The sequence below is a fragment of the Pomacea canaliculata genome, linkage group LG11 (genome assembly GCF_003073045.1).
Source record: "Pomacea canaliculata isolate SZHN2017 linkage group LG11, ASM307304v1, whole genome shotgun sequence".
Classification (NCBI taxonomy): Eukaryota; Metazoa; Mollusca; class Gastropoda; order Architaenioglossa; family Ampullariidae; genus Pomacea; species Pomacea canaliculata.
The window spans coordinates 22,201,628-22,273,716 of NC_037600.1; the positions used below are offsets into that span (position 1 = coordinate 22,201,628).

Consider the following 72,089-nt stretch of genomic DNA (forward strand, 5'->3'; position numbering starts at 1 on the left):
AGGTGGGGGGAAGAGTGACATACATTACGGGTGTTGCTATCGTCTTGTCTACAGTGTTCCTCTAACACACAGGAACTACACACTAGCACACCAGGAACACATAAAGAACTACTGTCACTAACTACTCAGTGGCGTAGGAAGATGTTCGGCGTTGCGGGGGGCAAACTGACAGTGAACGGCGTTCGCACTCGCACGGTGATGACTGTCTCCTCTCTACGTTCCCCTACCTTTCTTCTGTTCTTTGCTCTTTGTGAGGAATTAGGTCTCAAATATTGGGGGGGGGCAAAAGGATATTCCTGCCCCCCCCCCTGCATTTTCCTTGGGGGGGCGGCTGCCCCCGCTGCCCCCCTGGTTCCTACGCCACTGCTACTTCATTAGTTTCAGTTTCTTTCTGCCCACACTGTTCCTGTAACACACAGGGATTACATTCTAGCACCCTAGGAACACACACAGAACTGCCCTCGCTAACTACCTCGTTAGCTTCAGCCTCCTGTTCCCACTGTTCCTCCGCCTCTCTACCCTCTAGAGACGTGCCAGACATGTCATCCTCCATGCTACCCTTGGGCCAGTCGGCGGAGGTACCATCACTCGCGGGTGCTGCCCGCTCGCTTTGCGTGACCTCGCTGCCACCTTTCCTGCTCGCCGCGTCTCTAGGACTGTCACCGTCAGGCACAACACGCGTCACCTCCCTAGGACACAGCCCTAAGTCAGAGTTCCTCTGCATGTCGCTAGCTGTAACCTGATCGGTCAAACCCTGTCCACGCGCACGAGCCAGTACCCTGCTTCGCTTCTCGCAACACTGCATACTCTCCTCCTTTCTGCAACACTTTCTGGGTTTTCTGGACAACCCATCTTCCTTCCTCTCTACCTCAACATCAGCAGACCAAGCACTGCCGCTAGCTTCTGCTTCCACTTCTTTAATTTTTGTAACAGGGACTAACAAATCTTCTCTCTCTACATCAACCTGACAACTATAGTTCCTCTTTTGTCCGTCCAGGGAAGAGGACGGGAGTTCCCTAGGAGAATTTTCCTGTCTACGAAAATTCTGGCTCTCGTTAGTCGGGTGCGTCGCCTAGTTCTTACGTGCCTCGCGTTGTGTTCTATTTCTTCTATACCTATTTCCATACGCACCCGAGCTACAGCCGACCTAGGAGCCCACAAAAGACCCTACTTTACTTACTGACTACACGTAAAGAGTCTTTTCAGTCGGTGCGTTAGTTCCGCCGGACCTTCTCGTGTGTTCTCTTCTGCTGTGTCACGACTACATACACAGGGACAGTACACACACTAGCATTCGCTGACACTACACGCTCACACAAGTGCTACAGTTTAAGACATAGATTTATTTACAGAATATATACATCTACCAACAAAACAACTACCAAACTTATACTAGCCTACCTACCTATAGAGAACCTAACACCTAGCTCAACACCCAAGGGAGGGAAAAAGGAAAGAGACTGAGCGTCGCGAGCCGCTATTTCCAGCGGACCAGATGCATATTTCAGCGCCTTGGTACTTCTCGCTAACTCAGTCTCCAACCGCTCTAACTGCCATAACGGCAGGACCAATTCTCGTCTCGAGAGAAAAGGTGCGGGCGCTGTTGTTGTTTTTAGTAGGAAAGTGCTTCCACCTTGCGGCGATTTCGCACTATGAGGGGGGGGGGGTTACGCCGTGCTAGCAACTATGGCTACATCACGGCAAGCAGCCAGCCGTGTAAACAGATGCCAAGTGCAGAGAAAGAACAACGTGCCCGAGACGAGAAATGAACTCTGGGCAGCCAACCTTCACTGTATTGGTGACAGGCGCTAACCGTTGCGCCACCGAGTCAGGTGCGGGCGCTTTTGTTGTTGTTGTTTAGTAGGAAAGTGCTTCCACCTTGCGGCGATTTCGAACTATGGGGGGGGGGGGTTACCTTCACTGTATTGGTGACAGGCGCTAACCGTTGCGCCATCGGGCCGCTGACTCGGTGCGGGCGCTGCTCTACGCCCGCATTTTGTACAGGGCAGCTTGGGTACTACGTCACCCGCAGTTGCTGCCCTGTCTCGCGCTGCGCGCCGCTCGCGCGACCACGCGTGGAGTGGAAGGTGATGTGGGGTGGAGGGACTAGACTCTGTCAGCGCTGACCGAAACTAGCGCTCCCCTACACAGTCAAGTCTGTCAGAAGGAGCTTTAATTGTCGGCGCTGTGCTAATTGAATGTCTGCAGGCGGTGTTTGTGTTCGAGAAGAGATTCCATTAAACTGAGTACGTGACAGTAAATACGTGACACTAAGTACGTGACACTAAGTACGTGACACTAAGCACGTGACACTAAGTACGTGACACTGACTACACGACACTAAGTACTTGTCTTACTTCCTTGTAATGATGACGCTGTGGATAATGTGTGGGTGTGGGGGTCTGGCATTCGAATGGAGATCGTTGATCAGCCACAAGGCCAGCACACGCACACCTACACACGCTCTCACTCACTCACGCACGTATGCACTTAGCATTTACGCACGCAATCATGCACGCGCTCACTCACATGCAAACTCAGATAAATTTACACATACTGCAAACACAAAAAACTACGTAAAATCATTCACGTGAGCAGCTGTAACATCGAGAGAGAGAGAGACTCACAGGCAAGATCCGAACCCTCAACATGTTCACATTTGTGCAGACATGCGTTCCAACTATTAAAAACGAAAGATTTCACAGAAAATAGAGGAAGGTTATATGTCTTCTGCTGTTTATAGTCAAAGCTCAAATTAAGGAAATATGTCCTGGAGATGCAGATATTTGTGTAGGTCTTCGTACGTTGCTCATAGTATTTGATACTTCTGATCTGCTACTCCTTTCCCCCGTTAACCTCTTCTAGCAGTCTGGCATGTGTAGTTGTCAGATGATCAGTGACTGGTCACAAGAGAGAATGAATAATTTTAAAACAAATCCTCGAGAACAAAACTGCACTATCAACACTTCCCAGGGTCAAGTTTCAAGACAAATATCGAGGACAGACATCTAGGTTTCATTTAAAAAACAACTTAGTTTAACTCCTTCAAAGTTCAAGATTTTGACATTCAAGGACCGCAGACATGGGAGACTGTGCTCGGTGGTGGGCAGCTTTCACAGTCTAGTCATCACTTGATCTCAAGCTTTCCTGTTTGTGTCCTCATTTCTGACTGAGCTCGTTGTTTCTCGTAAAGACCGGAAGAGAAACAGAAAGTCAAACGCCGCTTGTCGACTGTAGCAACACGACTGGGAGTCTGTAGTTTGTTAGAGAATAAACTGTGACTAGACTTTAGGTTTGAATGTAACAGTCTGTGTTTATAAAATAAAACAAACGAGGAACACGATATTCACATCAGCATACAATTTAATACATGATGACTCACAAAGACAACAGTAACATGTCAGTAACACCAGATAACAAATTATTTCACTATCTTATGTGCTATCTTAGAAGAAATGAAATGTCTAATTAGCAATACTTTACCAACGATGCTTGCGGTTTGCGTGGGTGTGTGGGTGTGTGGGAGGGTATATAGAGGTTTGAGTGAGAGAGCGAGCGCCGATTGGAAAAAATAAATCGAACTGTTTGCCGATTTCACAAGCTTATTTCTTCTCCTATTAAGCAATATTTTAGAGATTATACACGATGAGTCAAGGTTGCTTCCACCCACGCCGTCAAAACGGCAAGTTTTGTGATGTTTAAATGCTTTCGTTAATGTTTTTATGTTTATTTAACTCCATTTATATTGCATTATAACTGTTCTCATTAAAACAAATACCTATATAGCCTGCAACTTTCAAATATTAGTGAGTCAACAGGGGCTGGGAACCAATTAAATCTATTTCCTTTATTTCTTATGGAAAAAATTGTTTCGGATAACGAACATTTCGGATAACGAACAACTTTCCAGAACGGATTAAGTTCGTTAACCGAGGTTCCACTGTACTGTAACATCACATGTGTACATAAGGTCACATTACTCAGGTACATTTAAGTACATTTACTTCTGTACATTTGAGATTTCTGCCATTATTTGTGACCATGGCAGACATCGTGATTTACATTCTGACCCATTAGTTGAAACACTGACATCAATCTATAACCTAACATGTGACTGTCTTGTGTACAAAGTTACAGTGTACACTAACATACTGTGACATAACCATGTATATACTGTGTCTGTTCTACTGTCAAAGCTCACCAGGTGTCTGTTTTTCTTTAACGACAAAACACCACTCTTGACTGATGGTATCACAATCCAGGTAAGTAACCTAAAACTAAAAAAAACCCTCACAAAGACTGTGATCACGTGACGACCATGAGTGCACTGCGCATGTCCCAATTACCAGACACAGGGGAGGTTTTTCAGAAAGAGAGACTCATGGAGGAAAGACACCTGAGTGAGTTTCTCCCTCGACTGTGGTATCAGGGTCTGGTGCTGAGCAGTTGACGACAGACACTACGCAGATGTTCATGATGACGACGATAACATGAAATATTATTATGTAATGTGATTATACAAACTTATTTTATTCATGATCGGAGTTGCCGTCAATCCCCAACACGGAATAGGCAGTCAGGTCACGTGTCTACACCAGAGGGTAAGTACACTACCCATTACTCATGGTGCTCTTGTCATATTGCCGGTAAATACAAGTCTGTTTGTTAATGTGTATCTGTGTGATGTCAGACATGCAGACACTGTGGAGAGAAAGAAAGAAAAATTCTAACATAGACAAAGTACGAAGATAACACGAGTGACACGTCCCATGTAGTCGTTAGAAAGCATCGGTTTTAGGAAGAGAACTATTGAAAATGCTAGGGTAGCAATAAATATGTCTCAGATAGTGACCAGTTTGATCAGGTGAGCAGCAGTGGACTAATCAAGTGTAGAAAACCAGTTTTCTACTTTTACTAAGCAACTGAGAGATGTTACTTGATAGTTGTCGTAAGATGAGAAAAAAAAAAAAAAGATTAAAAGGACCTAAGTTGGGTAGGTTAGTGAAGAAAGGCAGCGAGAACTTTATTTCCCTTATGACAGATTACATTACCAGCAATGGCCAAGGAAAGGCAGAGAAAATGAAGTTTGGTCTTTAAACTTACAAGCAGCAGGATGTTGTACAAACTCACTTTTCTGACAGACTGAAAACATCTCGTGAGGATGTTGATGTCTGCTGGTTGAGTTTACTTTTTATTTGTCTGCTCGGGAGCTTGGAACTATCATCCTTCAAAGTTGTACAGTTACAGGTCTTTCAGAAGATTTGTGAACTGTACTGTAGGACTATACAGGTGAACTGAGTTGAGGTAGTGTGTAAAACATCTGTGGACTAGGTTGTGTGGAAAACTATATTTGTCAACTACAGTACACTGTGCCCGTAGGTGAAAAGTGTGAACAAATAAAAATTAATAGTGGATACACGTCTTTATTGCTACAACTACAGAATGATGATAGTTTGTAAAGGTTTGTAAAGCTATGGCTGAATGATTTTTTTATGCTGCGATATAGCTACCTATATTTCGATTTTTCTCTCCTTACCTTAAAAATCTTTCTTGCTTATCACGTCACAGTCACGCTTGCTTAGGTCTGTAGATGTGTGTGTGGGAGGAGAAAAGTGCCAAGTGGATAAGTTTACTACTGCTATTGTGTGAAAGGAAGGAGTGTTACACGCAATACGCAGTCAGGTTATACGTGTTAATTTTTCACCAAAGCTCGTTGTTTATTGGTCAGTTGACACTGTCGCTTTTCCAATGACTTGTGAATGATTTGGCTGCTTGTGTGTTATCCTGAGACAGACTACGACAATACATTGTGGAACACACTGACTGTCATCAATAAGTGAATAATTATGGACACCCAGAGAGCTGTGTCGCAGTTTGCAAGTATTTGTCCATCGTGTAAATTATTGTTGTATGTAAGGACGACTTCTTTTCATATGTCATGTATTATATTTTGTTGTTCTGAAAATAAACTTAAATTGATTGTAAGTGTGCGCCCCTTTTGTGTGGAAATGTGTAAAGTGTTATTCAGAGCGTGACAGGACGCCGTTACAAGTGGTGAGTATACCTGACACCGGGTGAACTTAGCCGTGACCTCATAATTATACACATGACCTCATTATATTATCTCACAACAAGAGGTCCGTGTCTCTGTTTACACAACAACTCGTGTCAACATCAATATCACACGGTCTACACACTGAGTCTTATTTATTCAGGTCGTGCTACCATCTATTACTTACTGTTTACACACTGGGTCTTGTTTACATAACAACTAGTCTCAACAATCAACTGAAAAGGACATCACTGTGCATGTCAGCGCTAGAGCATTAATGTGACGAGGTGACGTTTATGTCAGTGTGTGTGTAGGGGTCTGACGAGGTGACGTACACGTGGTCAGTGGAGGGCTGCGAGCACAATGAGCGTCACTCACCTGATGGCGCGAGCTGCACGTTCTGTGGTCACAGTTGTTGTCTTCATCCTCGCCCTTCATCTCATGCTCACCGCGCATGGCCAAACAGGTTAAAATTACAGATGATAATTGATGACGATGATGATAATGATGATAACAATTGATTTTTGATGATTTTTAATGATGATGATTATGAATATTAAATATTTATGATGATTAATGATAATGATTCATTATGATTATTGATCATTGTTATTTATGATCGATGATTATTGATTAATGACAACGATTGATGAGCACCTTATAGTTGTGGTCGTATATAAACTTACTGCCGTGAAAGTACGGCGACAGGAATGCATACACGGTCATAAACGCAAAATGTCAAAATGAAAATCCCACCCTCAAGGTAAATTCTAGATGGAAAAACTTGGTGGCAAGTGTTGTTGCCACTGTATATTTGTAGATAATTGGCTGTTGTACCATAAATAATTCACCCAAGCAACTGTGCATTGCAATCCGTTAAGATTTTGTCAAATCCACTAAAAAAATAAACAATCCTGAAATCGTGAACGTGAACGGCTAAATAAATACTTGAAACCGGAAGTTTGACTTCAACTTATAAGTATCGAAGAATTTCTTTTTTTTTAAATTTTATTTACAACGTCTCCAACTGCACAAACTTACCATAAAACATGAATACGATTTTGTAAAACCAAATTGGCAATGTCTATGGAGCATCGACTCATTCATAAAACGCTACAAAACAACTCACTACATTGGACATCATCCTAAGGTGTTGGCGCACTGTGATTGGTTAGAGTGTTTAGTGTCAGGAAACAAACTTCTAGAACCTAGAGGTCTACTGTGTGAGACTTTGTGAGCCACGCTGGCCGTCCTTCCACAGTAGTAAGTTCAGACAGGACCAGGACAATAAGGTGTTGATGATAATATTAATAATCCTCCTCGTCATCGTCGTCGTCGTCGTTGTCTTCGTCGTCGTCGTAGTCGTCATCGTAGTCGTCGTAGTAGTAGTCGTAGTAGTCGTCGTAGTAGTAATATCAGAGTCAGATGTTTTAGCGAGGCTGGCTACTCAATCGTGTACTAGTTACTCACTTTTTTAAGAAAAAAAGCATTAATTTTTATTCTTTTAAAAATAAAGAAGAGTTTTCTTAACCATTGTTATTACAAAATTAATTGCAAATGTCAATTGTCTCGTTTCTTTTAATGTTATAGGTAAAACTGTAACGTGTGACATTCCTTCAGTGGAACCATTGGCCAATACGTCAGTCACGTGTCACTTCCCTGAGAATGTCAATCAGACGAGGAGGATCATCACAATCTCTTTCTATAAAGGAGCACAATATACAGGTGTAGTGATGATAAGTGTTTTTGCTGCTGTGTTTTTAGCATGTTTAAAAAGTGTGCTACAATGTAGGATTTATTTTTCGTTTTGTTTTGTTTTTTTTTTTAGTAAAAGGGTAAATGCCTTGGATAAGTTTATGATAATATGGAAGTGATCCACTTTTTATTTTTCATTCTGTGTTGTGTCCAAATATGCAACAACTATGAATTTGCCTTCAGCTTCAAATGAAAAAGATATTTTGGACTGTTGGTGGCTGTCGGGAAAAATGGACTGTGACGTCCAACGAGGATACAAGTTTAACAGAATGATATCTCACGAAATCACCTTGGCGATCCCACGAGTTTCTACAAAAGACATTGGAGGATATGAATGCAAGCTTTCCAACATGAATCCAAGAAACATTAAACCCTGCGAACTGAAGATAAAGCTAGGTAAGATGTTAGCAGCTCACCACCTGCTGATAACAGTCAATCCTGCAAATGTTTAGTGTAGTGATAGTTGTACAAGAATCTATGCATGCTTTGTTTTTAATAATAACAACACTCTCTCACAAGTACATTTCAAGACAACACAGTGACGTGACTACTGCTCAACGCCATACCGTGACGTCACTAAGACAACACGTTGGCACTACACGCTGACATTGTTGTCTCGTGACAGGACACTGTCATAGTCCATGATAAGGGTGACACCAAGAGGGTACACGAAGACAGTGCACTTGATACATTTTTCTTTTAGTTTTCATTTTCATAATGTCAGTGGTTTAAGGGGAGATAACGTGTTTCAGAGGGGAAGACGAAGTGTGACGTTCCTTCAGTTCCACTGAACTCACGAACGTCACTAACATGTTACTTCCCAGAGGATCTCAGCAAGAACACAGCAGAATTCAGTGTTTACCATCAGTCCAGCAGTAGAGACTCAGGTACTGCATTGGTCCTTGAACTCTTGCTGTATTGTTTGTTATGTTCATGTCACTAATCTTGAGTTAATTACAAAATATATTAAATGATTTAACTGTGAATTTTCTTTCTTATGATTGTTGATCAAGTAAAATCAATAAAACAGAAATACCTTTATTTTATTAATTTTTGGCTCGCTTTTGTGAATGTGTTATTGAATAAGAAAAGATTGAGATTTTTAAATATATTCTTTGAAACTGCCTCTAGTCACAGTGTGATGTGCTGCACATATTTTCTATTGCTACAATTTTTATTCAAAGTTATTTTAAGAATGGTTCTTGATGCGTTGTATGCAAGAATTTGTACTTAGTCTTTTTTAGCTTCTTTAATTTTATTTTACTAAACATTTTGTGTATTACATGTACAGTTAATATAATGTCCTGCAAGAGGATCGGAGACCATCAGTTCTGTAATACGATTGGCGGCTACGAGTTCGATCAGACTGTGACAAACCACCTGACTGTCGGGATCCCTAATGCACAGGAGGATCAAGAAGGATCCTACAGCTGTCACTATACAAGTAGTTCACCTGTCCGCTATGAGAACTGCTCTCTCACCTTGACAACAGGTAAAGAGTCGGTGAACACAGATTTTGCTTCCTGTAGTTCAGTACAATTTGCCCAAATATCGTTTGCTAAAAGACTGACCAGAGTGAAACATTCGTTTTCTTACAATCGAGTTATATATTCATTGAAATGATAATTCCCAAAATGAATACATAATTATACTTAATTGTCAAGATATCAGACTTCAAGCACCAGCCTTGTCACCTGCCACTAGCAGGGAGATAAATACCCGCTACACAGGAGAACTTAGTTGTGTGTCAGTACTTGTAACAGTGAGTGGTTCAACTCACCAAATCTGTGTATGTCTTTGAAACAGAAAAATCACTCAGGTTTTCACGATCAAGAAGCAAGTTTTTGTCCGGGAAATCAAACGGCTGATGTTAGAATACAACCGTGACAGTTTAAACTTGTTATACCAGTCAAAGATGAAGACAAAGCACGTTTCAAAAAAAGCAGGAATCTGTATAAACACATCTATGAACAAAGTTAATTCACTGGCTTTGTTGTCATGGAAATGATCATAAATATGGACTAAACTATCCGAAGATGAAGGAGAACACATACAGCAACAATACTTAGGGAGTTATTTTTCTGTTATCGAGGATGGAATCTTTCCTCTCCGAATTCAGCTTTCAAAAAATACACATTTTCGTCACTTCCAGTTTTCTCGACAAATCATGGTGTGATTAACAAAAATATAATAATTATCACCTTTAGCTTTTCCCCCTGATTTTTGTTGAGTAATTACGATAGAGTTTAAGTTACATGTGACAAATATAACATACAACTTTTTGTTGTAATTGCAGTGACCTCCTTCTGTAACATTTCAAGTGTTGTAGAGACAGAACCTGCATCACTCACCTGTACATTCAACATTGATGTCAGTGCAACAAAAAATAATTTCTCTCTGGTCCGTATCGGTGGCGCTGACAGTAAAGGTAAGTAGGTAGAACTCTGAAACATAGACAGTGGTTTAGCAGTAGGTAGACATTTCTTTGTCATCATCTGAACCTCGTCTGCACACCTATCTCGGTCTGTCTCTCCTACTACTTCGTCTTGATTAAGAATGATTGTCTTAGGACTGGGTTGGTGAGGAGGAAGGTTGTAACAGAGGTCTGTTCAAGGCTGTTCACATTCTCCGCTGTGAGTCTGTCTGGGAATCGTCAGGGCTCCAGCACAACTGACTCAGTAGATGTGTAAGACCCACTTTATCACAGAGTGCACATCACTTCATCACCAGCAGCTGTTTGGTCGCTGACAGTAGAGGCAGCTGTCATGAAGGGGTTAAAACACAATGACACGGACTGCTCGTGACAAAGTTTAAAGCTAATTACAGTAAATTCCGTAACAAATCTGCATCTTTAAATAGAGCAGCATATAAAATGAGGGGCAACTCATGTCTTTCTCTCTACATGTATATCTGGAGTCGAGGGGGGGCAGGTTGTTTAATTTTATTGAAAACCTAAAACTTTCTTCAACACAGTCCGTCAGATATTGCAGCTTTTACTACTGTGAGTTCTCTCCCATCTCATTGTGGGAAGCTGTGTGAAATACAGTCACAATACCTGTTTGTTTAATTTCAACCTGAGCTACAGCCAACAATTTATGTGAAAGAAAGCGACCCACAGATTTTTACACTGACCTTTGCCGTTTACGGCATGGTGACCCTTAGGCTGACAAGTACCCGTATCATCGTGGTTTGAACGAGAAAGGTTGTACGACTGACGCATTTGTCTACAGGTGTCGACATTGTCACCTGCACCTGGCTAAAGGACCAGCTGAAGTGCACCACAGCCCCGGGGTACGAGGTCAACAACACTGTCACAGATCGCCTCGTCATCAGAGTACCGCGAGCGTCACGTGACCACACCGGCACATACGCTTGTCACGTGAATGGCTCTAAAGCGAGTGGCTTCCAGTCCTGTGAATTTATCCTAAAGCCAGGTAGATATACGGGTACATTGTTGTGTGTCTTGTTTGTTATTTCAATGTGGTTTTTGACAACGCACCTTTACTGGCTGGACCCGAACGCAATCAAATTAACAGTATCCTCCAATGTACTGCTCTCATTACAGTCGTCCGTTATGTTTCCTTGTGTCTTGCCATTACTAAAGACTTCATTAAGCCGCAAATAATTTTTTTTCACTAAAACTGCACTATTTTGCAAAACTCTGCATTTTTGATTATAGCAATACTTATTATTATGTTACCATACGGTTATGATTACTTCTCGCTGTTTATCACGCTGATTCTGGAAAGTGAATGGAGATAAAATAATGCGCTTTCACTTTTAAGACCATTACAATAAATAATTAACAATAAACTGCATTTTTTTCAAGTTTCATACATTTTTACATCTGTTGTAGGCATGGATGACTGTTACCAATGTTATTATTGCGACCATACTAACTGTACACGTGCTGTCTGTGTAGTGTTGTTATTGTTATGTGCATGTTATTATCTGTTGTAATTGCAGTGACCTCCTTCTGTAACATTTCAAGTATCAAGGAGACAGAACCTGCATCACTCACCTGCACATTCAACGTTGATGTCAATGCCACAAAAAACAACTTGTCACTGGTCCGCCTCGGTGGTGATGAAAGTAAAGGTAATGTTTACAATTGTATGAAAAACTTGACAGTGACAACAACAACAGCAGCAACAAGAACAACAGCAATAATAATAATAATACAGTTCCTTGGTATAGTGCTCTATCACCAGGCTGCATTCCACAGTAAGGCAGAATAGTTGCATGGGCGTAAGGATGGACGGCCTGTTATTTGAAAGCGGTGAATGATTTAAGGGAAAAATATGTAATATCACAGTCTTATAACCAATCTCATGGAGAATTACTATTAATAATATTATTTGTAAATAATACAAATAATAGCCATGAGTAGCAGAAATTAAAGAAGCCAACCAAAGCAACAGGAAAGAAAAATAGGGAAAAGCAGAAAAAGATAAAAAAGTTTGGTGCTGTCTGATTAACAGTTAACTAGTGGCAGTTCTACATCATTCATCAACTCTATCAAATCATATTAACTCCATAAACATCACAAAATTTATAGAACATTATGGATGCAATCTTGTAGACAGAAGTAAACAAACAACCAGAGTAAAGGTAATGTTTACAGCAATAGTTAGAAGTTGTAAAAAACACTTTCTAGAATGTAATGGAAAAGTCGATCACAAACAAGATTGACGATATGGTATCTTCATTTTAAGACTTGTGGATTGCTGGAAACTAGAATCGAAAAAAAAGGGCAAAGGTTAACCTGCCTTGTGATAAGTCTCTTTATCTATCAACTACTGCAAGCTGTCTGCTCCTCATTTTCGTGACTGAACGACAATGGACTGACATTAACATTGTGTCAGCTGTAAATCATCGTTATGCTGTTAGAATGTTATTGGGTATTATCTTTTGTGCTTCAGATTTTCGTCTACGTTGCCTTCAGTAGATAGAAGATGCTTTTATATAGCCGTGATTGTGCTTTCGTGTGTATCACTAAATAAATTGAGAACTTTGTAGGACGATAAATATTGTAACCAATAAAGTATGAGAAAAACTTTTAGAAGGTTCTTTTCAACACCAGTAATGTTTCTTGATAGTTTTTTTTTAACAAAAAAGTTGTAAAACAACTTCATACGCAATTCTGACAACCCAGATTGTCTTAGTTCTGTTTGTTAATACAATTATCAGACTGACGTGCAGTAAAGATTTGTGGCATTAATTAAAGCAAATATGTTTTGTAGAATGTTGGGGATAATACCTTTAGTGAAATAAAGTTCGAATACTCCAGCAGGTATGTAATGTAAAGTCTGAAAGCTACTTGACATCAAAGCTGCAATGATGTAACAGAAGATGACACTTTCTGGGTCCATTTCTGTAAATCTTCCTGGAGAATGATCAAATAACTTTGCAGTAGAAAGTGTGTGACACAAATGTCTAACTAACAATGTCAAGTGCTGCTCCATTAATGACAATCAGCTAATGACTAGTAGACTAGTTGGACTGAAGCACTGCAGGCTGCATGACTAACACAAGTGTGTCTACAGGTGTCGACATTGTCACCTGCACCTGGCTACAGGACCAGCTGAAGTGCACCACAGCCCCGGGGTACGAGGTCAACAACCTTGTCACAGATCACCTCGTCATCAGAGTATTGCGAGCGTCACGTGACCACACCGGCACATACGTTTGTCACGTGACTGGCTCTAGCATGGACGGCTTTAAGTCCTGTGACTTTATCCTGATACCAGGTAGATACACCTACATTGTGGCCACCCTCACATTTGTTGTTTCCTAGTAAAGCGCCTCTACTGGCTGAACACGAATGTTATAAAAGTAAACAAGTAGCTTGTAAGTAAACAGGTTGATGATCACAGTCTATCATTCTATTGTCTTAGAGCTTGATACACAGAGTTTATAACACTGAAGACGAATTGTGTTGTGTACTTTCAGATGTACCTGCCGCAGTTCTGACTGTAGCCATCGCTGTACTCGTGTTCATCCCTGTGTCGTTAGTCATCATCTTCCTGGTTTTCAAGTGTAAACAAAGGTGAGATGACTGGCAATCACTTTAAATACATTTACAGTCTGTACTGTGCAGCACAGCTTACCTGTTGTTGTTCTACAATTTATCGCTAACATTATGTGACTCATTCTAATACTTTTTTTAGAATTAAAACATCATTACTTTTGTATTAAAAGATTTGTTATACAGTAGGGGAGTTTTTAGAATTATGTATTTGAAAAGATAACTCACTCTAGACCCACTAGGCAATAGCGTGTTTGTTACACCTCAGTGTCGTGACTGTCCCGCGCAGGTCGCAAGTACCGATACCAGTCACGGAGACTGTTTTTCCCAATATTCTTCTTTTGGAAAACAAAAGTGCTTCCACCTAAGGCGATGTAACACTGTAAGGGAAGGGGCTGGGGATATGGGAGAATGTGGGGAATGTGGGAAGTGGAGGATGGAGGGGTGAGAAAGGGGAAGGGGTTAAGGAAGGTGCCGGAGGAATGTCACAAGTCTGTGACTCCGCAGGTGTTGTTTACTGTTGCTGTTGCACTCTTCTCTTGCTGTTGTGTCGCGTTCTTGGTGTCTAGGAAACTGCCAAGTCCTCAGTGGTGGTGAACTGTAATGGTGTACAGATCCTCTGTGCGTCTCTAGTCATATATTTTAGACTTGTATTTAGTTTTACATACTTTTGATACTGTTTATTACCTTAAAAAAACTTCATTTTTTTATTAGTTTATCTTTTCAATATTGATTTTGTGTTATAAAGTAAACATTAACAGGTTTTTTAAGGTTTTAAATTTTTGCTTTATTTAAGTTACCCAGCTTGGTTATTGCACTGGTTATGGATGATTAAAGACCGCATATCAACTATTGTTTTATTTAATTTGAAAATATTTAAACGTATATTGTGATAGGCTAGCAGTCTGCCTGTGTATAATATTCTGGAGTTTGGGTGATTAGCGTCTTTTGTTACCGTTAATGGCATTATAGTATGCCTTTGCTATTCGGGTGATGTGAGACAATTATAACTGTTTGAAGCCAGTAAATATTTATCTGATACCTGTTGTTCTGTTTTGGTTTTTTTTTATTAGACTCCAGCATGTAAGGTGTTGTCACCACATGTCCGTATTGGAGTTTTTTTTCTGACTCTAGTTAGGTATTCTTCATTCAGCCTCATTCTAGTCATTATGGTTTGTATGATGATGTGTGGACAAGCTATGTTAGCTTTTGCTCCCTCTGTGTTTTGTAAATGTTGAGTGGGTTGTGGGTTTGGTGTGAGGCGACCCTCTTTGTGTCTGTGGGGCTGTGAGTAAATGAGTTTAGCTGGGTGTACCTGGTGGTGTGCCTGGTGGTGTACCTGGTGGTGTAACTGGTAGTGCACCTGGTGGTGTACCTGGTGGTGTTACTGGTGGTGTACCTGGTGGTGTACCTGGTGATGTACCTGGTGGTATATCCTCCGTCTTGTAGTGTAGTCTATCCTTAATTATCAGTTCTATAGGTTTCCGTCCTATGTCTGCCAGCACTGACAGGTGTGGCATGTACAAGGGTACTTCCAACTCTATGGTTAGCGCCCTGGCCTGCAATGACTGGAACTGTTGGTTTGATCTTCCATGAACAAGAAGTGACGCTCTCCACATCGAGGCTCTGTGTCATTAAAACCCACGCTACCCTAACAGTGGCCCCACTTTGATTATTTCCCTGACCCCACGCCGCCCTCTTTGCTGGTCCGTCTATTATAATACAGACAATAGCATCTAACCCTATAAGCAATGGCATTTGTTTTTCTATTGTTAACTTTTAAAGCCTTGTGTGTGTGTTTTCAGATGTAAAATAAAGAAGTATAGAAAAACAAATAATTAATACCACAAAAATAAATTTGACAAAATGGTTTAGAAATGCATTACTATCTGAGCACCTGTTTCCCTGTCAGTCATTCTACATAAATATTTCATTATCGCGTACCACGTCAACACCATCTCCTGATGGAACTTCGAAGAAATATAACACAAAGGCTAACATGTTAACACTGCCAGTCGTCAAACAAGAACTACAAGAAGTTATCCTGTATAAATAACTGTTGATCTTAATAAAATGTGATGGGCAAATTATTTGAAATAATAATTTTATTACAGGAAAGAAGAGGACAAAAACCCGACAAAACAAGTTCGCTCTGTAGAAACCCCACTGATACCACCAGAAGTCTTATCAAAGGAAGAAGTAAGAAGCGATTTGGCTTTATACCTGTTTATCAAGAACAACATTAAAATTTGATTTATGAGCCGCAATCATGCATTGAAAATACTGTGTCCTTTGTTTTACTCCAAGTCTACAAGTCTACAAGTCTTTCAATTTAAATAATGCTACACATGAATATTTTTGTTGCACATCTGTAATAATTATTCAAATAAATATTAACGGAATTTCTGGTGGCTGCAAACGCTGCTTTTACATTTGACTTGGGTATCATTGATCTTAAAGAATGTGGTCAAGTTAAACATAAGAAAGAATGATAATAAGAATATTGTTTTTAATGCAGTGAAGTCCTGTAGAAATCTGTATACAGAATAATACAAGGCAGGCTGCTGTTGATTTGATGTCTTTTCATTACAACAGCTGCTAACCCGCGCAAAACAGGAAGAGGAATTCTGGGAGCAGTGGGTTGAGGCGGCATTCCCTGATCTGGACTCTAGTGTCTACTTCCTGCCTCCTGTACACGTCAGCCGCGTGCCGACGACACAAGAGTCTGTTGCTGGTCAGAAAGTTCTCGTCCTTCAGTCATCTCCACAGGTAGACGAGTCCAACCAGACGGCGACAAGTGCAGTTAAGGACAGTGATGTCCGACATGATGCAGCCATGCAAAGAGTCCTTCTATGTCTGGAGAGAATGTTTAAAGAGAACAAACAAGTGCTGGTTGGAGTGAGTCAGCTCTTGTTTGACGACTACCTGCGTGATTCTCTTTATGCTGACGTGGCAAGAAGACTTCCTCTACCCGCCAGGCACCACTCTGATCTTGGACAGGAATGGAAACCAGGGGACATCGATGTACTCCTTATTCATCGACAGTACGGTCTTGTCATCTGTAAAGTGAAAACTTTTGATGGCAACGTAAATGAACACAACATGTCGGAAAAGGAAAGAACAGAGAAAACTCACACAGAGATTAAAAACAATCTTCAGGAGGCCATCAAACAGCTGGACAGGGCGGGGGACACAGTATCAAAGCTGCCTGAGGACGTCGCTCAAGGTCTACGTGTCACTAAGACGATCGCACTCCCTAACTTGACGGTTAGTCAGCTACAACAGGTGCTCGACAATGACCCCGAGCTGACTAAGGTGAGGATTCTTGTCATCGCTTACTGATGTATATTGCTGTTGGAGTAGGTGTTGCTATTGTTGGTGTCTAGTTTTGTTGTTGCTGTGTTGTTGTGGTTTTGGTGTTGATATCGTTTTGTTGGTGTTGTTGTATTGGTGTCGTTGTTTTGGTCTTGCGTGGTTTTGATGTTGCATCGTGGCTGTTGTTTTTGTTGTGGTTCGTGTTGTGGTTATTGTGGTTGTTGTTGATGTTTAAAAATATCGAGTGGAAGGTGCAACTAAGTAGTCGATACCCGTAATATCAGAATCATCATTCGGCTTAACATTACTTTCACAGTATTGCACTCTCGACCTAATAAACATTGGTTTCTCAATGGATCGCTCACACTAAAGTCAAAGGGTAAAGGTTTCCATAACCATCCCTTGATAATATGTATTTACAAGTGGTTCACTATATTCAGACAGGTTTTGTACAACTTATGGAGTCACGTTCAAACATAACCGACATTTACCCTCCTGACACTTTGTAAGGAAGAAAAAACATTTTAGGACTCAGTCACTTTTTGTAAACTAACAATATAAAGTGTGTCTCTACTATTCAATATGTCGCTGAAATCTTTACCATGTTTGGTTCATTTCTCTACTAATCAAGTGATTCTGTTACAGGACCTGTGTCGGTGTCTGGGATCAACTGACCCCGCGGACATCGCTGTTCTGTGCTGTGATCAGTTGTCTGACCCCAAGACCCCGTGTGACGTCAGTCGTCACGTGATAAAGAAACTCGGCAAATGGTGGACACGACGTGTGGCTGTGTCTGGGCCTGACAGTCACATGACACGTCACGTGTACAGGACACTAGTAGCACGGTAAGACACACTGTGTACAATGAGTATCACAACATATACTAACACTGTACGAGTGTTGACGTGTAAATAACATTTGATATCAACTGCACGTGTGGTGACAGTCAGTGGAAGACTGACATTGATGTTGAGATGACAAGATGTCAGGTCTACTGTCATCACATCCTTCCACAACCTCCTCCATCTCACCTTCATCGTCACTAAACACTCTTGAGCTTTGAGCCACTCACCCGTTGTTTATGTTGTTTATTTATTAAGTAGCTGTTGTTGTGTACACGCTGTCAACACACATGTTTATAAGACACAAGACACAGACTGAACAAGTGTCACACAGTCAAGTATACAAGGATGTCTGTCTACTAGTCTCCCGCCACCTGGTGAGTGTCTGTCTCACGGCTTAAATATTTACTGTTGATTACAGTCATTCATTAACCCCTTGTCTACCAGTGTTCTGTCTAGAGGACAGTTAATTACAGACCTCCGTCTGTTGTACCGAAGCAGTCACGTGACCAGGGCCACATTTAATGGAGTCTGTGAGTTGACTGTTGTAGTCGTTGTGAGACTGACGTCATGTCAGTACACTGTACACGTGTCTGTTTTGCTAAAGTTTATTCCAATCCCACGAACACAAAGGTAATATCGTGTTATGTCACATCGTCATGTCAAAAGGACATTGGGATAATGACTGTTTACAGTGCGTTGATCTAACATAATTTATAGTGTTATTTATCTTATTTGTGTACTAAACATGCCAAGATAGTATATTTCCATGGAGAAAGTTGAAAGTTTTCTTGAACAGTGCGACGAAGACTACTCGGCAGCTACTGTCTGTGTGACACCACCAGATGGCAGTAAACTGTCAGACGAAGATGAAGGTGGTGATGATCTTGCTAGCGACTGTTACTGATTACTAACCCTGATTTTCCTCGAGAGTTTGAAATCGAAATGGTTTGAGAAGACATGGCAGAAGACACGTTGCTTAACGATGAGGGGAGTAATGCTGAACCAGAAGAGATATTGGATCGTACAATAACAACAAATACAGTGGAACCTCGGTTAGCGAACGCCTCGGATAACGAATATTTCGGTTAACGAACAGCCACGTGAACCACACGTGACCGACCAGCATGTCATCATTCGCGCTCGAGACACAGTTACGATCGGTCGTTCCTTATCTGTGAGCATCCTTCTTATTTAGTGATTGTTCTGCTTTATTTTAGTAAGATAATCCTCAATCATGGCTCTAAAGAAGATTAAGAGCAATTATTAGTAGTGAGGTAATGACAAGGAAGCGGCCAACAATTCAATTGTAAAAGGAAATGATTTCAAAGTATGAAGGTGGCATGCGTCTGTCGTAATGTGATGTCGTCTTACCGAAGAGTTTTACAAAAAAAGTCAGAAGGAACAGACACTGGACAAGTTTTTTTTTCCTTTAACCTCAAAGCTAAAGAAAGGGGAAGTCACCCCCGATTTTATAATGTCACGTGTGCTCATGGAGGGGGAATCAAAGCAGTCATTCCATTCCTTCCTCCCCACACCTCCATCCACTCACGCCGTCAAAACGGCAAGTTTTCTGATGTTTAAATGCTTTTGTTAATGTTTTTATGTTTATTTAACTCCATTTATATTGCACTATAACTGTTCTCATTAAAAAAATACCTATATAGCCTGCAACTTTCAAATATTAGCGAGTCAACAGGGGCTGGGAACCAATTAAATCTATTTCCTTTATTTCTTATGGAAAACATTGTTTCGGATAACGAACATTTCAGATAACGAACAGCTTTCCAGAACGGATTAAGTTCGTTAACCGAGGTTCCACTGTATGTTCAGAAATCGAAAATTTCCTCTTAAGAAAGAATAATTGTCTGCTACAGACATAAAAAATCTCTGCCCCTCCTATAAAACACCCAAACAACATTCAATGTTCTCGTCCTGCGCTGTCCTGGACAAAGGACAAAGTCCGGCCTCCCTAAGGACACGTGCACTGAGTGGACAGACAGGCCGCCGCTAGAGCAGAGAATGTGAGACACACTTGAGGCCAGCATCCTCCTGGCAAACTCTTGGAGTTCTTTTAGCCACAGGTATAGGATGTAATGGCTAGAGACACAGGTATAGGATGTAATGGCTAGAGACACAGGTATAGCATGTAATGGCTAGAGACACAGGTATAGGATGTAATAGAGACACAGGTATAGGATGTAATGGCTAGAGACACAGGTATAGGATGTAATAACTATACACACAGGTATAGGATGCAATGGCTAGAGACACAGGTCGCTACTCAACAGATGTTAGAAACGATGACAAATGTCACACATCAAAGAACTGAAGTGCTTTCTTGTGATTGTGATTGTAACTGGATGCCATGGAGTCCTGTCAGAAACACAATATTGAAGCGAGGCACAGAACACCTTCTTGTACCTTCCAAACCAATTTCAGATATTGAACAGTGATATTTATTTCGTGAGCAATTCTACTGCAGACAATTAAAGTTAGTGATCATTTCAGGCGAAATTTTGAAAAAAAAAACAGTAGTGAAATATATCGTAATATCTAAGTTAGTTCACCTGCTGACTTCCTTACCCGACCTGCCCCCTTCCCTTGGATGTTAACTCATTCATAGCCACACTCACAGTTAGTTGTTAAGTCGTCTTTAACAGTGGCAGTCTTACTAGCTTGATGTCAGTTATTTCTCCGGAGTCAGTAAAGTTTGATACTTGTGGTTAACATAGTAATATAGTTGGTAAACATTTACAAAATACATTTTGGCAAGATGTGATGAGGCATTATAAACAGTTTATTACCAAGTGTATTCCAATATGCAGAGAAGAATTTCTCACGGATCCCATCCACTTTAATGATAATATTATTAGAGGCAGAACAGTTGTACATATTAAGAAATGGTTGGATGCAAAAAGGGAAACAAATAGTAGATCTCACTAATGTTTATGATACATTTCTTACTCGTGAAGAATTATGTTAGGTACCTTGCTTCACTAGCACGGATACCTTTCATGAAGCACGAAGGATACAAAAGCTTATAATGTATTACTGGGAGTGTGATAACCTTCGTGTTATAATGAATGTTATATTACATCTAAATCTTAAATAACTTTCCGTGTTAAATGCTTCGTTGCCAGGACACCTTCACACACAAAAGCGGCGACAGTCTCCTCGTGCACTCACGTGACTGTCTCACCTGTGGTGTCTGTAGATGGTTGACGTCATCGCAGTAGCAGACCTACAGGTGGTCATGACAGGTGTGGTTGTATCTTGACCTGTGAGTTGTCAGGCACAATAGAGCTGATCACGTGACTGCGCTCTGCATGGGTTGGTCGGTCAGCGGAAGGAAGATTAAGCGACATCCTAGATGGTTTTTTTTGTGTGTAATATAAAACAGTGAAAATACGTTGCTCGCTCTCTTTTATACACTTTTTTTTAATTTAGGAAGGGTCTGGGCCCCTGGGCTCCATCACCAGTTGGTGCAACTCACCTTGTAGTGGTGTGGTGGCTTGAACACCTTGTCGATCCACAGAGCGATGTCGGAGGGAACCTTGTGCACCAGGCAGGTGTAACCAAGCCAAACATGTCTTTCATGGTTAGGCCAGACTAAAATGCTGCACACTGGCCCTTCCTTGGGCGCTTCATTTGAGCTGACAACCCCCTCAAGTAAAAACAAATCTGAGGCCCTTTGCTTTTAGAGGAGTAACAAGGACTAAACTAAACTAAACTAAACGAAGCCCCAGGGCTGATACGGAGAAGAACAGCCCCTCGCTGAGAATGCAGTCAGCTGTCAGACATGTTAGCTTGGCTTATAAACTGCTCGTTGTTAATATTAGACTTATTACAAGATATGTAGTCTACCTATGTAGTTACCTGACTTTGACATCACATTCCTAATTCTCCTTTTCTTCTCTTTCTTCTCGTGTAGCTGTCGTCTCTCCATCCTCTCTATCTTTTTGATGTAGATCCATGACTTACTTTCTTTCGTGACTATTGTGTTTCTCTCATCCTCTGTTTTCATCACCATCAAAGGTAGCCCTATAGACGGTCTTACAGAGATTGATGTTCAGGATGACACACAGCAACACAAACGTAGCTAGCGGTCTCCCACAGCAAACTGTCGTGATGTAGTTTTATTTGGTGGCACGACATTAAACACTAACAAACCAACTCCCGCACATACAATCGCTTCCGGTGAATGGGACCACATTGGGACGCCATTATGTTGGTCCTAATCACCGGGTGGTTCGACTACACGAACATTGCCCGATGTTACAAGACGGCACGTGCTACACGTGACATTAAAATGTCAGTGTGACCTTTATTGTGTGTCACACACATATGACAAACATACAAACAGAAACTGCTGCCGATTACGAACATTCTTATTGAAAAGTAAGTTTACAAAGAAAGTCTTGTAAAAAAAGATGTACACAATCAGGGGACGCAACTCTCTGGCCTGACCCGCGGCTCACTGTCGTCTGTCTTTGACTTGTTTGATGTCTGCGGCAATTTGGCTTCTACCCGCGTGTGCAGGGAGGGACAGAAGTGGCAGTCAGTGTGTGTGACTGTGTGGGTATCGTATTTATACTTTCACCTCCTCAACACATTGTCAGTAACTGGGAGACTGAGACCTGCCGCAGTATTTACAAGGCTACACACAAATATCTACAGTGTCGACAACACTCGCTTAGTTTTTACTTTGTTGTCTGACAAAACAAAAAGTGAGAGGAAGAAAATGTCACGAGGGTAAAAGAGGTAAAGAACGAATTACGAGGTAAACAAGAATGTCAAGTATTTATATCGTGCAAAGATCGTATACAAACTTGTGACCCTACTTGACCTCGGCGTACGTTTCGACATGAACATTGACCTCTTAAGGGTCATGAACTTTGTGGCTGCATCATGGACAGCATTTAAGCCGTCAACTATGGAGACTGTATCGCCGAGGCTGGTCTTAATGTTCAGTCAGGTGTGTCGGACGATGTACATGACGGCGATGATACTGGCGATTTGAGCCTGAATGATGAAGTTCTACGAGATGACTGGGACAGAGTGACCTCTGGTTCATCTGATTTCAACTTCGACAATTTCGTTATTTGAGAGGAGAGCTTTGAAACTTGCGGTGTACTTTCTCTTGACGAAATATGTGAGGAGGCTGCGGAACACGTGATGTAAACACCAGCACAACTCACAGGACACGTGATGTAAACACCAGCACAACTCACAGGACAGGCCACCTTTGATGAGTTCCTCCCCACGGGGACATCAAGTCTTGTCTACACACGGCCACAACCTTGCTGCTCACCTGTTGAACTTTGACATCGTGATATGATTACACAGGATTGTGACATGAGGGGTCTGTCATACTGTCTCCATGTCTGGGTGTCATCTGAAGTAGATAAAGTGTTTACTCCATGTAACGTTTATTATGGCGGTCCCATTGAGAAACGTGAAATCGAGGTTTTACTGTCAATATTTTATGAAGATTCTGTACAGTTTGTAACAGTAATGTCAGGTTAGTTTGTTTATTCACTCAGCTAAACTATTTTCACAAAGTTAACAAAAGCTATTTTTTCCAGGTTGGTGTTAGATTGTGGAGTTGATAGTATTTATTGGTGAAGAGAATAAAGTTAGAGAGAAGAATTCAAGCTTCACTGCGACATGTACAACTGTTAGTAGACAGTAGACCGTTAGTGACAGAGAGAGACAGAATGTAGTAACTACTTTCACTTTTTGGTTTTGTTTCTTAGCATAGAAGTACGTTAGTAGGAAAAGACAGAAAAAGTTTTTACTGAATGTAACAAACCACTTGTAGTAAATAAATTAAATCACTCAATATACAGGGTTGGTCACAACAGTTGATGTGATGTTTATTTTAATAGTAAGATGAGCTCAAGTATCCAACATTTGTTTGTTGCAGGTTCTGTGGTCCGGCGACAACAGTGAGTGTGCCATGCACATGTCCTCCACGTGTGAGTGTCAAGACCCTGGGTCAGGCCGTGTGGTGGACAGGAGAGTGCTATACTGCTGTAATCACACTCTTCCCGGAGCAAGTTCACCTGCTACACGACCCGCCTGAAAGACTCTTTGTCACCGGACCGCCCGGTACAGGTAAAACTGTGGTGCTGCTGCTGATGGCCATACAGTGGCTGCGGTGTGGTCACCACGTCTACGTTGTCAGTACTTGGATAGGGAGTCGTGCAGCGTGCAGCATGTTGTATCACCTGTTGCTGCAGACAGTAAAGACACAACAGTCAGCAGGTGTGTCACCCGGTCAGCCTCACCTCCTGCTGTATGAGCTTGATGATGATGACGACGTGGAGAAGGCCGTCAAAGACTTGTCACAGGCGGCGAGTGGAGGGTCGTTGTACGTCATCGCTGATGAAGTAGGGAGTGAGTACAGGTGAGTTGTACAGCGTGTGATGTGATGACAGACACACAGGTAGATGCTGTCTGTATTTACTATATTAAAACTTTTTGGTGTTCAACAGGTGATATTTCCTCAACAGTTCTGACACCTGATGGAGGTGTTGTGTTGTCAACATAGATTTGTTTTGAATCATCGGCTGTTACACAGATTGTCATTATTGTCACGTGACATTATTGTGACATCACTTACTTCATGACATCATTGGTAACGATATTACACATGATACACAAACAGAATCAGACATTAATAACAGTACACAGTGTAACGCGTATAGCTACATCCTATGTTACAGTCGTGGCTACACAATCAAGAACTTCCAGACTTTGTGTGACAAGCTGCTGACACGGATTCCTCGTCTCCATCTGTGGGCGGCATGTTGTTATCATGGACTCGCACCCGCCGGCTGGCAAATGGAATATTTAACCAGACCCCTCCGCTCTCCTCCGGCCGTCGTCAGGGAAGTCGAGCAGGACGAGAAGATCACTGAACACCGTCATGTCGAGCCGTACAGTGAGCGAGGTGTGTCCGACCACACAGACGGCCCGCCAGTCAGACGACTGTATCACCGAGGTCAGGGTCACTCAGAATACTTTCCAGTTGACTGTGTCACGTGCGGTCATGAGGTGGCCAGCTTCCTACACAGTCTCCTTGTTGGTGTTACAGGTAGGTGTGTGTATTGTGTAGTGTAACGTTGTTTACAGTTAAACACTTACCTGTGTGATAAATAACGAACGGGTGAGAAGCAGTCTTGTAAATAAGACAGTGTGTTAGTGACGTGTGTCTCTCAGTTTACGTGATGACGTCACGATGCTATTGTTTATATCCATGTTGACAGAGGGCAGCACAACAACATCTACAACATTGACCTCTACCATCGGCGGCACAATACCCTGTCTACAGTGGAGAGACGTGCTGGTGTTGAACTGGTATAACGTTAGTGATCAGTTGGGTATGGTGAGAGGACTGCAAGAAGCGGGTATCCCAGTGCGGGTGATGAAGGATGATGACATCGACGACGTGGCCACGGCCCGCAGTGACGTGGTGTGGGTGGCGGGTGGACGTCATGTTCGTGGTCTGGAGAGAAAAGTCGTCGTGTGTGTGCAGTCCCCTGAAGATTTATATAGATCTCTGTCGTTACGGCACTATGACTTAACCACTCCCCGATTTGACCTCATGTCCCGCTGTACGTCACAACTTGTGATTGTCTCCCTTGACAACAAGCCGACTGAAGATGACTGACACTGACACTGACACTCCTGTCACCTGCTGTAGTCGTGTGTCAGTCTCTTACATCAACAATTTCTTTTAGTGTTTGTCCTCTTCTACTCTCAGTTTGGGTTAGAATTTACATTCAGGTGTGTTGTACATGACGGTGATGACAGTGACGATGTGAGCCTTAATGATAAATGCTAATGATAGACATGACGTCATTACAGATTTTAGCATCACGAGGTCCGTGTTTCTGTTTACACAACAACAAGTCTCAACTAGTTTATCTGTTACACAGGTGTATGTGCGTTAATGTGTCATTATATCCGTGTGTGTGTCAGTCTACCAGTGTGACATCTGTGTCAATGTGTCAGTCTACCAGTGTGATATCTGTGTCAATGTGTCAGTCTACAAGTGCGATATACGTGTGAATGTGTCAGTCTACCAGTGTGATATCTGTGTCAATGTGTCAGTCTACCAGTGTGATATCTGTGTCAATGTGTCAGTCTACAAGTGCGATATATCCGTGCGTGTGTCAGTCTACCAGTGTGATATCTGTGTCAGTGTGTCAGTCTACCAGTGTGATATTTGTGTCAGTGTGTTTATATGTTGTACACGTGCTGTCAAAGGGCCTCACCAGACTGTAATGTCAGTGCCGTGCACTAAAGTGTTTAGTCTGATATTGTTTACTGCCAGTGGTAAACAAAGGGGACAGAACTCTGAGACTACCTACAGACACGAGTGGTCCATCAAAACCCGCTTCACTGAGTTAAGAGATTCATTAATGTAAACACAACAAACACTAGCGGCTCACTTATACAACACATCTTACAAGTTTAACTGTTTGACACAAACACATTCACACGATGTACAAATGTTGTTTCACATCCTTTATTAAAGGGATTCTAAAGGCAAAAACTGACAAACACTAAGATACACTCACCACACACACATACGTTGCGTGATTCAATCACTGATTAGCTTGTGCATAACGACCTATTGTGAGCTGTTTGGTATGAACAAAGTGTTCAGTTAATTAAGGGTGCAGCAACATATGAACATTCTAGAGTGAGTGACTGTATTTTCACTGAATGCTTAAAAAAAAAGTTGTACTGTCGAGTATTCGGATGATCTATTGTCCTACGAGTGCCGCTGAACCTCTTGTAATGGAAGTCAAGCATTTTAAAAATAATTTTTGTTTGTACAAAAAAATAGTCTTTGGGTGTGCTATACAAAGGGAGCATGAAGAAGGATGACTTACTATGGTTTACGTAAATGTATATGATTTATAATTTATTTTAAAATTTATATATAAATAAATATATTTATATATATATAAGACAACTTGTGATAAAAGGAAAATGTGTGTCAAGTCCTGGCCTAACTTTTGTAACATTACAGGGAGGGACATTACACTGATGACCCTAATCCTTACACTCATGTCACACAAACAAGCTATCAGACAGGTGATGTGTGATGACACACAGAGCTATAGTGCCAGGTCAAAGGAGCAAAGTTATGATCAAAGGCAGCGGCAAAGCTGAGATCTCTATGAACGGGGTACAGTGCAAGAGGTCAGAGCTTTAACTACTCGAGAGCCACCCTCTACAAGGACGTCAGCCACACGCCAGATGTCTACATCAGGATCGCGACAGCAACAGCGGCAATGGATCGACTAGACAGGAACGAACATAGCCATGAGGTAAGGTTGACTACCAAACACAAGCTGTACAAATACAGAGCATCCAAGACTGTATTTATGATATTAGACTATTGATGACCCACAAGTTAAAACTAAATGACGAACAAAACAAAAGATGTCGATGTTCGTTTTGTTACTTCAACACGGGACTTAGGTCAAGACATTTGATAACAGTAGCTACAAATGTGAGTGGCTAAATCCTATAGAACAGACCTGGGCAAAGGGTGGCCCGCCTCCTGTCTCTGACCGGCCTGCCCGCTGGCCTGCCCGCCAGTATATATACTATATATACAGTATTGGGTAAAACTGTGTTAACTATATTAGTCCAGCCCTCTAAAACCATCCCAATTTCTCATGCGGCCCCTTGGGAAAATTAATTGCCCACCCCTGCTATAGAACATGCGTATGAGTGGGAGTTGTGTCCCCTGGCCCAACAGACTGAGGGTGTCTGCTCTCCGTGATATTAATTGTTTATGTTTTGTTGTCGTGCTTCCATTTGGATAAAAAAAGTTGGACCTTCATGTTTACACGTGTTTCTGCTTCGTTTTCTTCATCTTCTGGTTTGAAACAGTCCTGTATGTACTGTATGTAATGTATGTAATGTATATAATGTATATGATGTATATAATGTCTGTAATGTTATTTGAAGTGCGAACTGTCTACATCTATTGGCTGGAGTCCACTCCGCTCGCTTCACTCTCTTCGACAGCAACCTTGAGCTACATTGAGTAAACTGAAGGGATGATCAGCCTCTTGTGGTTTCATGTGATAACATTTCTTTATATTCTCAAGATAACTCAATATCGTCCCAGTATTGTCCTGATGTCACTGACCTTATTGTCTGGAGTTGTTACCCTTACATCTACAGTTATCTTCCTTTACTGGCGGCCCACAGGGAGTCCTGGCGTTGCTCTTCCTTCTACATCTTTGTTATTATTTATTAGCTTGTTCTACATCTTTGTTACTATTTTGAGATCTTGTTCAGCACAATAAGTTCGCCTCTGGCTGAGATATTGCACTTTTAAATTTCCACACTTCCATTTGCAACACATCCACCATACCCACTAACCCCCGATGGGTGTCCGGTCACTTAATCCCCAGACACTTCATCCCCGACACTTCATCCCCGACACTTCATCCCCGAGACATTTAATCCCCAGACACTTCATCCCCGACACTTCATCCCCGAGACATTTAATCCCCGAGACTTGTGTGACAGGTGACTAACCCGCACTACCCGTCAACATGGCGGACAGGAGTGTGAGCCCCTGACACTTCCTCCCCGACACCTCCTCCCTGACACTGCCTCCCAGCACTTGCCTATGTACGTGAGGAAGACATCGTCGATTCCTTCGAATTGCTTGCAGAGTCAATGCCACAACATGATCGCATGCCGGAACTTCTATCCTACTTCGAGCATACTTATATACGTACATACGGGGCCGCAGACTGCGCGGTAGAGGGGATAACTACGCTTCAGCTTTATTCCCTCCAGACACTTGGAACAAATACCTGGACGTCATCGGCGGTGTTGCACGAACAAACAACTCTGTGGAGGGTTGGCATCACGCCCTTCAATCTCTCTTCTCCTGTCATCACCCAACGATGTGGACATTCCTTGATGGTCTACGTAAGGATTGTCAGCTACACAAGGCGTCTGTTCTACATCATGCGCCGGCACAGAGAAACGTCCAAAGAAGAAATTCGCTGAGTTAGCAGGAGAATTAGCAACATTGTAGAGAGATATGAGTCAATGGATCGTCTTCTGTACCTCCGATCATTAGCTTACCTTTCATATTGATTAACAGCAATTACCTCCCGAACACTCAAGAACAATTTTCATATCATATTGTTGAAGAACATTACATTTACTTGCTTATATGAATTTTAACTAATGTTGTAGATGTTCAAATGACGTTGAAGTTAATAGCATGATTTGAATTTGAATTATTTGAATTTCAATTAATAAATTTCAATAAAATTTTTCGCTGACTTCATAATTTTTATAGTTAAGAATTTAGTTTAGGGATGAAGTGTCTGGGGATGAAGTGCTTAGGGATTAAATGTCTCGGGGATGAAGTGTCGGGGATGAAGTGTCGGGGATGAAGTGTCTGGGGATTAAGTGACTGGGAACCCCCCCGATGATCCCCACCCTCACAGAGCGAAATCACCGCGAGTTGGAAGCACTTTCCCTCTAAATCAACAATCACTGACACTGGAGACCTCAGAGAACCTGCAAGTCCACTGCTTACGGTGGGTCAAAGGCCATTCATTCTGTGACACTCTGGGGGCTAGAGCACCGATGTTACACAACTATTTGAGGAACACACTCACAAACAAACACGAACAAGTACGCAATCCTTCATGATTAACTTTCATCACCACTCATTTGTATCAAAGATTGACTGTGTCTTATTCATCCTTGATAAGATCGCCTCTGGAGATGACAGACGATGATGCATTGGATGAAGTTTATGTGTACGTGCAATAGGGTAGAGGTGTGCGTGCGTGTTGAATGTCACTATGTGGGTGTGTATGTTTATATATATATATATATGTTACTTTAACATGTATAAATTATTTTGTGAGCTAAATAACAATTTCTGTCCTGGATTATGCTTGGTACAGATAGTGAAGTGCACGAAGACTGTCTCTGAGATTACATGTCAACATTTGCTAGTTTGCCATTACATCCAATTAGTAACATGTTACAATATTCGATCATTAGCATCTAAGAATCCAATATATGATGTTATAAGGCTACAAGTCTTCTTTACAGCTTATGGATCCTGAAGACAAAAGCTCATTATACCAAAGACATGGAATCTGTGGTGAGCCCTAAAAACATAAATGTAACATTCGTGTTAATTAATTGTAGCCTTCTTAAAATTCTGTTGATCTTCCACTCATTTGACTGAAAAATCGGTTTGGTTATCCAAAAACCTCACAATAAAATTGATAAGAATAATAGTTTTGTCAAAAACTGTCTATCCTATTAGCAATCGGATGATCTCAGGTATTAATAATCTCACTAAGAATGACATCTGGTCTACTGGGAACAATAATCTTTTTACACATCTGTCAAAAATATACAATAAAAAGTTAGGGACTTATCCATGGAGTTGGGTTTTCCTAGAGAAATTTTGACTCGTCGGACCCCACTTTGCTTCAGAGCCCCAACCACCCTGACATGTATGTACTTAGAGACGTGTATCTGGGCAGACAATCACGAGCTTTGAAGAACACCGTGACATGAGGTAAAGTCGATCATTGTGGATATCAAAATTACTTTCCTGCACGACCACGACGACTTTTCTCTCCAAACCACGAACATTGCGAGTATTTGTCACCCAAACCACATCAGTGCAGGCCGTGCCACGTCCTCAATGTTATCATCTTTCATAATCTCTACTGGAATACCCGAATTTTGAAGTCCGCTTATCAAACCAGAGATGTCTTTACGGCCAGTCCCTGTAGGGTCAATCCCTGTAAGGTCAGTACCGTACAGGACCAACATGTCTCTCCACTCCAGGCTGGCTAGTGCTGTGCCCGACGCCGTGGTCCTTTCTGCGGCAGGTAACATTAAAAAGGAACGGATTAGAATAAGCAAATAAATTTCCCTTATAATTATTCAGGTTTTTTTTTTAACAATCTAAAGGTAACTTGCATGTAAAACGACATCACACAACATACTACCCACCTGAAACTCTTCCACGGAGTCTGCGAAGGATTGTGGCCACCTGACAACCACAGGTTTCACAGTTACCTGGGTAGAGAGCTGGGTACCCCTGAGGTGGGTGGTGTACTGTCTCTAGATCATTGTTTTCTTTGAGTAACTCTTCTTGAGTATAGGGTTTGACGTTAAAACGGAATTTTTCATCCTGCTCTACTTGCATGACAACAGCTGGTGGGGAACGGAAGGGTCTGGTTAAATATTCCTCCGGCCAGTCGTCGGATGGAGTTTTGCTGAAATAACTTGCCGCCCAAAGGTGGAGACCAGGAACACGTCCTAGCAGTCTGTCACAGAAAGTCTGGAAGCCTAACCTGTCATTGACATGAGTGTACAAGGTAACTAGCACACCTGTGACACGTTAGTGAATGTCGATCTGTGTTACATGATTAAAAACATAGCCGTCTATGCAGTACATATGCACTTTACACTAAAATAATAGTTCCCTTTTTTCTCATTGATACTAGCAACGAACTCTGCCAATAACTAAATTCAATTTTTGTGTAAAAATGTAATATTCATCATCTGTAAATTATTACCCACAAAACAAGCGATGATCAGAGTGCATCTAAGCCTCTCTATCATATCATAATCCATAACTTACTCTACGTCATCACTGATGACATACAACGAGTCTTCTGTCGCCGCCTGTGACAAGTCGTTGACGGCCTTCTCCACGTCTGTACCGACATCAAAAAAATTATACTTCAGGAACCTCAGCTAAAACAAAGATCCAAACACCTCACACATTTTATTTTTTTTTTTTAATGCCACGACACACTGTAAGCAGACATGTTGCGAAGTTAAGTGTAGAGTCTAGTAGTTAAACTAAACTGATTTTCAAACCCTAGTCGTGCCAGACACCAAGGAGCTTTGTAGCTGGTTTCATGTGCACAGTTACTTTCAAAGCTCATCAGTCTCAGGACAATTTTGATATCAAGATTAATAAGTGGATGTAATCAGTTAATCAAGTCTTTTTCATACTGAAACCATTACATTTAATAGTTCCAATTTTGTTTACTATCTGCTTCTAACGCGACTTTCAGGACAGTAACAATAACGATTAAAAAAAATAAAGTTGTTAATTAACATGTGGTCATTGAGGATTATTGTAATTATTATTGAAGGATTTCAATCATTCATGTCACTGTCTTGAAAAGTATCTGAAAGAATAATATTTTATATTAATGAAAATAAAAGGTAATAAAGAGACTGTAGAGAACAACAAGACAGTCCTCTTTAAAAAGTCAGGTAGGCCAAACTAAGGACAGGCTAGGACAACATGTTATGTACAAACTTGTGTTGTTGAGCAATAATGATATTAATGAACATTTATATAGCACTTTTCGGATTTGCACAAAGTGTTTTATACAACTAATGTACAAAACATAAACTGAATCACCAACAACCAAGCTCCCATATTTACATATACGACACACATTCACTTCTACAACACACTCATGAGAGCGGGAAGTGATTTGATGTTTGTTCTCCTTATCTGTCCCCTCTACTGCCCTCTGTCACGTGCACATCACAAACTCGCGACGGTTTGGGCCTTCGTTCAACAAAACTCAAAGATAACCTGTGACTTGCAACTTCGTGATGTGTGGCTGATGGATTTCTCTTTTTTATTCTAGGCCATGGACTTTGGACAACAGAAATTGTATCCGACTGTCTACATTCTGTGTTCAAAGTTACAGGTAGAAACACACCCGTAAGTCAGTGAGGATTTACTACTACACGCACCGACAGGTCAAATAATACAAATAATATAAACAACATGCACAGGATGAAACTGCATGACCTCTCTTAGGGCTAGCTCCAAATTTACTGAAGTAAGCTTTTTCTGACAGCAAATATCTAAACATCAGACACTCCTGTACCCAACATGTGATGTACACATTACCCTTGTACCCTGTTACCTTCTCTGTAAATTGTTTTTGCCTCAAGCACTGAGAGCTTGCACTTACCTGAGTGTGATCATGAGCTATTTAATATGTGTAATATTGTGTATTCAAAGCTTTTTATAGACCGTTGTTTACACAAATTACAACAAGGTTGTAATTAGACCTAAAGCTTTACTGTGGATGTCAACTCAATGTTTTATACTTGGCTGGCTCAAGGGTAGATGTTAGAGTAAAAGTAGATGTTTGATATTTTTGTACAGGGCAGTGTTCAGCAGTTTAGTTACCTTGCTGTCTTTGATAAAATCTGTCTGTTGATAAGAGCAGAAAGTGTAGTTCATATTTCTTGGTCCACGTGGCTAATAATGTGCGGAAAACAAATTGCTAATGTAAATATGAGAGATATTAGCATTCTCCTGAGAGTTTTTGCGCTGTCACAATATGTTTATACAGCAATGAAAGTAACTTTTATAAATAAAAAAATACGTTGCGTTCACATTAACAAAGAGGTAACAATGTAATTTTATCCCTGAAAGCAGTGATTTTGAGATACGACTTCAACTACTAGAAAAACTGTCCGACATGAAATAAGTGAACTCGTGTAACACCAACATGCAGGCAATGGCAGCCTTTCATCGCCTGATAAGGTAGAGGGATCAGCTCACCTGGTCGTAGGGACATTAATTCTCACACCTGTGTCACCAGTAAATCTTCACTCCTTCAGTCTCTCGACCGCACCCACGGAGCGATAACCCTTGACCTCGGCATGGCTTAGGGTCTGAGGCAATTTGTGTCACATTAAAAAGGAACGGACACTTTTTCTCCACAGCTTGTGTGTTAGTCACCATGTTGCTTTGAACGAATGTCAGGGTCAAATTGATAAGAGTGAAAATATTAAAAAAAAAAAAATCTGTACAAGCTCGTGTTGTCATTGTCGTTAGATTAATGTGACGACATCCTAAACTGATTTTGTGAAAAAATAATTAAGATCACGTGATGTCTCCAAGACTCAATGACGTACCGTCACCTGAGGTCTGCTAGTCTGTGGTGCTGTAGCAAGATAGGACCTCTCATCAAGAATCAAACTCCCAGCGAGGTATGCAGCAAAGATATCTCATTCAGTTTTACAACAACATTTATTTTAATTTTTACACACGAAGATCGTTGTCGCGACTGTCACGTGTCGCCGGCTGCAGGGGAGGTGGAAGTGCAGGGGCGAGGAGGGGGGCCGGCGGTTAGTGCAGGTAGTTACTAAGTTATTGTGTTTGGAGGAGAGGGCTGGCGTGTCGTGCATCTCTCGGCGGAGACAGTTGAGTAGGTAACAGACCCGCTCTGTAGTATTCGCCAAAATCGTGATAATCGACATGTTCAACACATCGTCACTGCAACACTTCTTTACAGAGTATTAACAAGACCTCAAGAGGATGACATGTGTGATGGTGAGAGTTCACTCGAAACTAGTTCAAGGTTCACTGCAAATCTCATTTACGTCCTTGTTGCTGGGCTTTCACACATCCTTTGATTTTATTAACAGAGAGGACGACTGCAACTATGAGAGAAGGTCAGTTTTTTTCTCAAATCTTTTGTGCGAGAATAATTTATTATATAAGAAAATAAACGATAATAAAACCATTTTTATATAAACGAAAGAGCAACAATTATATATATTATATAATATTTTATCGTGTGTGCTATTTATGTTACTATATTGATATTTAATATAGAAATGACGTAGTTTGTCTCTCTCTCTAGAGATTACGTCATTTACGCGGGTTACGTCATTTACGCGTGTGCAGGTGGGAGCTTAGTCTCGTGGTGGCTGTGAGGCGTGTTTGGTTGTGGTGTGTCACGTGGCATGACTGGCCAATGGAACGTGGGTTTGTACAGAAAGATCTAGAGAGGCCAACTAAGCGTTTTGGGCTAGAAACTTCTGGGAAGTGACATCAGCGTCTGGGTCTGTCGCTTGCAGCTTTTGTGGAGTAAAGTTGACTGAAGTCGGCTCAAAGCTGTCTAAGTTCTTCACTGGCTGCCACTGACCGTGACCCAAACAGTTCTGGGACGTCGAGCACGGGAGGCCTCCACGGTCACGTGACTTTGGTGTAACGAGATAAGTGGCGAGCGTGTGTTGTGAGAAATAGTGTGTTATGTGTGTGTGATTAGATTTAAGGTTAATTAAACGGTGAGTCATTAGATATCTGGACACATTAGATGCAAGGGGAAACAATTGGGAAAGGGACGATCTAGGGGACCAGCCAAGTTAGGGGAGACAACTTATGACCAAGTTACCTGTTCTGGAGTATTCCCTGTTATATTGGTAAATTATAGTAATCTTTAAAACGTACTAAATTGCCTTGAGTTTTCTTTCATTGGGGGGATGCATGCTGGGGGCTCGTGTAAAGCTAGTTATAGAGTAGATCTGTAATTTAGTACAAGCGCATGTAGTGAAATGTCGACGTGATTGGGTGAGGATGTCGGCGGTGTGTTTGATCGAGTGTCAGATATCATACCGCCTACCAAATCAACGGACCCCGCCCCAGGTTTGCGACACACAGAAACGCACAATAATTGAAACAAAAAATGCCTTTGATTTTAATTAGTCATACATTGTATGAGTACATGTACTGTATGACTGTGTCTGTGCCGCCAATTATCTTATAAATACCAAGCAGCCCTTGGAGGAAAACAGCTTCCTGTCCCCTGCTGCAGTTGAACGCAATAGAAGTCAAAGTAAGTGTAACAAAGTGTTCTGCAGCCTGGTTATGACAACTTCTGTGTTGATACAAGTAAGTAGTACGGGAATACCCGATAAGTTGGACTGTTGACCGACTTACAGGAAACATCCGGGTCACTCGCGACTAGATGCGCGCCATTACGGAGAGAAACAACAGCGAGGTCAGTGACTAATTATACTTACATATTTGTTTAGAAGAATGTGTAAATAGTTTTTATCCAGAATTATCGTAGGAATTAGGGAGTTTATGGTCAGATATCAAATAGTCATCATCTCATCAAAGTACACTTCCACTTATCAGTCCCACTACATGTACTCAGGATATCTGTTGACCTCTCTACACTCGTGTAAAGTGTTAAGGATGTGATTATTTTATGTTTTTGTTTGTTTATTATGGATTTCAAATTATTGGAATTTACGATGTATTACAAAACATTACATGCCAGTAACACTAGGGACCGATAGGCTACCTTCCTTGAAAAAGATTATATTATGTACACAAACAGACAAAACTAAAATAAGTGTTGTGGATGTGTAGCAGGTCCCATGAAGATCAAGTAGACAACAACATTCAGCACAATGATTGGTTTCTTGTCCTGACAAAGACCAGGTAGCAGTCGTCGCTTATTATACATGCTAAACACACAGAGTGTCATCAGGAGAGGGTAACATTGTAGTATATGTTGAAAACTGCTTTAAACATTCACTGAACATTGTGATTCGAGTACACGAAATATAATGTCATTGACAAATGACAAGCATTATTAATACCAGAGGTTAATTTTAAGTATGCTAAGTTACAAAGCAAGTGCACAGTTACAAAACAAAGTGGTACATCATAAAAGAATGCATGGCTTGATTAAGAAAATTCTTAGTTTCTTACATCTAGGACCATACCTTTCACACACACACACACCTTTCACTTACTATTCAGTAGTTTAAATGATAAAGGAAATGATTTTGTGTATGTATATATATATATTGGTTCTGCATCTTTGGTGTAGCATAAGGTTTGCCTGAATTTAATAAAACAACTTCTCCTGCAGTGAAATGTTCAGATATTGAGTAAATGCCACTTGCCTTATAATTTACTAAACGCAGCAAAACCTAGATTCCTTTGCTTCACAGCAATGATTTTATAACTAACATTGGCGATAGTGTTCAAACTGTTCCTATCATGGACAGACAAGCACAACATTTGGCATTTTTTACCAGTGCTTGTGGGCATTGGATTTTATAACCTTTTACTTAGTCTTTAAATATTCTTGAAGAAGTATTTTGTGTAATGTAGCAGTACTTGGTTCATCCCTTATGTCTTCATCCATGCCCTTAGTTCATGTTTTTTAGGGTGTCATCAGTTCCTGAAGCTTATGATTCAAGAATCTTTTTCACCCTTTGAAGGGTATTGAGGTATTCAAAATATATAAAATTTCACACACATTACGGTATATCTTATATGCAATCTCTCTCACTCACACCTACACAGACATTCACTAGTCAGTTTGTATTAGTTACTACATTAAAAGCTAATTTTTTTTCCTTACCCACGTGTTCTTTCCCTCTTCTAGCCCTCTAGTGCATCTCACTTCACTGCATGTGTAATCTAATAAATCAAAGTACATAAACACATGTAAATAAGCAAAATGTTTTGGAGGGGATGTTTCTGCTTGTGTCTGTAATTCTTACCTAAACACAGGTGCATACACACATATATATATATTCTTACTCATATCTGTATCTATTTCTATATCTATAGAAAGTCCACCCTACACAGATACTGCTATATGCTTATATATAAGCCACATGCACACACATACTGATATCTATATATATACATAACCCCCTTCCCCCAACACACGCACACCTACTCATATCTGCACACATATATACAATTCCCCTTTCACACCTACTCATATTTGCTTATATATATATAATCCCCTCCATCATGCACATTTGTTATGCGAATGTATACATGTGTACTTCCCACCACTACACACGCACAGCCTGATATTTGCTTATATGTATGTAACCTCGCACACACAAAGACACACGCACATATACTCATATCTACCTATATATATATACCCTCCCGACACATATATATACTCATGTCTACTTACATACATATATCTAATACCCCAGCGCACACATATCTGCTTATAAATCCTGCCACATACACATACTCATATTTGCTTATATATATATATATGTAAAGCTCCCCTCCACACATATATACACATTCTCTTAATTCTTCTAGATTTCTGTTCTAAGTAATAACAAACTGAGATCATCTAATAAAGGTCTTCTTATTTGTTGATGTCAATAAAGAATGGAACTTACAGGCATTAGGATTGTGTGTACAGTAAAGTGATAAATTATTTGTGCTTTGGTCAGCAAATGTTTTAGAGTTGAATAGAGAATGGAATTCATTCATTACAAAATATATAGAGGCTTTCATTTCTAGGGTCTCATTTCAGGACTGGACAAAGAATGTTTAGAAAACAGTTTTCTACTTTTACACAGCAACTGCGTATACTATAGTCGGTGTGGTGGTACTTGATAGTTGTCCTAAAATGAGAAGGAGAAACAAGCAAAGGATTAAAAGGACCTAAGTTGGGTAGGTTAGTGAAGAAAGGCAGCGAGAACTTTATTTCACTTTTGACAGTCAGATTACATCACCAGGAAAGCTCAAGGAAAAGAATAGAAAATGAAGTTTGATCTTTAAACCTACAAGCACCAGTATGTTGTACAAACTCACTTTTCTGAGCGGCTGCAGACATCTCGTGAGGATGTTAATGATTGCTGGTTGGTTTTTTTTTTCTGTCTGCTCGGACGCTTGGAACTATCATCCTTCAAAGTTGTACAGTTTTGTCTTTCAGAAGATTTGTGAACTCTACTGCAGGACCATATAGATGAAGTGAGCTGAGGTAGTCTGTAAAACATTATAACATTATACATATGATGTCATTATATTGTCTCACAACACGAGGTCCGTGTCTCTGTTTACACAACAACTAGTCTCAACATCAATATCACACGGTCTACACACTGAGACTTATTTATTCAGGTCGTGCTACCATCTATTACTTACTGTTTACACACTGGGTCTTGTTTACACAACAACTAGTGTCAACAATCATAACGACGTCGACGCTGACAATGACATCACTGTGCATGTCGGCGCTGGTACATTAATATGACGAGGTGACGTTTATGTCAGTGTGTGTGTAGGGGTCTGACGAGGTGACGTTCACGTGGTCAGTGGAGGGCTGCGAGCACAATGAGCGTCACTCACCTGATGGCGCGGGCTGCACGCTCTGTGGTCACAGTTGTTGTCTTCATCCTCGCCCTTCATCTCATGTTCACTGCGCGTGGCCAAACAGGTTTATAATTGTGTGGTAGAAAATTACGGATGATAATTGATGACGATGAGGATAATGATGATAAAAATAGACTTTTGATGATTTTTGATGATTGGTGATGATTGGTGATGATAATGATTATAAATAGTAAATAATACTGTTGATTAATGATAATGCTTGATTATGATTATTGATCATTATTATTTATGATCGATGATTATTGATTAATGATAATTATTGATGAACACCTTATTGTCCTGGTAGTATATAAACTTACTACCGTGAAAGTACGGCCACAGGAATGCACGCACGGTCACAAACGCAAAATGTCAAAATGACAATCCTTCCCTCAAGGTAAATTTTTATAGGTTAACAAATTATAGATGGAAAAACTGTGTGGCAAGTGTTGTTGCCACTGTATATTTGTAGATAATGTGCTGTTGTAGCGTAAATAATTCACCTACACAACTGTGCTTTACGATCCGTTAAGATTTTGTCAAATCCACTAAAAAAATAAACAATCCTGAAATCGTGAAGGTGAACGGCTAAATAAAAGCTTGCAACCAGAAGTTTGACTTCAACGTGTATGTATCGATGAATTTCGTTTTTTAAATTTTATTTACACTGTCTCCAACTACACAAACTTACCATAAAACATGAATACGATTTTGTAAAACCAATTTTGCAATGTCTATGGAGTATCAACTCATTCGTAAAACGCTACAAAACAACTCACTACACTGGACATCATCCTAAGGTGTTGGCGCACTGTGATTGGTTGGAGTGTTTAGTGTGAGGAAAGAAACTTCTAGAACCTAGAGGTCTACTGTGTGAGACTTTGTGAGCCACGCTGGCCGTCCTTCCACAGTAGTAAGTTCAGATACGACCAGGACAATAAGGTGTTGATGATAAGATTAATAATGATTGATGATGTGACGATCGATTGAATCCTCCTCCTCCTCCTCCTCCATCCATCCATCATCCATCCATCCTCATCCTCCTCATCCTCCTCCTCATCCTCTTCATCATCATCATCATCGTAGTAGTAGTAGTAATTCGTCACTAACTTTCTTAAGAAAAAAAAGCATGAATTTTTATTCTTTAAAAACTAAAGAAGAGTATTCTTAACCATTGTTATTACAAAATTAATTGCAAATGTCAATTGTATCTTTTCTTTTCATGATATAGGTAAAACTGTAACGTGTGACATTCCTTCAGTGGAACCATTGGCCAGTACGTCAGTCACGTGTCACTTCCCTGAGAATGTCAATCAGACGAGGAGGATCATCACTGTCTCTTTCTATAAAGGGGCACAATATACAGGTGTAGTGATGATAAGTGTTTTTGCTGCTGCTGTGTTTTTAGCATGTTTAAAACATGTGCTGCAATGTAGGATATACTTTTCGTTCTTTTTTTTTTTTTTAGTAAAAGGGTAAATTCCTTGGATAAGTTTGTGATAATTTGGAAGTGATCCACTTTTTATTTTTGATTTTCATTTTGTGTTGTGTCCCAATATTTACCAGTTATGAATTTGCCTTCAGTTTCATATGAAAACGATATTTTGGACTGCTGGTGGATGTCGGGAAGAATGGACTGCGACGTCCAACCAGGATACAAATTTAACAGAATAATATCTCACGAAATCACCTTGGAGATCCCACGAGTTTCTACAAAAGACATTGGAGGATATGCCTGCAAGCTTTCCAACATGAATCCAAAAGATATTAAACCCTGTGAACTGAAGATAAAGCTAGGTAAGATGTAAACACAACTCACCACCTGCTGATAACAAACAGCTAATCATTTCTTATTGAAAATCCTTAATATATTGAGTGTAGTGAGAGGTGTACAATAATCTATGCATGCTTTGTTTTTAATAATAACAACACTCTCTCACGAGTACATTTCAAGACAACACAGTGACGTGACTACTGATCAACGCCATACCATGACGTCACTAAGACAACACGTTGGCACTACACGCTTACATTGTTGTCTCGTGACAGGACACTGTCATAGTCCATGATAAGGGTGACACCAAGAGGGTACACGAAGGCAGTGCACTTGATAAATTTTTATTTTGTTTTTCATGTTCATAATGTCAGTGGTTTGAAGGGAGATAACGTGTTTCAGAGGGGAAGACGATGTGTGACGTTCCTTCAGTTCCACTGAACTCACGAACGTCACTAACATGTTACTTCCCAGAGGATCTCAGCAAGAACACAGCAGACTTCAGTGTTTACCATCAGTCCAGGCGTAGTGAGTCAGGTACTGCATTGGTCCTTGAACTCTTGTTGTATTGTTTATTATGTTCACGTCACTAATGTGTAGTTAATTATAAATATATTTAATGATTTAACTGTGAATTTTCTTTCTTATGATTGTTGATTAAGTAAAATCAATAAAGCAGAAATACCTTTATTTTTTTTTATTTTTTTTTTGGTTTGCCTTTGTGAATGTGTTGAAGTTATTGTGTAAGAAAAGTTTGAGATTTTAAGAAAATATTCTTTTAAACTGCCTCTAGTCATTGTGTGATGTGCTGCACATATTTTCTATTGCTACAATTTTTATTCAAAGTTATTTTAAGAATGATTCTTGATGCATTGTATGCAAGAATTTGTACTTAGTCTTTTTTAGCTTTCTAATTTTATTTAAGTAAACATTTAGTATATTACATGTACAGTTAGTGTAATGTCCTGCAAGAGGATCGGAGACCGTCAGTCCTGTAACACGATTGGCGGCTACGAGTTCGATCAGACTGTGACAAACCACCTGACTGTCGGGATCCCTAATGCACAGGAGGATCAAGAAGGATCCTACAGCTGTCACTATACAAGTAGTGCACCTGTCCGCTATGAGAACTGCTCTCTCACTTTGACAACAGGTAAAGACTCGGTGAACACAGAGTTTGCTTCCTGTTGTTCACTAAAATTTGCCCAAATATCGTTTGCTAAAAGACTAACTGATGTAATAATACAACCCTGACGATTTAAACTTTAAATAGCAGTCAAAGATGAAGCCAAAGCCTCTACTAAGGCTAAAATAAATATATTACAAACGGAATTCACTCAGCAGACTGGTAAGTGAATCTGCTCTGGACCAAATAAATGGGCAACAATCGCTGTCATTACAGTGTATCATGTATTATTATTATGGATTCCCTGTTACTAAATCTGCGCATTTAAGTTATTTTTTTGTAAAATAATTAAATATAAGCACATCTCAATGTGCGTTTCTTTAAGACAAACTACTCTAATTAAAAAAAAAAGTTCCCAGAGTTGTATATTTATGTTACAGTTACGACTGACTTCTGATAATGAAGTTTTTACCATAAAAAATATAACACAATAATTTGAAGCATGGTTATCGTAAACACATTTTTTTCATTATTCCACTGATACTTGCAGTTGTTCCCGTGATACATTTATACTCATCATACATTTGTTCCTTCAATTCTATTTTAGTTGTTACAAGCACATCAACGGTGTCCTCACACTGTCACTTGTTTTTAATAGAAGGTTTGATAAGAATACGACTGGTGATGTGTTTGTGAGTGTGTCGCGATGTTACTTGTAGATCAGATGGTATAGAAACTGTAGATGATGTATATTTGATGCTTGATCTTTGTTTAAACTTTTTACCAGCAGTCGTAGTCAACTTTTGCTGTTGTATAGTCGGCACATTAAAATTTATATATTTCTACTTGAAGCTCAAGACACACCTAGTGTGTATCAGTGTCTGGATAACAATATATTTTGAAATGTTTTGAGCACATTCTTTAGTATTAATTAACTGGCGTTTGTTGTCATTATCCTTACGAAATGATCATGAATATAGACTAACCTATGAAAAGGAACACAAACAGCAAAAACACTTTGAGTTTTTTTTTCTGTTATCGAGGGTGGCATCTTTCCTCTTTAAATTCAGCTTTCAAAAAATACCACCTTCTCGTTACTTCCAGTTTTCTCGACAAAATTTGGTATGATTATAAAAAAAATCTAATAATTATCACCTTTAGCTTTTTTCACTGATTTTTCTTAAGTACTTACGATAGAGTTTAACTTACATGTGACAAACAGAACATACAACATTTTGTTGTAATTGCAGTGACCTCCTTCTGTAACATTTCAAGTGTTGTAGAGACAGAACCTGCATCACTCACCTGTACATTCAACGTTGATGTCAATGCAACAAAAAATAATTTCTCACTGGTCCGTATCGGTGGCGCTGACAATAAAGGTAAGTAGGTAGAACTGTGAAGACAATGGTTCAGCAGTAGGTAGACCTTTCTTTGTGATCATCTGAACCACGTCTGCACACCTTTCTCGGTCTGTCTCTCCTACTACTTCGTCTTGATTAAGAATCCTTGTCTTCGCACTGGGCTCTGGAGAGGAAGGTTGTAACAGAGGTCTGTTCAAGGTTGTTCACATTCTCCGCTGTGAGTCTGTCTGGGAATCGTGACTACTCCAGCACAACTGACTTAATAGGTGCGTGAGATGTACATACAATGTGTAATGTCAGTGTGTCAACAGTTAATGATCTACTGTTTACGGAATGGTGACCCTTAGGCTGACAAGTACCCGTATCATCGTGGTTTGAACGAGAAAGGTTGTACGATTGACGTATTTGTCTACAGGTGTCGACATTGTCACCTGCACCTGGCTAAAGGACCAGCTGAAGTGCACCACAGCCCCGGGGTACGAGGTCAACAACACCGTCACAGATCACCTCGTCATCAGAGTACCACGAGCGTCACGTGACCACACCGGCACATACGCTTGTCACGTGAATGGCTCTAAAGTCAACGGCTTCCATTCCTGTGAATTTATCCCAAAGCCAGGTACATATACGGGTACATTGTTGTTTGTCTTGTTGTTTCAAAGGACGCGTCTTTACTGGATGGATCCGACTGAAAAAATAGCCTCCAGTGTAACATTACATCTGTTGTAGTCAAAGTGACTCTGTTACCAATTTATTATAGTGTCCATATTAATTGTATTCACGCTGTCTGTGTGTTATGTGTATTTTATTATCTGTTGTAATTGCAGTGACCTCCTTCTGTAACATTTCAAGTATCAAAGAGACAGAACCTGCATCACTCACCTGCACATTCAACTTTGATATTAATGCTACAAAAATCAACTTCTCTCTGGTCCGCCTCGGTGGCGATGAAAGTAAAGGTAATGTTTATAAAAGTTGGCACAACTTGATCATGATGATGATAATCATGATGATGATAATGATGATGATGATTGATGATGATGACGGCAATAATAATGAAGGCTCTATTCTACAGGTAGGCAGAATACTCAGTGGCATAGGGCGCAATGATGTAAGGGAATGATGAAAGAAAAAATATGATATCACAGCCTTTTAAGCAGTCTCAATGAGAATTACTATTAATAATATTAATTGTAAATAATGGAAATAACGGTCATAAGTGTTAGAAATTAAATAAATTAAGCAAAACGACAGCAAAGAAAAAAGGTTAAAAAGTATAAAACGACAAAAAGTGTGGCGCTCTCTGCCCTGATTTATTAATACAGTTATCAAACTTACGTGTAGGAAAAGGATGTTGCATTAACTGTAGCAAATATGTTTTGTACAATGTTCTGGGGAATATTTAGTAAAATCAAGTCTATGGCGGAAAATACTGCGAATGTATGTGGTACAATCAAAAATCTATTTGACATGAAATGATGTAATGATTTAAAAGGTAATTTCTAGGTCCATTTCTGTAAAGCTCCTTTTAGAATGATCAAACCATTTTGCAGTGTGTCACACAAATATCTAACTAACAATTACAAGTGCTGCTCCATTAATGACAATCAGCTAATGACTAGTAGACTAGTTTGACTGAAGCACTGCAGGCTGCATGACTAACACAAGTGTGTCTACAGGTGTCGACATTGTCACCTGCAACTGGCTAGAGGACCAGCTGAAGTGCACCACAGCCCCGGGGTACGAGGTCAACAACCTTGTCACAGATCGCCTCGTCATCAGAGTACCGCGAGCGTCACGTGACCACACCGGCACATACGCTTGTCACGTGACAGGCTCTAGCGTGGACGGCTTTAAGTCCTGTGACTTTATCCTGATACCAGGTAGATACACCTACATTGTGGCCATCCTCACATTTGTTGTTTCCTATTACAGCGCCTTTACTTTCTGAACACGAATGTTATAAAAGTAAACAAGTAGCTTGTAAGTAAACAGGTTGATGATCACAGTCTATCATTCTATTGCCTTAGAGCTTGAAACACAGAGTTTATAACACTGAAGACGAATTGTGTTCTGTACTTTCAGATGTACCTGCCGTAGTTCTGACTGTAGCCATCGCTGTACTCGTGTTCATCCCTGTGTCGTTAGTCATCATCTTCCTGGTTTTCAAATGTAAACAAAGGTGAGATGACTGGTAAACATTATCACTCTTGCATTAAGAGCTAAATTAGACATTATGGGAGATTGTAGAGCTAATTGATTATTTGAAAAGATAACTCACTCTAGACCCACTAGGCAATAGAATGTTTGTTGCGCCCCCTGTCGTCTACAGACTGACCGACAGGCAGAGTTGTCTCAGTGTCGTGACCAACTCGTGACTGTCCCGTGCAGGTCACAAGTACCGATACCAGGACACGGGGTAAGTTTCTCCCAATATTCTTCTTTTGGAAAGCAAGAGTGCTTCCACCTATGGGATGTGGCACTGTAAGGGAGTTGATGGGGATATGGGAGAATATGGGGAATATGGGGGAGTGGAGGATGGATGGGTGAGAAGGGGGAAGGGGTCAAGGAATATGTTAGAGGAAAGTCTCTAGTCTGTTTGTTGCTGCTGTTGCCCTCTTTCCCTGTTGTTGTCTGGTGTTGTTGGTGTCTAGGAATCTGCCAGGTCTGCAGCGGTGGTGAACTGTAATGTGTGCAGATTCCCTGCATTTCACTAATTTTATATGTTAGACTTGTTAGTTTTAAGTACTTTTTTATACTGCTTATTACTTTTTTAAGCTTCATTTTTTATGGCTTCTCTTTTTAACATTGTTGTGTGTTTATTAATGCTACATTAACAAGTTGTGTCTTGTAAATGCTTTAAATTTTTGTTTTATTTAAGTTACCCTGCTTGACAATTACTCCGGCTATGGATGATTGAAAAGACCCCATATTTATTTTTTTATTTTATTTTATTCTTTATTTATTATTTAAATTTATTATGTAGAGCTCTTCACATCCAGGCTCTGTATCGCTAAAACCCACGCTACCCTTACGTTGACCCCACGTTGATATTTCCATGACCTCAGGTCACCCTAACCTTTTTGCTGATGTGTCTATGATAATACTAAGAGTTGCCTCTCGCCTTATAAACAACACTTTACTCTGTTGATGGCGCTTGTTTGGAAAATCAAAACGAATGTTAACATTTTAACACTGATGATCGTTAAACAGGAACGCATATTGTATATGTAACTGTACATATTACTAAAAATCTAATTTAGAAAAATACTGAAAATAATAAATAATAATTTATTACAGGAAAGATGTGGCGACAAAAGAACAAATACCACTGATGCAAGTCTTATCAAGGGAAGAGGTAAAAAACACTTTGGGTTGAGATTTATTTGTGAAAAACGACAATTTCATCCGATGTCACTAACGCTCCATACTATCCAATCAGACTCCAGTGTAACCACACCATAAATCTTCAGACAAATATTGTGTTTGGTATGATGTAACCAATGCTTCACATCTGTGTATCAAGTATTCATAAAGCTCATTGTGATTAGTTTGGTCTACAAATGTGATGATGTCTTCCAGTAACCGCCGACGAAGCGAGTAATATCTTCATCCCTTCACTATAGCTGTAATTATATACTATCTTTATGTAATTTCTAGATGTAAATATTTGTTTACTATTCAATCTCTAGTGTTAAGGGACAGTGTAACAATCGTTGTACCGGTTGAGAGTAAGCCCGTGGAGTAACAAAGCACTCCTAAGATAAAGAAAATTTCCTACTACATTTTTTTAAATGTTCTAAGAACCTGATCCAGGCATTCGATGGAAAACGATCTGAAAGACCCAGAGAAAAAGACATTGCATTTTGTATTACAACACAAAGAGAGTGTTGTAACACTGTCTCACTTTTACCTTCTTATCCAACGAAAGGCTGCACTTCAAGCAAAAGTCAAAAGTTTATCAACAATGTCACTGATCTAAAGGTTAAGTTGGATGTTTATTACCAATAAACCACTAGTTGGTCGGGTACAACATTGATGTTTTAGACATTCGTGCAACTATCGTCAGATCTTACAGTGAATATTCATCTTATTGTGAATATTCATGGGTTAAGCTTACGAGACTTATCTCGGCCACTCGCACGTGCATGACATCATTGTGTCTACGTCATACACTGCACTCTACTCACAACTGACAGTCCAGTGACACAATGATCAAAACCTTCGTCACCAGCACAGGGAGAATCGGGTACACAAACTTAATCACATCTTGGGTACACTCTTTCATTTGCACGTCACTTAATCTTAGCTACTGTCTATGTAAAAACACTAGTAAATTGAAAAACTTACTTTAAGAAAAAACAAATAAAGAGTGGTATTAAGGAATATCAATTGTGCATGTTATCAATATATTTTTATCAATAGGAAAGCCATGGCTGGAGATGAACTCGTCATGTAGACCATTATTTGTGAGCCTTACGTGATTCATTCTTGCGCATTTTTAATTTGATTTTCTTTCTTTCTATCCCCCATTAACCGAAACACTACTCCATAGATAAATACTCAAAGATGTTAAGGAAATCTGAAAATAGGTCAGGTGAAAATAAATTCTACTCATCTTAAATAGCATTGTGTACATAAGAAAGAATGCGGATACGAATATTTTCATTCATACTGTTCACTTCTGTTTAAATCAATGTACCCAAACATTTAGGACAGGCTGCTATTTATTGTTTATGTCTTTATCTTACAACAGTTAGAAAGCCTCGCAAAACAGGAAGAGGAATTCTGGGAGCAGTGGGTTGAGGCGGCATTCCCTGATCTGGACTCTAGTGTCTACTTCCTGCCTCCTGTACACGTCAGCCGCGTGCCGACGACACAAGAGTCTGTTGCTGGTCAGACAGTTCTCGTCCTTCAGTCCTCTCCACAGGTAGATGAGTCCAACCAGGCGGCGACACATGCAGTTGTGGACAGTGATGTCCGACATGATGCAGCCATGCAAAGAATCCTTCTATGTCTGGAGAAAATGTTTAAAGAGAACAAACAAGTGGTGGTTGGAGTGAGTCAGCTCCTGTTTGACGACTACCTGCGTGACTCTCGTTATGCTGACGTGGCAAGAAGACTTCCCCTACCCACCAGACACCACTCTGATCTGCGACAGGAATGGAAACCAGGGGACATCGATGTACTTCTTATTCATCGACAGTACGGTCTTGTCATCTGTAAAGTGAAAGCTTTAGGTAGAAACGTAAATAAATTCAACATATTGAAAAAGAAAAGAACAGAGAAAACTAACACAGAGATTAAAAACAATCTTCAGGAGGCCATCGAACAGCTGGACAGGGCGGGGACGACGGTGTCATACCTGGCTAATGACGTCACTCCCAGTCTACGTGTCACTAAGACGATCGCACTCCCTAACTTGACGGTTAGTCAGCTGCAACAGGTGCTCGACAATGACCCCGAGCTGAGTCAGGTGAGATTTTTGTCATCACTTACTGATTCTTATTGTTGTTGGAGTAGGTGTTGGTGTTGTTGCTGTGTAATTGTGTTGTTGGTGTGGTGTTGTGGTGTTGGTGTTGATGTTATTTTGTTTGTGCTGTTGTATTGGTGTCGTTGTTTTGGTCTTGCTTTGTTTTGATATTGCATTGTGGCTGTTGTTTTTGTTGATGGTTTTTGCTGTGGTTCGTGTTGTGGTATTTGTGGTTGTTGTTGTTGTTTAAAAATATCGAGTGCAAGGTGCAACTAAGTAGTCGATACCCGTAATATCAGAATCATTAATTATTCGGCTTAAAATTACGTTCACAGGATTACACTCTCGACCTAATAAACATCGGTATCTCAATGGATCGCTCACACTAAAGTCAAAGGGTAAAGATTTGCATAACCATCCCTTGACATTTTGACAATATGTATTTACAAGTGGTTCACCATGTTCAGACAGGGTTTTGTACAAGTTATGGATACACGTTCAAACATCACCGCTATTCACCCTCCTGACACTTTGTAAGAACGACAATAGCATTCTAAGACTCAGTCACTCTTTTGTAAAATAACGATATAAAGTGTGTCTCTACTAGTAAATATGTCAGCTGAAATCTTTTCCATGTTTGGTTCATTTCTCTACAAATCAAGAGATTCTGTTACAGGATTTGTGTCGGTGTCTGGGAACATCAGACCCCTCAGACATCACTGGTCTGTGTCTGTGCTGTGATCAGTTGTCTGACCCCAAGACCCCGTGTGACGTCAGTAGTCACGTGCTGAGTGAGCTCGGACACTGGTGGCAAAGACGTGTGGCTGGGGCTGGACCTGACAGTCGCATGACACCTGAGGTGTACAAGACACTGGTAGCCAGGTAAATAATAATAAAATAAATGTTTATGCAAAACCCTTTACACGTGTACACACTGTGATGTACAGCAAGGTCTGTAGCTGGATGACAGTGTGGTGATGTCACGAAAGAGTAGTAACACGGCTGTAGTGTGGTTTACACTTCTGCTATATTCACGAGACGGGCAGACGCGCTGGCAAACTGACCGACAGACAGAGGGCGCTATGGCTACGTGAGAGCAGTCATCGCTTCAAGCGTGTGTTCGCTAATTAAAAGACCATTGACGTCACGACGGTCACATGACGTAGGCCGTAGGGCCAGGGGGCCGCGGGACGTTGGTGACGTAACAGAGAAACCTTCAGGGAGAATACGCCCCTTGATTATGATTTCGAGAAGGTCAACTGAATTTTCAAACTATACTTTTATTGCTTTTTTGTCTTTCTCTCTATCTCTTATCTTTCTTTCCTCATTAGCGGGGATATCAACATTCGGCTTGTAGTCCATGTTTACATGTACGGTCTGTGTGTGCGGTCCACCCACGTGTTGAGTGCGACTTGTATGTACACTAGTGGTCACACTGTAGTAGTATTATATTTTCCGGTTGCTATGTATAAGTTTTCTTTTTAAAGTTCGTTGTCCAAGTTGTCTCCTGTTGTGCTGTCCACTTGCTTTGTTGTCATTTGAAGTAGAATCTCTATCAACGTGTTCATTCCAGTCTAAAACAGCGAGACCCATGGGCATGTCATAGTGCCTCGTGTTTGTAATGTGAACACGCTTAGACAGATACATCAGACACACAATGTTAACAATTTTAAACTAAACTAAACTAAACTAAACTAAACTAAACTAAACTAAACTAGTTCCTTGGGCTGATACGGAGAACAGCCCCTCGCTGTGAAGTCAGTCTGTTGTCAGACATGTTAGCTTGTCTTATAAACTGCTCGTTATTAATGTTAAACTCATTACAAAATGTGTAGACTATAGCTGTGTTAGTTTAGTATGACTGTGACATCGCTGTGACATAGTCGTGTTACCTGACTGTGACATCACATTCCTAATCCTCCTTTTCTTCTCTTTCTTCTCATGTTACTATGGACTCTCCATCCTCTCTACTTTTTTGATGTAAATCCTTGACTTACTTTCTTTCGTGACTATTGTGTTTCTCTCTTCCTCTGTTTTGATCACCATCAAAGGTGGCCCTATAGACGGTCTTACTGAGATTGATGTTCAGGGTGACGCACAGCATCACGAACGTTGCTAGCGGTTTCCCACTGCAAACTGTCGTGATGTAGTATTATTAGGTGGCACGACATTAAACACTAACAAACTGCAGCACATACAGTCGGTTCCGGTAAATGAGACCACATTATTGGGACGCCATTATGTTGGTCCTAATCACCGGGTGGTCCGACTACACGATGTGACAGGACGGCACGTGCTACACGTCACATTGAAATGTCCCTGTGAACTTTATTGTGCGGCACACAAATATGAGGAACATACAAACAGGAACTGCTGCTGATTACGAACATTCTTATTGAAAAATAAATTTACAAACAAAATCTTCCAAACGATTCACACCATCAGGGGGCGCTACTCTGTGGCCTGACCCGCGGCTCACTGTCGTCTGTCTTTGACTTGTTTGATGTCTGCGGCAATTTGGCTTCTACCCGCGTGTGTAGGGAGGGACAGAAGTGGTACTCAGTGTGTCTGACTGTGTGGGTATCGTATTTATACTTTCACCTCCTCAACACATTGTCAGTCACTGGGAGACTGAGACCTGCCGCAGTATTTACAGGGCTACACAGAAATATCGACAATGTCGACGACACTCGCTTAGTTTTTACTTTGTTGCCTGACAAAACTAAAAGTGCGAGGAAGAAAATGTCACGAGGGTAAAAGAAGTAAAAGACGAGTTTCGAGGTCAACCAGAATTTCAAGCATTTATATCGTGCAAACATCGTACACAAACTTATGACCCTACTTCACCTCGGCGTACGTTTCGTCATGAACATTGACCTCTGGTGCTTCTGATTTCAACTTCGACAATTTCGTTACTTGCGACGAGAGCTTGGAAACGTGTTGTACTTTCTTTTGACAAATTATGTGAGGAAGCTGCGAAATCAACAGGTCCACCAACAAGTTTCCGAAGCCCTCACAGCGCTGGTCACGCGAGGGAAGTTGGCCTACAGGCCCCTGGGGGCAGCGACAAGTTGGGTCACGTGCGGAACTCGTGATGTAAAAACGAACACAATTCACAGGACACGTGATGTAAACACCAGCACAACTCACAGGACAGGCCACCTTGGATGAGTTCCTCCCCACGGGGACATCAAGTCTTGTCTACACACAACCTTGCTGCTCACCTGTTGGACTTTGACATCGTGATTTGTTTACACAGGATTGTGACATGCGGGGTCTGTCATACTGTCTCCATGTCTGGGTGTCATCTGAAGTAAATAAAGTGTTTCCTCCATGTAACGTTTATTATGGCGGTCCCTTGAGAAACGTGAAATCGAGGTTTTACTGTAAATATCTGATAAAGATTCTGTACAGTTTGTAACAGTAATGTCAGGTTAGTTTATTTATTCACTCAGCTAAACTATTTTCACAAAGTAAACAATCGCTATTTTGTCCCGGTTGGTGTTAGATTGCGGAGGTGACAGTATTTATTGGTGAAGAGAATAAAGTTAGAGAGAAGAATTCATGGTTCACCGCGACATGTACAACTGTTAGTAGACAGTAGACCGTTAGTGACAGAGAGAGAGACAGAATGTAGTAACTACTTTCACTTTTTGGTTTTGTTTCCTATCAGAGAAGTTAGTGCGTCAAGACAGAAAAAGTTATTACTGAATGATGATGACGTAGTTTTGTAACGCGCTAGTATCCGTATCACAGAGATAAGCTCAATGTGCGGGGAACCCAGCAGCCACCAAAGTGCAGGGCAAATGAACAACTTCAAATAATGTTAAACAAGTGAGTCTTAAGATTTTTCCCAAAAGATGCAATACTATCAGACTCCTTAGTCGAGAGGGAAAGCGAGTTCCACAGAAGCGGGGTTACATTAGAGAAGGATCTGAAACCCACAGACAAATGTAACAAACCACTTGTAGTAAATAACTAAATCACTCCATATACAGGGTTGGTCACAGCAGCTGATGTAACAGTTTATTTTAATAGTAAGATGAGCTCAAGTATCCAACATTTGTTTGTTGTAGGTTCTGCGGTCCGGCGACAACAGTGAGTGTGCCATGCACATGTCCTCCACGTGTGAGTGTCAAGACCCTGGGTCAGGCCGTGTGGTGGACAGGAGAGTGCTATACTGCTGTAATCACACTCTTCCCGGAGCAAGTTCACCTGCTACACACGGCGCCTCCCACACTCTTTGTCACCGGACCGCCCGGTACAGGTAAAACTGTGGTGCTGCTGCTGATGGCCATACAGTGGCTGCGGTGTGGTCACCACGTCTACGTTGTCAGTACGTGGTATGGTAGTCGTGCAGCGTGCAGCATGTTGTATCACCTGTTGCTGCAGACAGTAAAGACACTACAGTCAGCAGGTGTATCACCCGGTCAGCCTCACATCCTGCTGTATGACCTTGAGTACAGTAAAGACGTGGAGAAGGCCGTCAACGACTTGTCACAGGCGGCGAGCGGAGGGTCGTTGTACGTCGTCGCTGATGAAGTAGGGAGTGAGTACCGGTGAGTTGTACAGCGTGTGATGTGATGATAGACACACAGGTAGATGTTGTCTGTATTTACTGGATTACAACTATTTGGTGCTTAACATTTGATGTTTCCTCAACAGTTGTGACACCTGATGGAGGTGTTGTGTTGTCAACATAGATTTGTGTTGAAGCATCGGCTGTTACACACATTGTTTTGCAAGACGAGTCAATATTCTGACAGCTCTTACTTGATGACATCATTGGTAACAATATTACACATGATACACAAACAGAATCACACATTAATAACACTACACAGTGTAACGCGTGTACCTACATCCTATGTTACAGAATCAAGAACTTTCCGACTATGTGTAACAATCTGCTGATACGAGTTCCTCGTCTCCATCTGTGGGCGGCAAGTTGTTACCATGGACACGCACCCGTCGGCTGGGAAGTGGAATATTTAACCAGACCCCTTCGCTCTCCACCGGCCGTCGTCAGGGAAATCGAGCAGGATGAGATGATCACTATAGACCGTAATGTCCACCCCTACAGTGAGCGAGGTGTGCCCGACCACACAGACGGCCCGCCAGTCAGACGACTGTATCACGGAGGACACGGTCACTCAGGTCGCTTGCCAGTTGACTGTGTCACGTGCGGTCGTGAGGTGGCCAGCTTGCTACACAGTCTCCGTGTTGGTGTTACAGGTAGGTGTGTGTATTGTGTAGTGTAACGTTGTTTACAGTTAAACACTAACCCTGTGTGATAAATAACGAACGGCTAAAAGTCTTTTCAATAAGTCAGTGTATTAACAGGGCTTCTGCTAAGGCTAAATTCTTTGGGGTCCCAGGGACCCCTTCTTCAGATTTTTAAGGGGTCCCTGTTTTTCGCCCAAATTTGAATGGGACCCCATTGACGAAAATTGAAGGGGTCCTCCGATCTTTTAATGCGTACTGTACACAATTTTTTTTACGTAAGCAGAAGCCATGCAATGTTAGTGACGTGTGTCTCTCAGTTTACGTGATGACGTCACGATGCTATTGTTTATATCCATGTTGACAGAGAGCAGCACAACAACATCTACAACATTGACGTCTACCAGCGGCGGGACAACACCCTGTCTACAGTGGAGAGACGTGCTGGTGTTATACTGGAGTGTCGTTAGTGGTCAGTCGGGTGTGGTCACAGGACTGCAAGAAGCGGGTATCCCAGTTCGGGTGATGAAGGATGATATCGAGGACGTGGCCACGGCCCGCAGTGACGTGGTGTGGGTGACGACTGGACATGGGGTTCGTGGTCTGGAGAGAAAAGTCGTCGTGTGTCTGGGGGACCCTGATTATGATTTAGTTAGACTTGATCACATGTCCCGCTGTACGTCACAACTTGTGATTGTCTCCGGACAACTAGCCGCCTGAAGGTGACTGACACTGACACTGGAGGGACTTTCTGTGGACGTTTTTACTATGGTGGAATCAGATAAAAGAGACGAGCGTCCATCGAGTATGCCTGGTGTTTCTCATTGGTCGTGTGAGAATGTTTACAAGTCCAAGGACACTAACCCCAATGACGATATACAAAATCAAATGAGAGTTACATCCCCTGATTGTGAAAATGGAAGTAATGGTAATGAACAAAGTGCTGGCATACATAATAAACTTTCCTTTCTACATTGGAATGTATGTGGACTGCAAGGTAAATTAATGAACAACGATTTCCTATCTTTCATAATGTCATTTGACTTCATTTGTCTTGTCGAAACATTTATGGGAAACTTTACTTCTACAATCTTTTCAAATTATCACTGTTTCTGCAAAACGGCTATTAAATTTAATAACCAAGGTCGTCGTTCGGGAGGTCTATTATGTCTAATTAACAATAACCTGATACCATATACTACAAAAATTGACACAAGTTGTCATAATCTGATTGTTTGTCGAATTAACAAAATCCTGTTTAATCTTTATAAAGATATTATTTATATATGAAGGCAGTCCCTTTTACCCATACTTTGGTATTAACAATGGTATTTCCATCATTGAAGAATGTTTGGTTGAGTGTATGCAAAAAAATGAGGATATGTATGTCATTGTAGCTGGAGATTTGAATGGTCGGACTGGGTGTTTGAATAATAATGATACTACTGATGCTGACTTTGTCACAGAGTTACTTGTACCTGATAGCCATTCTGTTATGTCAGACAGACTTTCACATGACCCAGTGGTCAATCAGAATGGGAAGCTTTTACTTAATCTATGTGCCTCTTTTGAGCTTTATATTTTCAACGGTGTATGTCATGGCGACCGTCAAGGTTGCTACACCTACATTGCTGATTCAGGACATAGCGTTAATGATTACTTTTTAATGTCAAAAGAACTCTTTTTACACCCATACTGCAGCTATCTCATTGTTTGTCAAGCAGAGATTTGATTCTGATCATATGCCTGTAATTTTGTAGTTAAATAGGACAGATAGGGAAGTCATGTGAAGTAACAATAAAAGAAAAACGTATACTGAAAAAAAAATTTCCCTGGGATAATAATAATGCCTCTAAATTTATAACTAATATGAATAAAGAAGAGACTTTATATAGTTTAAATCAGGCAATCCAATTGATAGACACAGACTGACACGCCTGTCACCTGCTGTAATCGTTTGTCAGTCTCTTACATCAACAATTGCCTTTTAAAGTCTGTCCTCTTCTACTCTCAGTCTATCACCACGTGAGCGGTCCGGTGGCGCAACGGTTAGCGCCTGTCACCAATACAGTGAAGGTTGGCTGCCCAGAGTTCATTTCTCGTCTCGGGCACGCTGTTCTTTCTCTGCACGTGGCATCTGTTTACAGGGCTGGCTGCTTGCCATAATATAGCTTTAGTTGCTGGCACGGCGTAAAACACCAATTCCCCCCCCCCTATCACCACGTCACCACCTTATGTCATAGACATGACGTCAATACAGATTTTTACATCACGAGGTCCGTGTCTCTGTTTACACAACAACAAGTGTCTCAAAGTTTGTCTGTTACAGAGGTGTCTGTGTGTTAATGTGTCATCATATGCGTGTGTCATTCTACAAGTGTAATATCTGTGTGAAAATGTCAGTCTACCAGTATGAGATATGTGTCAATCAGGGCTTCTCCTTACGCAAAAAATTGCGTACAGTACGCATTAAAAGTTTGGAGGACCCCTTCATTTTTCGTCAATGGGGTCCCCTTCAAATTTGGGCGAAGAACAGGAACCCCTTAAAAATCTGAAGAAGAGGTCCCTGGGACCCCAAAAAATTTAGCCTTAGCAGAAGCCCTGTCAATGTGTCAGTCTACAAATGTGATATATGTGTCAATGTTTCAGTCTACCAGTGTGATATCTGTGTGAATGTGTCAGTCTGTCAGTGTGATATCTGTGTGAATGTGTCAGTCTGCCAGTGTGATATATGTGTCAATGCGTCAGTCTACCAGTGTGATATCTGTGTGAATGTGTCAGTCTTCCTGTGTGAAATATGTGTCAGTCTCCCAGTGTGATATCTGTGTCAATGTGTCCATATGTTGCACACGTGCTGTCAAAGGGACTCAGCAGACTGATATTATTTACTGCCAGTGGTAAACAAAGGGGACAGAACTCTGAGACTAAATACAGACACGAGTGGTCCATCATAACCCACTTCACTGAGATTCATTGATGTAAACACAACAAACACTAGCGGCTCACTTATACAACACATGTTACAAGTTTAACTGTTTGACACAAACACATTCACACGATGTACACATGTTGTTTCACATCCTTTATAAATGTCGCCACACTTTTCACAATGAGTGTTTGAATAAAGATTGTTGTTGTTAGTTTAAAAGAGGTACAAACTGTTGTTAAGTGGTTAAGATAGTTTTAACAGTGACGTCACCCACAGACAGCACGTGCGCACTGTGTCAACAGTCAAACACCAGGCTGACAATATAAACATACACCACACAGCAAATAAACAATAAATACCAATGGCAGGATACAATACTTACACCACGATCACATGACACTGTCACAGTTTGCCAACATCTTGTCACAACACACACTATACCCTGACCGTGACATGTCATGACACGAAGTGTCACAATCAGCCATTGCTGACGTCATGTGGATGGAGGATGAAGGAGGACAGCGACTGTCGTCTGTCAGGAAAGCGATGATGAGGGCGAAGATAAAGCGCGTGTGTACCTCTGTGTGTCGATGATCTGTTTGACTAAAGAAAACCTTTTCGCGATCTGTTTTGATGGAGTCAACACGTGTGTAACTTGGGACTAGACATGTCACTTGTGTGTTGGACTGCAGCTGTCCTGTGTCTTGGGGTCATGTGACTAGAGCGGTGACCTGCGCTGTGTGCTGGTTGTTGTCGTGTTGTATGTTGATGTTTATTTTAACAAAAAGTTCTCTCAAGAAATCTCTAAAGCAGCACTAGCGACCGTACGTTGAGCATATCATCTCAGAAAACTACAGAATCTCAAGGAATAGAGGGGCGACAGTGTGAGAAGGCAGCCAAAAAAATGTAAAAGCAAAGTAGACCTCATCCAGCAAACAAAGTCACGTGTTTGTTGTCGACAGTTCACATCACAAGAAGTGAGATGACAGACCGAGTACTAAACCTAAAGAAAGAGGCGATGCTACCGATGAAGATAACATCGCTCACTCAGGAAGCAGGCAACAGAAGGTCATCGCTAACGAGCTGTGTCTGTCATCTACAAAGAAAAGCTGACAACAACGATGTGAAAATAACGGTAGTCAACCTTTAACTAACAGTAAAATAACTAAGCGACAACCAAACAAACAACAAACAACTTACCCAGGCTACAACGATCAGAAGGAAGAGAGTTGTGGAGGTCAGTGAGACACACCTGTAGGCTACCTGTACGCGACCCTTCACACGCCTGTGTATGACAGCTTTGGTATGTAAGTATTTTCGAGCATGCACTACACCCCGCAAGGTAGATGCGACTACTGGCTCTATTATATATACAATAACTAGCTCTATACACAAGGTATATGTGAACACTATCTCTAATATATATATAGAATCACTAGTTCTATACACAAGGTAGATGAGTAGGAGACAGCAAACATCACAGATGAGTAGAAGAAACCAAAACTCGACGTAGATCCACGAGACAAAACAATAAACAACTGGTCCTCTATTGCCAGTTAAGCGAAGGGACATCACTCTCATCATTTCGTTTTCCGTGTGAAAGAAAAATAGTATTTGAAGTGCAGCACCAACCCTGTGGTCATAGGGCTAGTCCTAGTTATCTCATGACACAACTGTCTTCGCTGTTTCTCCTCTTCTACCTTCTCTCTATCACAAGTCAACTCCAGATGTTTACAAGCAAACAACAGATCTCTCGATGAAATAAAGGACAAATTGTTATTTGTCTCAGTGGTCTGGATCTCAACAAAGCGGACAGGTGGAGATCTCTCTACAGGTGTCTGAATAAACTGATGTCGCCTGAATTATCGATGAGATCGAAAAGCCTTCTGACGACAGCGCACATCAGACGAAAGCAGATTGTTGTTAGAGAGGCTCTGAACGTTTATCAATCGACATTTATTGAATAGTTCACTTGCAAACTCAATGTACTCGTGTACATTACACCGGTATATATATAAAATACCGTCTAGTCCGTCGTCGTCGTCTTGTCGACTTCCTAAAACAAGCAGCTGGTCAAGTTCAGACATTCAAGAGTGACAAGAAGCTAAGGAGAGACAAAAGTCATGTCAGACAAATCAGTGACAAAGCATTGTGCTTGTTCCTCATCTCAGTTGTCTGATGGTCCACCAGCAAGTCAGCCTTACATCACCTCCTCACCATCGGCAGAAAACAAGTTGAGGTCACTCTCAGCATCAGGGAGTCATCATTCATCTCCATGACTTGTGGACAATCATGAATGTCAAGGACGATGGTTCTTGCCGCCACCTGCTGCATCCCTGTTTTACAATATCCTGAGCTATTGGTCTCATATATCTTGTGTATAGAGATAGCGGTTACATATATCTTATGTATAAAGTTAGTGGTTTTATATATATCTACACAGAGAGAGCTAATGATCATATATACCTTGTGTATAGAGATAACGGTTACATATATCTTGTGTATAAAGCTAGTGGTTGTAAGCTAGAGGTCACACATATCTTGTATATACAGCTAGCGGTCACATGTAGCTGCGGGCTGTACTGCTTGCTCTGGATTACTTACATAGCAAAGGTGTGAATATGAGTGTGAATGCTCGCCATGTTTTAATATCAGGAAGCCGACTGGTGTGTCTCACTGGGATTCACAACTGTCTCCACAATCGTAAGGGGCCAGCGCGTGTGAACAGTCTGGAAATTCTTGACCACAAGAAACTGGCTGCTTACAAGACTCAATCTCACATTTGATGTGTGGGCATCTTGGCCCACGAGCTGGGTGTTGTTGGCTTTTAGGGAAAGTGCTTCCACCTCGGAGTGATTTCGCACTGTGGAGATGGGTTGGGGATTGTGTGGGTATGGTGGATGTGGGTGTAGGGGTGGGGTCACTGTCTTGTGCTGTCGCATGTGTTGTTTATTCCGTTTGTGCTTTTTTTTCTGTTAGGGATGAGGTTTGCTGAGTGATTTTGGTGGTAGACTGTGCTGGTGACCTCTCTCTCTCTTTTCTTTGCTGCTACTTGCTCTCTGTGCCTGTCTGGTCCGCCCTGGTGGTGCATGGTTTTAGTTTTGGCTTTTTGTCTTGGTTTTAGACGGTTGAGTGTATCCTTTCTGTGGGTGTATATCTCTTTTTTTTAATTCTATTTATTATCTGTTTTCAATCATATATTAGTCTAGAGTTTGGGTTGCTAATGATGTTACTAATGAACGTGTCTTGTGTCTCAGTTCTTTTGGAGGGTTGAGGCAGTTGTTAAGGCTTGGTGCCAGTCTGTACTTGTGGCCCTCTACGACGAACTGAGTCTCAAGTCAGAAATTTGAGATTTGTCAAATTGCATATTTTTAAAAAAGTAGAGGTTCTGAACTTTCTATTGATACAAACGGTGCTCTTCTAGTCCTAACGTTGAGTGAGTTATAAACGTTTGAAGTGTGAAAGGACGGTGGCGGCCATTTTGAGAAAAGCGGGTTCAAAGGTTAGCGTCAAGATGGCCGACCGGGCTTGTTTACTCCTAAACTTTTGGAGACAAACCTTTTGATTGGTTAATATTTGAACCGTTCTTTATAGAAGTTGAACATACAGACTGCGGGTTTTCTTGCAAGGTATCACATGATGGGTTATGACAGGGAAACAACGTTTGAATTTCGTTTTGGTTTTGCAGAAATCGGTACAGATCGAACAAGGGTATCTCGATTAAAACATACTTTAAGTCAATTTCTAACTTGTATTTTACCATTGCAGTGTATTTTCCTGATAGTTTAATAAACAAGGAATTCATTTTTAAAGAAAAGTCAAACTGTACAAAACTGACCCTATCACGTTTCGGGGCCTCGAGCACAAAACTGTTCCGCGAGACTTCAGACTTATTTCTATCGTGGAGGGTCACAATTGTCATAGAAATGTTTTAGATTTCCTTTTCTAATTTGTTTTCATTTCACTCTAGCAGCACAGGTGTGGTGCTTATTTTAATCTACCCCCACATGCGCATGAGGACGGTCCTTGTATCTTGCTACTCCCCATTTAGCCTCATTCTAGCTGTTTTGGTTTGTTGAGACCTTTTTGACTTTAGAAATTTAAGAGTGTCACTAGGCCTGTCATCTAATACTTTTCTAGTACCTTTACCTTCCTCTTCATACTTCTCTTGGCACTCCGCACGTGACTAAACATCATATGTAGCTTTGTTTGAAGGTATGTAGGGACATCATATCACTAGACCAAAAAAAAAAAAAAGGAAGAGGGAAAAAGATAAATGAACAGACGGAGACCGAGAAAAAAAATTAAACAGGAAGGCTGACGTACGAAGGCACTGGAGTCAGTGAAGATGTGTATCGCCTCCGACTGGTGAATGACAATACGTTTGTTTGTGCTGTATCTGTCATCAACCAGATGTACAAGGTGTGTTGTTTAAAAACATACTAAAGAGACAGGCTGCACAAAGAAATATACACATATATATATATATACACACAGTCATGCGCTACTAGACACTGCTTCCTCAAGAGGACATCAGACTTGACTACGTCCTTCAGGACAATTTATTTCAGACTGTGATACAGTGTGATGCCATTCACTCCCTCGTCTGTGTTCATCCCTAGATTGAGTCAACACGACTCCGTGTGTTATTCATGCAGACACTAGTTGTGAAACACAGAAAGATCAGGTCTAAACATGTCGAGCTGCTCACATCATGCTCACTTCGTTATGGAATGCCTCAGGACGTACAGACTACAACACAAATACTTGTTTGTAAACAACTCGCATCAACAGAGTTCTAAAGGCAACAAACATCTAACGATAGGCGAAGTGTTTACATCCGGGGCACTGCCCAATCAATCTCGACATAGTCACAGCTTACAATGACAGTATAATTATACATTCCTCACACTCTCTCCTACTGTTTAGCCCCAAAGTTCCAGTTCTGATGTTCCGGTCCAATTACCTGTCTTATAACCGCTCTAGCTATCATTGTGTACGTTACTTAGTTTATCGTCCCGCTATCTCAGGGTGTCGCCCTCTACAGCCAACTAGAATCCAATAACACCAATGCCCTTCCTGTGGAAACGGTTGATCCTTCCGCGAGGGTTGGGGTTGGGGTAAGAACTCTTTGGTCGCCCGGTGATTGACGACACAGCAGGCCGTGCACACTGCCGTGACGTCAGGCGTGTCTGGGTCACAGCAGGTACTCCACGGTGACGTCAACGGGGACTAACGGGTGCTCCTAGCCCACGTGCTGCTGGGTGCTGGAGTGAAGCCGATCAAGGAATGGTCCTGGAGGCGATTCTTCCTTATCCAGAAGCTCCAGTTCTTCAGTCCATACAATTAAAATCTATACAACTGCGAGGTTACATATCAACCATATTCTCAGTACCACATCTTTCTCCCATATGTTCGTGTTCACAACTTTGAAACATACGTGAGTTCTAATACAATTCCACAATCAATAACAGAAAAAAATGTCATACCCCATCTATGCGAGGTTAATCCACCCAGGGTCAGTACCACACCGCATCCAGCGTCGATGGTCACTACCCTGTTTGACTATGTTATCGCAACTCAGGAGGTTTACATGTCGTGACTCAGGCTCGTCATCTTCCTTCGGTACCCCGGGCCTGAGTTAATTTTCTAACTCGTTCCCTCCAAAACCCTACTGGTGAACCGGGGTCACCAAATAGATCCTGTTCAGTTAACCCTTTCTATCTAATGTTCTCATCTATTGTTTCATACATTTTACATACACTTGCAGTCAGTAAGTCGCAAAGGGGTTAAAATAATCTGAAACACACGGATTCACGGACATGACAACATTTAGGAAGCAAAGCTTTTTTATGAGAGCATGATGTCTTGTCACAAAAGAAATAATTATACACTTTATGTTTCAGCAGTCTTTTGATGGAGTGAAGAAAGACTAGAAAACATGAAAACGACATGTGTTGATGTAAGAGAGATAGACACAAGACTACAACACGTGGCAGGTGTGTGTGTGTGTCATCTGCACTGGTACGGTTAGTAGCGGCTGACAATCACAAGTTGGGACGTACAGCGGGACACCGAGTGAAGGCAGTTAGTTGTATAGTTGCCAGAGGATCGCACACAGACGACGACTTTTCTCTCCAGACCACGAACACGTTTATCCTCTGTCACCCACACCACGTCACTGCGGGCCGTGGCCACGTCCTCGATGTCATCATCCTTCATCACCCGCACTGGGATACCCGCTTCTCTTAGTTCCTTCACAATAGCAATATCGTCGTTAATTGTAGAAAAAGATGTTTCAATCAGCATCAGCACGTCTCTCCACTGCAGGCACGGCGGTGTTGTCCTGTTGCTGGTGGAGGCGATGGTCGTAGGTATTGTGTGAACATTCTCTGTTGACATTCAGTGTGTGTTCATTCAATTAGTCAAGTGTGAGAGATAGAATGTACGTACCGACAGACTGATAAATAAAGAATATAATATCGAAAGTTTATGACGTGAATGATACAAATGTAAAATATTGTAATAATGTAAAACACTGTCTTGTATATCAAGTGTTTCTTACCTGCTTTGCTGTTGTTGGTGTTTCTAAATACTTACTACATTATTTGCTATTTTAGTTAAGCCTTCCGCAACCCTACACGATACACACACGCAGCACCTACCTGTAACACCAACTCGGAGACTGTGTAGGAAGCTGGCCACCTCACGACCGCACGTGACACAGTCAGCTGGCCAGCCACATGAGTGATACAACTCGTGACGTATTTGTTTGACTGGCGGGCCGTCTGTGTGGTCGGGCACACCTCGCTCACTGTACCTTCTGACAGACTGCCCTTTCCTGATAATGTTGTCTCTATTGACAACCCTGACGACGGCCGGTGGAGACCGGAGGGGTCTTGTTAAATGTTCCCCTCGCCAGCCGGCGGGTGCGTGTCCATGGTAACAACTTGCCGCCCACAGATGGAGATTTTGAACTCGTTTCAGAAGCTTTTCACAGAAAGTCCCAAAGTGTTTCCTGTCAGAGATAAGAATGCAACGCAAGTATTTTAACCAAAATGTTTCATTTCGTTGACTATACTCCTCATAGTCTTGAAATCCTTTCTTTATTAAATATCACGAAAGACTCTTTAAAATGTAATTTACATGCCTCTTTTGTTTAGAGCTAGTCTAATCACTATGAGAATATTAGTTAACCCTGACTACCATTAACTTTATGTTTAATATCATTACAGGCATTGTATATCTCACTTGTAGAGAGGACCCGCTTCATCCGGCGCATGACGATAGGTGGACCCCCTCTCCACTAACAATCGCTAGCTTCTCACGTCGACCGCATCAAATCATAACTGGTAAAGTGAGCTGACCCCCCGGTACAGACCGCTGACTGTTGTGTGTTTACTGTCTGCAGCAACAGGTTGAACTACAGCATGCTGCACGCTGCCACGACTCTCACTACAGAGTACTGACAACTAGAGCGTGGTGACCACACCCGCAGCCACTGTCCTGCCATCAGCTGCAGCACACAGTTTTACCTGTACCGGGCGGTACCGCTGACAAAAGTTGTGGAGCGCCGTGTGTAGCAGGTGAACTTGCTCCGGGAAGAGTTGTGATTTACAGCAATAGCACCTCTCCCTGTCCACCACACGCCCTGACCCAGGGTCTTAACACTCACACGTGGAGGACATGTGCATGGCACACTCACTGTTGTCGCCGGACCGCAGAACCTGGTAAAAGGACAGATCACACTACAATTACTGTGTACATAAGACAAAAGAGGGACAAGATGGCGGTTTGATTCCAGTGTCAAACACGATAAGCATCTTGAAATTGTTCACTTCGTCAGGTGCTTTTATTTGATTGCCGGCGTAAATGAGATGCAAACTTTGAATATATTGTAAAAAGTAGTCAGCAAAGAGGAACCTTATTTGCAGGTTGAATAGGACTTCAGTCAATCACTAGCCACCTCTAGCAATCACCCATTTAAAGTTTTTTTTTATCTTTATTCTTTGTATGATTTTTTTCACAGCCTGTCTCTTCATGAAAGAAACAGGTTCAAGAATAATGTTAAAATCTGTTTATAATGAAAAAAGGGAAAAGAAGGAGAATTTAAATTATTTTTTCGCCGTCAAAAAAGAATGTCTGTTATATCCTGGTAATTAAAGGAGTTGATAAAAGTGAAAAGTTTTTATTAGATAAACGAAAAACTTACTGTAGACAGATACAAGTTAAAAAAAAGTATCACCCAGCCTCCAGTTTTTAGCAGTTAATAAGTCATTATATTATTGTTAGAGCATTGTGATTGTCGTTTTTCACGAATATATTTTGTTAATATTTACTTTTCAACTTATTCTTTATTTTTTCCATCAACAATTTTATCTACTACTTTTAGTATCACTTGATGACGAAAGCATATAAAAATTTAAAACATATGTTGTACCTAACCTATGTTTACCAGAATATTTAGTTTATTATCGATATCAACATCTGTCCTCTCTCCCTTGACTACAAAACGATAGGAAACACTGCAAATCCAAAGAATGTCCCTTTTAATTGTAAATATCAATTTGTCTTTTAATTAGTATTAAATCTAGATTTAGATATGGAAAACCTTTCTATTAGTTACTACTTTGTCAATAAAAGAATTCTCGCTGTAGCCGAGTAAAGTAAATTTTATGATATTTTCATAATTACACTTCTCATGAATTCTAGTCTCTAAGACTATTTTGATATTGTCCCACACACGATGCATCAGCCAAACACACAATGTTGGATAGTCTCTTCTTTGGCTTACACAAGCGACACAAAATCACATATTATAAAAGCTTTTCTACACTTTTAAAACCAATGTGTGGCCAAACTCTTTGTACGTCTGTATACTTGTATATTACACTTTACTTTTAAAGAAGTATCACTACTAGGTACCTACCTGAGATACTAAAACCAAACGCTAAAGAACGACACATCTCATCTCAGCTAAGCTAAATCTTAAGAAAGAACGAACGACATATCAGGATATAAAACTGTACAGAGATATTAATTAAATTTTGATTGACAGTTAATATGCAATTTGCTATGTGCACCTGCACTGACATCATGTTAATGTAACCAGTGCTTGTTGTACATGTAAGTACACATATACAGTACAGGGTTTGTGTATTTCAGTCAGTGAACAACCATCTGAGATCACTGTACGAAATACTGTGTTGTGTATATACTTGCCTCGCTACTAACATCTTGTAGACCACATTAGTCATGTGACTGTCAGGTCTAGCCCCAGTACCACACGTCTGCTGCCACCAGTGTCCGAGTTCCCTCAGCACGTGATATTGACGTCCACCCGCAGGGGTCTTGGGGGTACACACAATGATCACTACAGCACAGACAACAGACCAGTCCCGATGGCGGCGGGTCTGTTGTTCCCAGACGACCCCGACACAGGTCCTGCCTTACATAACCACGGCCTTAAGGTGTTAATCAAAACATGTCGATACTGACAAACCTCTGATGTCCTAGTGACATTAACCCAGACAGAACAGCTACAACAACATACAGGAAGGAACTACACATCAAACTTATCTAACGCAACAAAATCAAACTGATAAACCACACCTGAGAGGGAACATAAGATTATTTATTTTAAGTTGCAGACAGCTATCACACAAAGTGACGACACTTTACTTACATCATTTTTGTCACAGATTGCGATGGGTTTTTGTTTTAGAAATCTCTTACAACAAAGATAAATATTGTCTGTTCGATGTAAATGAAAATATTGTATTCGTATTTAAAGTACCACGTAGATCACAAAGGTGACCAATGTACTCTCTCTTGGCTACTGTGTACAGTGCCCGTTACCGAACTAAAGACTATTGAAATCAATCGCCAGCAAAATAAACCTCCTATGCAAAAATACATGAAGACGTATGAATAATTTACTTCTTATAAAACTTTATTTTAATAATGCTTTGAATGTTTCGACAGTTTACGCGAGATATTTGAGAATGTTGTATTTTTAGCCGTGTATAGGATGTTTCCGCTTGTATCGCAGAGTTTTGCACCTGTAATCAACACGAGGCTCAAAATTCCTGTCAAGTGCGGGAAAGTGATGGTCCAAACTGGTGTCTGTGATGATAACAAATAATCCTAGCATAACATGTATAAATGTATCTTACCAGCTACTGTAGAAACTGTAGACACTATTTGGTAAATATTTCACCACTAAAGTAGTCTCATGCTATATATACTATATTGTAACACGAAGGCTACACCTCACGCCAATATCAGTCTGGGACAGCGTATGGATAAGTGACATAATTGTATTATTAAACTTCATAAAAACACTTTTTCTGTTAACAGTTATGAGTGGGATGATTAGTGCTAAAATGGAGTCGATTATTAAATGCTCAGAGGACACACCTGTTGCACTAGTACCTCTCTCAGTACACAAACGATATTCACTATCTCCTAGCAGGTTGACGGACACAAAGCTGTGGATGAATAGTTACCTCAGTCAGCAGGAATGTCTTCACCAGATGGCCTGTTGACAGTTGACGATGTCGTAGGTGGGAAAGCGATGTCTTAGTGATGCGCGCAGACCGGGAGCGAATGTCGGACACCAGGTGAGACAACATGGCCTCGCCTTGTCCAGCTGTGACACGGCGTCTCTCAGTTTCTTTTATTTTATTTCTTGTTTATCTCCTCTTTGACATAGATACTTAATTGCGATGTCACCAAAAGCTCTCACCTCGCACACCACGAATCGTACTAAATCGGTGAATAAGAAGCACATTATAGGAGCCCTGTGTGGGTTTGGAAGAAGTCTTAGGACCCGTTTTGGGGGAGAGGTAGCTGCAGTCGCAGCACTCGTAAACAGGTTCCCCCAGATAGTGCCCGAAGGTAAGCTGACTCATCCCAACCAAAACTTCTTTTTTCCGTTCAGAAAACTCCTGCAGACAGACGAGGACTTGTTGCTTGCCAGCGTCATCTCTGACGTCACTGTCTAGAATGTTAGCAGGCTGATGGACTGAAGGCTGAACGACAATGCGCTGAGATGTCTGCTCATGTGGAGTGGGAGAGATGCATCCACCTGCTTGTCCATGTGCCTTTGTCTGGATGTATTTACCTGTTGGTTCAGGTGGTGTCTGGATGTAGTCACCGGTCAGTCCACATGGCGGCAGAATATCCTGGTCAGCCTGTCTTGGTGGTGTCTGAATGAACAGACCGTTATGTTTGTGTGATGTCTCATTGTAGTGACTTACTTCTCCAGGTAGTGTCAGTTGAATGCACTCATCTTCCTGTCTTCGTGATGCCGCTTGGATGTCGTTACCGGCCTGTTCTTGTGGTGCCATATGGTTTGAACCCCCTGCCTTGTGATCTGGTGCCAGCTGTCTTACCTGGCCCCGAAGTGTCAGTGTTCTGTGGCTGAAGTCGAGTCTCTTCAGCTAGTGTTGGTTGTGATACATGGACTGGTTTGTCCAGGTAAGTAGGTGGTGTCCTGATATTCGTCTTCAGGTGACTGGCTGAATGCTCTCACATGCATGTCCAGGAAGTTCCTGCTCGCTGGACCTCCGACTCCTTCTATGTGGTGTTGGCTGTTTGATCTTACTAGACTCGTCCGTGTTTGTGTTAAGGATTCAGAACATCCTGACCACTAACTGACCCTGGGGTCATGGGCACGCAGGTTGAAGGTAGACAGGAGGCAGAAGTAGGCGCGAGAGTCGAGTTATCAGGAAGGCTCCTGAACCCACTGGAGCCAGAATTTCTTGCTTGGTCTGAAATGGTTTCCTGGCAAGATAGTAACTTATACCATGTTAGTATACCAAAATTAAACTATATCCATTGCTGGTCTCTCACAGAATAGAGTTGACACCTAAAATGAGTTGTTTATTGTTCACAGGTTTGGGGTAACCTAGGTTATTTCCTGGTTTCGTCCCTCCTTTCCTACATAGTTCACAACACTCGCTTTAATTCCCAGATTCTCTCTTCAATGAAAATGAGATTATCATTGTTAATAGCGAAATAGCACCATTAGGAAAACAGTTGAGAGAATGCGTGTTGTGTGAATATAATTGCAATAGTTTAAGAGGGATGGAGATAAAGTTTTCGCGAAAAATATAGGGGGAAAGGGTACAAAACATGAAACAGTTGGTAACACGGGGTAGGCCAATTACTCCATGAACACCAAATGTATTTAAGTTAAATACAATTAAATCGAGTCTCAGTCGTTATCCGTCAGGCGTCACAGTTGTCGTGCAACTAACAAATGGAAACCGTTACTGTTTTGTATTCTTGAGCTTAATATTTAAGTTAGCTTTCACATTTCAAGAATTGTTTGTAAAATTAAAATACATACGATTAATATTTTGTTTCTCATTTTGTTAATGATGAGATGTATTGATTGCTGTATAGCTCTGGAAGATGTGTTTTACAACATGCCTGTAAGGTGCTTGCAAAAGTGAAGCTCGAGTTAAAGCGATGTTTCATACTACAAAAGGTAGACATGTTCATTATTTTAGAGTTATGTTAAACCACGATAACTTGTAACTCTCTAAAAATAAGTAAAAAGTATGTCTAGTATTTGTCGCATCACAAAAACAGCCATTAGCTGACCAGACCTGACCAGACTAGTTTGCGAGAAACCGCAAAAAGCTCGTCACCGGAAGAAAGGAGGAAAAGCAGTAGATACAGATACTGTATGTAGACAAGTGAAACACTTCTCGTGTAGACAGAGCGAGAGAAAGTAGCGCCCAAGGCTGCACTCGTCACGGTATTTGACCTGATGTTAATCGTCCTCGCCAAGACGAGGCATAGAAGTCATCAACTTGTGTAGTGTTGTCTGATGATTAATTTTGTTGTAAACACGTCAAAACAGTTAGAAAATTAGTGTAAAATCTCAACTTGCTGAACGAATGGTGAACGTATGGATATGAATATAGAAAAATGGAGAAAACTGGACAATACTCTTGAGGACGGCGTCTCCCACCAACGACAGCGACCCTGGGAAGTCCAGGGAATCGCCAACCTCGCCTAGTCACGTGACCAGGGAGTGTCCCCATCGCGAGTAATATGCTTGGCTGTACCTCAGTTCTAATAGAAGAATGTAAGTGTTACCTGTGTAGACCACAAAGTGGGTCTGAACTGAAGCGGATTATTTCAGTTCTCCTCAACACTCGAGACGGGAATAATCGTTGGGTTAAAAACTCGAAAATGTGAGTTTGCCTGTATGTCAGAGATTTATTGAACAATGTGATGTGTGCTGGTTATTTTATTGTTTGATAGCGTGGCGTAAGAAGCGTATCAGTTGAACCTACACACCTTTAATTGTTCCTGTGGATAGTCACGAATATCTGAAATGTCCGCCTTTAGATATTTATAAATGATTTGCGACTTACCCATTGCTGAGAGTGTTTTTGCCGCCAAGCTATCTAGCGAGTGTTTGGTTTAAATGTTTGGTTTGTTGTTTATTCATTACCTCCCCTGGCCACTACACCTTAGTTTGTTTCTGTACAGCTAGTGCGGGGATAATTGTTGTTAGCCGGAATACAAACAGAAACATGCGACCTGGGAGGACGAACCATCTCTGAGTCCTTGGAGAAGCAATCGCGGTATAATGTCCCTTGAAGAAAGATTGTTGTGATATCAAACATGAAATATACCTGAGATATCTGATTATTGCCCTATAATATATATATTTATTTGTTAATGTTTAGTAAGTAAAATGTGAGCATCAATACGCTCGTGATAGCAAACATTGTAGGTGATAATGAGTTTCTAAAACAAACTGCAGGTTGCAACTTCCAAACGTCCCGCACGTTGCCTGCTTTTCAACCAATATTAACAGATATAACTTGTGCACCGACTCGTCCCTTTGTCAGAATTAATCCAACATAGTTACTGCACCTTAGAATCAGTTTACTGATTGATGAGGCGGACAGCCTTCTCGATTTGTTTTGGATTCCCCGAATGATGATAATCTTCATGTCCGTACTAGAGATTGAATTCTTGATGGAACTGTACTTCAGAAGCACTGACTGCTTTTTGACTTCTAACGGGCGTGTGATGTTTCATTGAACATAAAACCAACACGCTTATTTACAAACTGTCATAATGAAATATGTTTTTATTTTCTGGTGCGATATTACACAAAGACAAGGAAATAGATAGATAATGTGTATAGCAAGTTTATCTTTATTGTTTTCTTTGTTTTATTCCTCTGTTTCCCTTTTGTGTTTTAAAAAAACATTTCGGGGGGGCTGGGATTTTAGTGCACAAAAAGCTGTACAGACTGTTACTTTAAAAAGAAAATAGTAACTCGCAAAGTTATCGCTTAAGAATGGCATTAATGTGCCGATTCCTACGGAGAAACTAAAACTACACCAACTTATGACAACAGTGGCATTACTTGAGGAGGTAAGAAAAAATAGTTTCCACGTAAGAATTAAATTTGCTGTATCTTTAAATACAGAGACTTATTTAAAAGTATATATAAAAGGTAGAACAGGCCTTGAAAGCTCTGAATGACCCAAACAACCCCAACCGATTGTCTGTTAGAAGAAACAAGCTCCATCATGTCACCGCAGCGAGAATAACCCACTTTAACCCAGGCCACCACCGCCAGAATCTCCTCCACCACCTCCCAGCCCCTTCTCCTCCACGCTGACTGTCCTGGGCAGTGAACATAGTTGAAGTTGAAAATCAGAACACGGAGACATATGACACACACACGAGAACCATGTAGACAGCTGTAACACATACCAGCTCAACATGTGCAACAGTGCTTGAAACACTAGAGTTGTTCGCTTGACCAAGTATCAACAAGTCAAATGACCAAAATGTCAAAACTGCCATTCGTATACACTACATGTACTTCACTCCAGCTAATCTTTTTTCTCTATGTCTGTCCCTTTCTGCTTCTGACACATCAACAGCATCAATTTCCTTTGACCACACATCATTTATCCATCACTCTCTCTGCCATCATCGCTGTCACACAAGATTCTAATTGTTAAAACAAACAAGTTTTACATATATAGCAAGCAACAGCATACTTCCAGTCAGAATGAGTCGCGTCACATGGTCTCTCCCATTGTTTTTCAAGACGTGAATGTCAACCTTGCTATCAGTGTCGTCATCGAAAACGACAACACTTTTCCGAAGCCGTGTCCTCTCTGC

General features: G+C 41.0%; 3 protein-coding genes and 1 long non-coding RNA gene across 5 annotated transcripts; 2 read left to right on the forward strand and 2 right to left on the reverse strand.

The window, feature by feature from the left end:
* Window positions 1-29,495: 29,495 nt before the first annotated feature.
* LOC112575412 lies at window positions 29,496-33,787 on the reverse strand. 2 transcript variants are annotated; one of them, XM_025257277.1, is made up of 4 exons: window positions 33,642-33,787; window positions 31,677-31,752; window positions 31,043-31,359; window positions 29,496-30,909 (listed from the first exon to the last, which is right to left on the reverse strand). In XM_025257277.1, exons 1-4 carry the CDS (start codon window positions 33,655-33,657, stop codon window positions 30,689-30,691), a joined length of 630 nt encoding a protein of 209 aa, XP_025113062.1. In that variant the 5' UTR covers window positions 33,658-33,787; the 3' UTR covers window positions 29,496-30,688. The 2 variants fall into 2 exon arrangements, with proteins under 2 accessions (XP_025113062.1, XP_025113060.1); XM_025257275.1 differs by having other exon boundaries at window positions 31,043-31,386; window positions 33,642-33,774.
* A 113-nt stretch (window positions 33,788-33,900) lies between these two features.
* LOC112575414 lies at window positions 33,901-35,317 on the forward strand. The gene is made up of 2 exons (XR_003101629.1): window positions 33,901-34,537; window positions 34,773-35,317. It is a non-coding gene; the product is annotated as an uncharacterized LOC112575414 (long non-coding RNA).
* Window positions 35,318-53,083: 17,766 nt separating this feature from the next.
* LOC112575409 lies at window positions 53,084-56,261 on the forward strand. Its single transcript, XM_025257272.1, has 3 exons — window positions 53,084-53,322; window positions 53,640-53,998; window positions 54,354-56,261. Exons 1-3 carry the CDS (start codon window positions 53,132-53,134, stop codon window positions 54,704-54,706), a joined length of 903 nt encoding a protein of 300 aa, XP_025113057.1. The 5' UTR covers window positions 53,084-53,131; the 3' UTR covers window positions 54,707-56,261.
* A 5,198-nt stretch (window positions 56,262-61,459) lies between these two features.
* Window positions 61,460-68,266, reverse strand: LOC112574708. Its single transcript, XM_025255937.1, has 4 exons — window positions 67,663-68,266; window positions 64,167-64,221; window positions 63,581-63,933; window positions 61,460-63,307 (listed from the first exon to the last, which is right to left on the reverse strand). Exons 1-4 carry the CDS (start codon window positions 68,264-68,266, stop codon window positions 62,946-62,948), a joined length of 1,374 nt encoding a protein of 457 aa, XP_025111722.1. The 3' UTR covers window positions 61,460-62,945.
* Window positions 68,267-72,089: the final 3,823 nt, after the last annotated feature.

What these genes read in the sequence shown, in the direction of transcription:
- LOC112575412 (XM_025257275.1), bottom strand. An exon ending in GTCATCAGTGATGACGTAGA is followed by an intron (nt 31,387 to 31,676) that starts GTAAGTTATGGA and finishes TGTCAATGACAG; the next exon opens with GTTAGGCTTCCAGACTTTCT. An exon ending in ACTCCGTGGAAGAGTTTCAG is followed by an intron (nt 30,910 to 31,042) that starts GTGGGTAGTATG and finishes TACCTGCCGCAG; the next exon opens with AAAGGACCACGGCGTCGGGC.
- LOC112575409 (XM_025257272.1), top strand. Translation starts at nt 53,132, where the DNA reads ATGTTGTATCACCTGTTGCTGCAGACAGTAAAGACACTACAGTCAGCA. An exon ending in GAAGTAGGGAGTGAGTACCG is followed by an intron (nt 53,323 to 53,639) that starts GTGAGTTGTACA and finishes CCTATGTTACAG; the next exon opens with AATCAAGAACTTTCCGACTA. An exon ending in TCTCCGTGTTGGTGTTACAG is followed by an intron (nt 53,999 to 54,353) that starts GTAGGTGTGTGT and finishes CCATGTTGACAG; the next exon opens with AGAGCAGCACAACAACATCT.
- LOC112574708 (XM_025255937.1), bottom strand. Translation starts at nt 68,266, where the DNA reads ATGGCACCACAAGAACAGGCCGGTAACGACATCCAAGCGGCATCACGA. An exon ending in GAAGCGGGTCCTCTCTACAA is followed by an intron (nt 63,934 to 64,166) that starts GTGAGATATACA and finishes TATCTCTGACAG; the next exon opens with GAAACACTTTGGGACTTTCT. An exon ending in TCTCCGAGTTGGTGTTACAG is followed by an intron (nt 63,308 to 63,580) that starts GTAGGTGCTGCG and finishes GAATGTCAACAG; the next exon opens with AGAATGTTCACACAATACCT.